The sequence below is a fragment of the Pteronotus mesoamericanus genome, unplaced genomic scaffold, assembly GCF_021234165.1.
Source record: "Pteronotus mesoamericanus isolate MK-2021 breed Mesoamerican mustached bat unplaced genomic scaffold, CSHL_Meso_final scaffold_705, whole genome shotgun sequence".
In the NCBI taxonomy this organism is placed as follows: domain Eukaryota; kingdom Metazoa; phylum Chordata; class Mammalia; order Chiroptera; family Mormoopidae; genus Pteronotus; species Pteronotus mesoamericanus.
The window spans coordinates 16,109,213-16,170,160 of record NW_026555326.1 but is presented as its reverse complement, the minus strand read 5'-3'; the positions used below and the strand labels follow the sequence as shown (position 1 = coordinate 16,170,160).

At 39.7% G+C, this 60,948-nt stretch overlaps 2 protein-coding genes across 2 annotated transcripts; one reads left to right on the top strand and one right to left on the bottom strand.

Annotated features, from left to right (window-relative positions):
- The first annotated feature begins 479 nt into the window (after positions 1 to 479).
- On the top strand, positions 480 to 44,018 carry POGZ (pogo transposable element derived with ZNF domain). The gene is made up of 19 exons (XM_054563262.1): positions 480 to 689; positions 16,563 to 16,687; positions 17,658 to 17,816; positions 25,598 to 25,773; positions 26,724 to 26,832; positions 28,090 to 28,380; positions 28,489 to 28,680; positions 30,791 to 30,897; positions 31,596 to 31,933; positions 32,302 to 32,456; positions 36,798 to 36,898; positions 37,397 to 37,543; positions 40,102 to 40,236; positions 40,331 to 40,503; positions 40,909 to 41,049; positions 41,553 to 41,609; positions 41,807 to 41,919; positions 42,187 to 42,211; positions 42,344 to 44,018. The coding sequence occupies exons 2-19, from the start codon at positions 16,564 to 16,566 to the stop codon at positions 44,013 to 44,015; spliced, it is 4,215 nt and encodes a 1,404-aa protein (XP_054419237.1). The 5' UTR covers positions 480 to 689; position 16,563; the 3' UTR covers positions 44,016 to 44,018.
- A 2,867-nt stretch (positions 44,019 to 46,885) lies between these two features.
- PSMB4 (proteasome 20S subunit beta 4) lies at positions 46,886 to 49,286 on the bottom strand. The gene is made up of 7 exons (XM_054563338.1): positions 49,109 to 49,286; positions 48,675 to 48,881; positions 48,267 to 48,413; positions 48,021 to 48,102; positions 47,513 to 47,629; positions 47,210 to 47,298; positions 46,886 to 47,005 (listed from the first exon to the last, which is right to left on the bottom strand). Exons 1-7 carry the CDS (start codon positions 49,246 to 49,248, stop codon positions 46,993 to 46,995), a joined length of 795 nt encoding a protein of 264 aa, XP_054419313.1. The 5' UTR covers positions 49,249 to 49,286; the 3' UTR covers positions 46,886 to 46,992.
- Between the last annotated feature and the right edge of the window lie 11,662 nt (positions 49,287 to 60,948).

Genomic DNA, 60,948 nt, shown 5'->3' with positions numbered 1-60,948 from the left:
ATCTGGTCTGTGGCATGATGTTCCCCTCTTGCTGAGGTACAAGCCTTGAGTGGAAAGTGAGGAGAGTCCCAAAATTTCCCTCAAAAGTCCAAACAAATGGACTGAGGAATATTTTCTTTGGAAATCCCATTTCCCTCACCCACCAAAATTTAGATATTGCTTCTGAAGCTAATTATTCTTTATTTTATTTTTTTTAATGTATTTATTTATTTATTTATTTGCAGGCCCAGACAAACTTGACTAGAAAAGCAGCCCCGACAAGGTTAGGATGAGACCATGACGCGCCACACACCCCAACCAATTGAAAGGCCAAGATAGGGGGAGGGCGGAAGTGACGAGCCGTATCCCTCCGCGGGGCGAGAGGGTCGGTGGGGGGAGTCGGTGTCTCTCTCCCCCGCGCCAGCTCCCGTACACGGAGCCGCATTCCTTGGCCCTCCCCCCCCCCCTCCCTCGGGGCCCCCCCCGCCCCCCTCGGGAAAAAAAAATCCATCCCAAATCACTCGAACCCGAGGGAGGTTTCCTTGCACCCTCAGGGAGACGAGCTTTCAACAGTTCCCTTTTCTCGGTCTCCCCCCAAGCCCCCGTCCCCTCCCCTGCTCCCACCCCCTACTCTCGGCGCCGAGTGCAGGTCCCTTTAAGGCGACGGCGCCTTCCTCGGGTCAGACTAACGGCGGCGACGACCACGGGAGGTGAGTGAGCGAGCGAACCTTCTCTCTCCCCACCCCCTTCTCCCGGGGGTTCCGTTATCTTTTCGCTTGGCGAGGCGTTCGGAGGCTAGACAATGAGAGGGGGATGGGGCGGGTACGCGAGGGGTGGGGGCGGGGGCCCGGTGGTGGCGCGCGCCCCCGCCCCCCGCGAGTGGCGGCGCGGCCCGCGGTGGCGGTTGGCGTGGGGTGCGGTGCGCGAGCGCGTATGTGAGTGCGTGCGAGGCGCGGGAGTCGCGCTGCGCGGCGAGCCGGGCCGGGAGGCCCCTGCCTGCCTGCCTGCCGGCCGGCGCCCCCGCCCCCCGGCGGCAGCCGCGGCGCGCGCGCGCACTCGCGCCCCACAGACCCGCACACACCCGACGGCCACACGCACGCCCGGCGCCAGGCGTCTCGGAGGAGTGGGCGGGTGCGGGCGCGGGCGCGGGCGCGGGCGGTGGCACAGAGCTGGGGAAGGGGCGGGGGCGCCGGCGGCGGCGAGACGGCGGGGCGCGGCGGGAGGGGCGTTGAGGGGGCTAGGCTGCGCTGGGAGGTGGACAGGAGGAGCGGCCGGGTGACGTCCCCCTGGGTGGGAGAGTACTCGGCCCTTTCCTCTCCCCTCACCCCTTGGAAAGAGTAGGACACTCTATTTGAGCGCGAGGAGGAAAATGAGTGATAGCTTAGCCTCTCCCCTGTGTTATGTAATCCCCACTTGGTGCAATAGTACATCCCAAGGCTTAGGGCATTGCAGTTAGTTTATCAAGTCTCTTCCCTTGGCCCTAAATTTTCTTTGGGGTGGCGCCGTGATTTATAAAATGGGATGGAGCCAAAAATTATTTTTTGGTGATCATATCCTGCCGCGGTGGGTGCCATGTTTATCCCAGGGACTATTTTTTTTTTTTTTTTGTCTTCTTACCACTTACTCTGAAAAGGAGTCATGTCGTTGATCCACCTGCTTTCCCCTTCTGTGAGCTGTCCTGATTTCCTTCCCCCTTTAGACATGGGATTCCCTCATACTGTTAACACTGGACGTTTTTGTGATTACTAGTTCTGGACATTAGCTCAAAAAATAGAGTTGAGCCCTGGCTGGGTAGCTCAGATGGTTAGAGCCCTAGTCAGGGCACATTTAAGAATCAACCAATGAATGCATGAATAAGTTGCATAACAAATAGATATTTCTTTCTCTCTTTGTCTCAAAAGTAAAATTTAAAAAAAATTTAAAAAATCCTAGAGTTGAAGAGAACCTTGGAAATCATTGAGCCCAATCTAACTTTTGACTTGGAAATTGAGACACAGTTGTGCTATCACAGAACAGCCCTCTATGCTCTGATTTAGACACTTCTCACCGCAGCTTAAACCCCACATACCGTTATTTTGGAGGTGTATCTCAAACTGAGAAAGGAAGGGGCCGGAAGGGCTGCTTCTTGGTAAAGAACATTGAATTTTGAGACTTCCATTGCTCTTGGGACTGGGAGGTGTGGGGGGGACTCTAATTTCAATCCACTTAGCACAATCATGCTTAACTTTGGAGTGCATAAAAAGTACCTTGGAGTGCAGTTTGAGGGGGAGCTCATCCGTAAGTCTGGTGGGTGGGATGGCAAGGGAGGTGTCATCTCTACATTTTTAACCCGATGTCCTTCAGTTGAGGCTGATTGAGGTAGCTACCACATTGAAAATTACTGGTCTAGCATGAAGGTGCTCAATCTAGAATCTTAAAACACTATTAAAATTGCAACTTATATCTTTGGTTTCCTGCTCCTTTTCTATATAGGTGGTATATCTCAAACGAAATGAACTAATGAATGAAGACTCTTGGGAAGAGCAGGATTTTATTAGTGGTTCCACCCCCACCTTGCACCAGTGGTATAATCTAAGAAAGTAGATGTCAAAGTGTGATCCACTGACACCTGGAAATCTCCTTAGACCCTTGAAGGAGAGCCAGGAAGTTATAATTGTTTCCAAAATAACACTAAGATGCTATTATCTTCTTCACTGATGTTGGCACTCAGACTCCAAAAGCAAGGATGGTTAAAACTACTGGTAATGTCTTAGCAAAAAACAAAGATACTGTGCAAAACTCTGCTTATTTGAGAATGTCCATGATGAAGCAGAAAATGATTACTTTTATTAAATATCAGCTCTTGAGTACATGTCTTTTTAATTTTTAAGTATCTGTGACCAAATGGGAAGTATTCATAAAGTATTTATGCTGCCTACCAAGGTATGATCGATGTCCTAAGGAAAAGTACTTGTGAGATTGAGTTGTGGAACAGCATTGTTTGTTTCATGGAACAGTATTTTTACTTGAAAGAATGATCGACAGACTACAGTTTTTTACACTTAAGTGTTTGGCAGATGTTTTCCTGAATGAAGTGAGCTTGTCGCTTGCAGAAAAACAAATGACAGTATCTGTTACCAATGATAAAAAATTGAGAGTGAAATTAGAATTGTTAAAAAGTTGACATCCTAAGTTTGACAGTTTCCTAGTATTTAAAAGACTTTTCTTATAGTATCAGTGTTAATGACTGTGATTTTTTTATTTGTATAATGAACTGTGTCAGTGTTTGGAAAACGGGCATAAGTCAGTAAATGCATATTTTCCAAATGACCAATGCATGATGTTTCAAAATTGTCATAGGTAAAAATTCTTTAAAAATGCAAGATACACCAATGGACTTTAATATAGCCAAATACAAAAAGTTCATTAATTGAGTTTGTGCTCCTTTTCTATTTGGGTGGTATATCTCAAACGAAATGAACTAATGAACTTGTCACTTGAAGGATTTTTTCTGTTTAATTTCTAATATGGTAAATATCAAAAGATGTAATCCACATCAGTAAACGCTCTTTAGGGTCCTTGATAATTTGAAGAGTGTGAAGGGGTTGTGAGACCAAAAATATGAGAATCACTGTGTCTGTCCTGCACTTCTGCTCGTGAGATCATCCAAATCTGCCTCTGTTTAGGAACATCTGGAGACTTTACAAATGTTGGTTGCAGTTAAGGATAGAAGGGGCAGTGACTTGGGGAACAATTCTAAAGTAAACCTTCGTTTGAATCCTGGCTGGGATATTTACTAACTAACTTCGGGCAAGTTACTTAATCTCTCTAAACCTCGGTTTTGACCTCATCTGTAAAATGTAGTACTTAGGACAAAAAACTGGGAGAATTCATTGAAATAATGAATATAAAGTACATAATAATGCCTGGCCTTATCACAGTAAAATAAAGTAATTTCCAGATAAATGTTTGAGTCTTTATTCTCCATGTATGTTTTGTTGAAGGTGAAGATCTCTGATTTAAAGAATAAACCTAATTTATAATTTAATTATAAATTTATAACTTTATAAGCTGATTGGTACCTTTGTAATATTAATTTGGTAAGCCTTTGACAGATTCTTTGGAATTCTGGTTTGTGATATTAAGCCATAGCCACAAAAACATTTTTGCATGTAACTATGGGGAGAAGAGGAGAAGGAAGATACTATTGCTAGTATTTAGCAGAGTTAAATGCAGCTGAGGGAGTAGAAATGGAATTTAGATTGCATACAAATGTCAGTGATGAAAAGCTTTTTTTGGGAGAGGGACTCCTGAATATTAAGCCCTTTAATTTTTTAAAGCCCTTTAAAAATAGGGAACGAACTTGCTTGCTTTAGTTGTTTTAGTAAATAGCACAAAACTAGTATCTGGGTGCTTCTTGACAGGAAATTTGTTGCCACAAAAGTGGAATGCATTTTGTGTTTGGGGATATTAGATTATTAAGAATATTTAAGAACTGATTGTGAATAGTATATGTAACAATATGTGAAGGACAATATAGGCTAGACAAAAAGATTCCTTTTTGAAGCAAAAAATTGAGGTAACTTGAAAACAAATGCCAGTTGTTTGAGCATTATTGTTTATTTCTTATTGGAAGAGAATGGTATTCTTAAAATTTTTCAAACATTTTATTTTTTAGAGAGAGGGGAAGGGAGGGAGAAAGAGTGAGGGAAACATTGATCAGTTGCCTCTTGCATGGCTCCAACAGGGGACCTGGCCTGCAACCCAGGCATGTGCCCTGACCGGGAATTGAACTAGCTATCTTTTGGTTTGTGGGATGATGTCCAATCCACTGAGCTATAGCAGCCAGGGCAAAATTCTTGTTTTTCAAAACATTTTTCTGAACTTCCAGTCAAGATGGCGGCATAGGTAAACACCGCTCACCACCTTGCACAGCCACGTCAAAATTACAGCTAAGCTATAGAACACCCATCACTCACAACCGTCAGAAATCAAGTGGAATGGCAGTCTGACAACTATGGAATTAAAGAAACAACATCCATCCAGAGTGGTAGCAGGGGCAGAGACTCAAAACAGGCTTGTCCCCATATCCACGTGTGGTAGATAAAAATTCGGTAGGGATACCTCGGGAGTGAGGAGTCTTAGCCCCAGATCAGGTCCCCCAGCCCAGGGTTCCAGTGCCAGGAAGGTAAGTTCCCATAACTTCTGGCTGCAAAAACCAGCAGGCACTGAGTTGGTAGAAGAAGCTTACAGAGTCCAAGCAGTTCCACTTAACCCACACACGAACTCACTCAGACTCACTTCCTCTGAGCTGCACTATCAGGGTAGCAGCTTGAATGGCACCAGTGGCATGCAGGGAGCAACTGAAATGTCGGGCATCAAGGAGGAAAGCTGGGAGACAGCTTTCTGTCAGACACAAAGGTGGGCAGAGGCCATTGTCCTTTTTCTGAGTCCTCCCACCACAGAGCTACAGAGCTGGCAGGCTGGTTCCATATCTGAGACTCCATCAACGTGGCCAACACTGTTGGCCTCACCCTGGCGATCCCCTGAGACTCTGTCCCACCCAACTTTTAGTACCACCCAAACTTTTAACATGAATGGCTGGTCCTGGCTCATGCTTCACATCTTTCTAAATTCTCTTGAACAAGCAGCCAGCCTCAATGAGACCCCTGCTCCGCACCTCTAGCTAAGTGGTCCCAGGCCTGGCACTATGGCACTAGCAGCAACCAGTCTAGATTCACATCTTGGCTTTGCCTGGATGCCCAGCACAAGTAACAGTCATCTCAGATTGCTTTATAGCCCAGGTACAGTGGCCCTGGGCAAGACACAGGTGGGGGCTGACTTTGCCTGCACTACCTGGGAGGCTTGTGCACTCAGTGCACAGCTCAGACCACTTCAAAACAGCACCAGCCTGCCCCTGCACAGCTGATCCTCCTCAGAGGGTGAGGTTGGTGGTCAGTAGTCACTGCCAGTCCTGTCAGCTCACTGGCCTGAGTAAATCCCTCCCATTGACCTGCTAACAGCAGTCAAGGCCCATCTCTAAGAGGAGGGTGTAACTCAGCCCACATGGAGGGCACATCTTGAGTTACCCAGCTTGGGTGATAGGGGAGGCTGTGCCACTGGACCCTATGGGATACCTACTACATTAGGCCATGCTCTTAAGACAGGGAGTCATAGCAACTCTACCTAATACATAGAAACAAGCACAGGGTGGCTGCCAAAATGAGAAGACAAAGAAACATGGCCCAAATGAAAGAACAGATCAAAACTCTAGAAAAAGAACTAAACAAAAGGGAAATAAGCAGTCTGTCAGATGCAGACTTCAAAGCACTGGTTATAAGGATGCTTAAGGAACTTAGTGAGAACCTCAACAGCATAAAAAAGATCCAGTCAGAAGCAAAGGACTCACTAATTGAAATGAACCGTTTACAGGGAAACAACAGTGGGGTGGGATGAAGCTGAGAATCAAATCAATGGTTTGGAACAAAAAGAAGCGAAAAACAACCAATCAGAGCAATGAGAAGAAAAAAGAATCCAAAAAAATAAGGGTAATGTAAGCAACCTCAGGGACAACTTCTAGTAGTCTAACATTCGCATCATAGGGGTGCCAGAAGGAGAAGTGAAAGAGCAAGAAATTGAAAATCTGTTTGAAAAAAATAATGAAAGAAAACTTTCGTAATTTGGTGAAGGGAATAGAAATAAAAGTCCAGGAAGCAGAATCCCAAACAAGATGAGCGCAAAGAGGCCTACTCCAAGGTACATCATAATTAAAATGCCAAAGGTTAAAGATAGAATCATGAAAGCAACAAGAGAAAAGTGGTTAGTTACCTACAGGGAAGTCCCATAAGACTGCTGATTTCTCAAAAGAAACTTTGCAGGCTAGAAGGGATTTGTAAGAAATATTCAGTCATGAAAAGCAGGGACCTACAGCCAAGATTGTTCTACCCAGTAAAGCTACCATTTAGTATGGAAGGGCAGATAAAGAGCTTTCCAGACAAGGAAGAACTAAAGGAGTTCATTATCATCAAGCCATTATTAGATGAAGTGTTAAAGGGTCTTATTTAAGAAAAAGATCAAAACTACGAACAGTAAAATGGCAATATATACATACCTATCAACAATTGAATCTAAAAAGCAAACTAAGCAAGCAATAACAGACAGAATCATGGATTCAGACAGCATTTTGATGGCTGCTAGATGGGGTAGGAGTGTGGAAATTGGTGAAGAGGTGAGGGGATTAAGAAGTACAAATGGGTAATTACAGAATAGCCATGGGGGTGTAAAGTACAGCATAGGAAATGGAGTAGCCAAAGAACTTACACGTGTGACCCAAGGACATGAACAATGGTGTTGCGGTTACCTGAGGGAGTGGGAGGTGCTGGGTAGAGGGAGGCTAAGAGGGAAAAATTGGAATTTCTGTAATAGCATAATCAATAAAATGTAATAAAAAAAACATTTTTCTGTTTCAAATATTTTTTTATATTGACTTATGAGCCGATGTGTACTAGCAGTAAATTGAAAATGTTAAATTCTGAATTTTTCATTCTTGGAATTGATGAAAGAACCAGATATTTAAAGGAATTCAAAGCTTCAAGAGCTAAGTCTAGGGAGCTTTGGTAGAAAACAGATGTTTTCCTAATATTATTTGAGGTGAAGATAGGTAAACATTTGCTGCCCATTAAGTACCTCAAAAGTAGACTGGTGTATCTCCAGGATTCTTTTTGCTGCTTTTAAATAACTGATCATTTATAAAGAGGCTCTTTGTATCTTGCCTTTTCAAAAATAGGCTTTTACTGTTTAGCTGGTTATATAGGACTTGAGTATAAAATAGACTGTCATATTTGCCAGCCTTTAAGATATAATCCACTCCTCCCCACAAAGGTACATGCCTGATACCCCCATATCATGGATGGAAGAACTAAAGACAAATACTTGAAAGGTTGTCGGGATTGCTAATAGTTCTGTGTGAGGTTAAGTATTAAGTAAAGCCTACTGAGTGCACAAAAATCATGTTACTAGTACAATTATTACTATAAAATACAAAAACCATATAGGCTACTGGTTACCAAGATGTCTAATAATGGATTGAATTAATAGAGGATGGCAACATTCATCTCATTTTACAGAACCTTCTAAACCACCTTATATTAATTTCTTTTTTCTAGTTATTGTGCTACATCTTAAGAAATGTGTATATACAATAGGTACGAAAATTGCTCCTAGAAATAAGAACAAGTGAACAGAAAATTTAACCAACAAAGCTACCAGTTTGCTTTAGTAAGTGGCAAAGAGATGAATACAGAATATTGTAGTATAAAATATCACAACCAAAATATGAATGGGTAATTTTTCCCAAGCTTTTTTTTTTTTTCTCAACTTCAGAGGTGCAGTTAACATATAAAATATTAAGATTTTTGAAATGTACATCACGGTGTTTTCTTACATGCATACATTGTGAAAGGATTCCTCTTGTCTAGTTAACTAACATACCATCACCTCACATTTATCTTTGTGTGTGTGTGAGAGAACATTTTTCTCCCTTAGCAAATTTCAGTTATAATGATACAGTGTTATCAACTATAGTCACCTTGTTACACATGAGAGTCATAGACCTTTTTCATCTGCTCCTTCAGCTTTTTATTAATAAAATTTTGTGCATGTAAAGAAGGTGAAAGAATACTACAAGGAGTGTCTACCTAGACACGAAAGTTTTTAATATGTTGGCATGTTTGATGCCTTTAAGAAAATGCCAAAATATCTGTATATTTGTGAGCAGTTGAAAGTCAGTCATAACACTTCCCCTAAATATATCATGCATTTGCTAAGAAATACATTCTGCTGCACAATTCTAATACCGTTATCTTTTCTAAGAAAATTAAAAATAATTCCCAAATGTCATCTAGTATCTACAGAATACTTTGGAGCTATTGCATGCGGGTTTGTTTTCAGCCTATCATAATAAAGTGAGTCATGAATTTTTTGGCTTTCCAGTGTATATAGAAGTTATGTTTATACTGCAGTCTATTATGAAGTGAACAATACAATGGCATTATGTCTAAAAATATGCGTACCTTAATTAAAAATACTTCATTGCTGAAAAATGCTAACCATCATTTCAGATTGTTGGCAAAATGGCACCAGTAGACTTGCTCAACACAGGGTTCCCATAAACCTTCTGTTTGTAGAAAATGCAGTATCTATGAAGCACAATAAAACGAGACATGCCAGTATTCCATATTGAGATGTTCTAATTGCCCCAAAATCTTAATATAGCTTTTTTGTGAACCAGAATCCAATGTTCACATGTTACATTTTGTTATGTCTCTTCAGTTTTTTAAAAATCTACTTTGGTCTTGTAACTGTGTTTGACATTGACATTTTTAAGAAGATCATGTTTTATATATAATATTTCATATTCTTCATTTGATCATTTCCTTATAGAAGGTCTCACCTTTTGGATTTATCTCTTTTTTTCCTTGTGGTGCTAGTTATTCCTCTATTACTGTATTTCCTATATACTGGAAGTTAAATTTAAATACTTATTTTTGATTTAGGGTAAACATTATTGACAGTGGCTTTTTCTTTTTGTAATGAAAGAGCAAGTTTGAATTGTTGACTAACATTTTTTTATTTAAACTTATTACTGAAATAACTGTTGGCTTTTGAGATATAGAGTTATTTCTGTAACTTCAAGTTTAAGCATAACAATACAAGACTTTGAGAAAGAACACAGAAATAGGATTGCATCATGATTTTGGTTCACTGCCCTCTGAGAAATGATTAAGAAGTTGAAGAGGCAAGAGTTGCTCTATTTAACAAAAGCAACCAGAAATTTTGGAAATGATGATTAGATTAGAGGTCTTTGGGAAATTATTTTCACGAAAATTATTCACCAGTCAATACTGATAATAACAAATACTGATAGTAATCATGATTTTGGAGGGTTAACATCATAATTGCTTCCATTTTTTTTAAAATTAGTTTTTTGTTCAAATACATTTGTCTCCATTTTCCTGCCACCACTGCCCCATCTACCCCCAAGTCCCATCTTCAATCCTTCCCCGCTTTGGCTTTTTTTTTTTTTTAGCATTTTAAAATTTTTATTGAATTTTTGGGGTGACACTGGTTAATAAAATTACATAGGTTTCAGGTGTACAATTCTATAATACATCTGTATATATTTTTTGTTTACTTTTACATTTTTATTTTTTAAATTTATGTCATGTTTATTCTATTACAGTTGTCTCAATTTTTCCCTCTTAACCCCCCCTCCACCCATCCCACCTCCACCCTCCGCTCCCATAGTCAACTCCCACTGTTGTCCATGTCCATGGGTCCTTTATACATATTCTTTAACTTTGACCATTTCCCTTCTTTTCCCCGTTACCGCCTTCCCTCCTCCCCTCTTGTTGTTGTCAGTTTGTTTTTTCTTTCAGTGTTGCTGGTTATATTTTTCTTGCTTTTTTGTTTTGTTGATTAGTTTCCGTTTATAGGTGAGATCATATGGTATTTGTCTTGCACCCTCTGGTTTATTTCACTTAGCATAACGCTCTCCAGTTCCATCCATGCTGTTGCGAAGGGTAGTAGCTCGCTCTTTCTTTCTGCTGTGTAAGTATTCCATTGTGTAAATGTACCATAGTTTTTTGATCCACTCATTTATCGATGGGCACTTAGGTTGTTTCCTGCACTTGGCTATTGTAAATTGTGCTGCTGTGAACATTGGGGTGCATAGGTTCTTTCGAATTGGTATTTTGGGATTCTTAGGGTATAACCCTAGCAATGGAATTGCTGGGTCAAAAAACAGAGTTCCATTTTTAGCTTTTTGAGGAAATTCCAAACTGTTTTCCACAGTGGCTGCAACAGTCTGCATTCCCACCAGTAGTGGACTAGGGTTCCCTTTTCCACACAACCTTGCCAGTACTTGCTGATTTGTTTATGATGGGCATTCTGACCAGTATGAAGTGGTATTTCATTGTGGTTTTAATTTGCATTTCTCTGATGGCTAGTGATGCTGAGCATCCTTTCATATGTCTCTGGGCCCTGTGTATGTCCTGCTTGGAGAAGTGTCTGTTCAGGTCCTTTGCCCATTTTTTAATTGGATTGTTTGTCTTCCTGGAGTGGAGTCATGTGAGTTCTTAATATAGTTTGCAGATAAAACCCTTGTCCGAGGTATCATTAGCAAATATATTTTCCCATACGGTTGGTTCCCTTTTCATTTTGCTGATGTTTTCGTTAGCCATGCAGAAGCTTCTTATTTTGATGAAGTCCCATTTGTTTATTCTTTCCTTTATGTCCCTTGCTGTAGGGGACATATCGGTAAAAATATTGCTGCGTGGGATATCTGAGAGTTTCCTGCCTATGTTCTCCTCTAGGACTTTTATAGTGTCACAACTTATATTTAAGTTTTTTATCCATCTTGATTTTATTTTTGTGTTTGTTGTAATTTGGTGGTCAGATTTCATATTGCTTCAGTTTTATGAGGAGAAATGAAGTACTTGGGCCAGAAGTGTGAAGATAAAATCAAATTTTACAGGTAGATGATTATAGGAGCAAATAAGCTAGGTGTATATGAGTTTTATAAGTGTCTTTATTGTATAAGGTGTAACCATTTGAATAACTTATAGGAACCTGTTACGATTATCTTTTCTGTTGCAGAGAGGATAAATGTAGGTTTTTGTTTTTTTAAAAAAAATTTCCTGTTTTTCAGAACATGAATTCAATTTCATCATGATTTCTCAGTCTTGGCACTACTGACATTTTGGGCCAGATGAGTACTTAGCTGGCCTTTGCTTTGTAGGATGTCGAGTAGCACCCCTGGCCACATAGATGCCAGTAGCACCGCTCCCCACCTCTACCCCCAGTTTTGATTACCGGAAGTGTCTCAGACATTGCCAAATGTCTTCTGGGGGCAACCTGTCTCTGTTTCCCCATCACTGAGATGGATAAAATCCATTGGCATGCATGAAGGCTCCTTCATGAAGTCCTTGATGCACTAGGTTTCCTGTTATGTAACCTGTGTACAGCATTTAAACCCAAGTCCCTTCAGCAGATGTGCTGCACAGCTTGGGCTGTGACTGGTGGAGAATACGGAGAATCTGATGAAAGTTTTTAGCTCCATTGGAAATTTTATTGAGGATAGAAATGAGCTTTTCCTTTGTCAGTCAGGGTCTAGGTGCTCTGCTTTTTATATTCCCCAGCCTCCAATTTGCTTGGAAAAGAACTCTGTTAGCATTGTGCTATGTATAGAATTTTTGTTAAGAGTAGTTGAGAAATTCGTTTGGTATTTTTGAGGTCATCTGTCTATATGACAAGTCTTTTGGCTTTCAGGAAAAGATAGTTACTTGCTAAAGGACTTGATTAAACTAATTGAGTCCTCTTTGTTAACCTTTGATTGTTCTAAACATTTTAAACTATATGTAAATTCTGCCAACCATGAAAATGATCAAGCCATCTTGTTACAGCTGAAGGGAAAGGGAATACATACAGTTGGGATAGGGTAAAAGCAGAGGTAATGAGAATTTGTAAATCTAAGTTACAAGACTGAAACACCTCAAGAATTTCAGGAGAAAATACAATTTTGTTTTGAGTTTCTAAGACAAATATTACTTGTGGACATGGAATATTTTTTTTATTTGCCAGATGACATAGGAATGAAATTGAAGATAGCTGACTAATAGTTGGGGGTTGATACAGAGACAATTTTATATTTAAAATGAACAGAAAGGCCCCTAGCATCTAGGCTATGGCCTTGGAATATCATTCGTCACCAAAGGGAATTAGGGGTTCCTGGAAAAGTGGCTGATTCTAGGTCTGGGAAATGTATGAGGTGAGCCTGGAACATCTTGTCTGTCAGCAAGGATTTTATGGAACACTATAAAGGGTGTGTCAGAGCTCGGGAACAACTGATGAAGCTCTCACTGACCACAATAGGACGCTTCCAGTTATCAATAAAGATAACTGTAGTGGATCATAATACATCAACAATGTTTAAATCTGTGATGTCATAACAGTAGTTTAAGAATAAGTTTACCTGTCACTTTGGGGAAATGGTAGTGCGTTCTGAAAACTGGGAAATAAAGGAAAAGAATCAAGAATGATGGAAGAATTAAGACTTTTACTATATGAACTGTATCATTGGGTGACCAAAGAGTAGATATACGTATATTTTTAATAGGAGCATTCCAGTTAAGAAATGAAGGAGGAATGGTATATTTAGAATGACTGCATGCAGACATTGAGCGTAGCTCCTGCAGTCACAAAACACCATCCTTAAGAATAGACTGGGTGGGGGCTTGGGGGGGTGGTTCAACCTGTACCTATTCATGCCATGTGTATGTGATCAACAATATCTAGACTATGGAAACTACAGGAGGTGACCTGGTTCTTCAACAAACAAACTGCAAGGGGGAAAAAGATGGAGGAATATCTGTAAATTAATAGACTTAATGCCCTAGCTCCCATGGCTCAGTGGGTTAAGTGCTGGTCTGCGAACCAAAGGGTTGCCGGTTCAATTCTCAGTGTAGGGCACATGCCTGGGTTGCAGGCCAGGTCCCCAGCAGGGGGCACACAAAATGCAACCATACATTGATGTTTCTCTCCCTCTTTTCTCACTCTCTTCTCCTCTCAAAAAATAAATAAATAAAGTTTAAAAAAAGACTTAAACATCAGATAATTGTAATATGTGGACCTTATTTGGTTCCTCATTCAAATAAACTTTTAAAAGTTGGTATTTGAGAGAATTTGAAATTTGAATGCTGACTAGGTATTTGATCTTAAGATATTATCAGTTTTTAAGGCATGTAATAGTATGATTTTTTTTTTTTTGGTATATATCTTTTCAAATCCTTATTTTTCAGAGCTACATATCAAAATATTTATGAATATGATATTAGGGATTAGCTTCAAAATGACATCAAAGGTAGTATAGATGAAACAAGATCAGTGTTGATTTTTTTTAAAGATTTAAAAAATTTTATTTTATCTTTATTGTACTTTTTTTACATTACCTTTTAGTCCTTTTATACCTCCCTCCCCCCAGCAATTGCCACGCTGTTGTCCATGTCCAAGGTGATAATTTTTGAAGTTGGATGACAGATTCATGTCTCACTATTTCTGTATTGAATAAAAATTTATATTTCACTTTAAAAATAGAAAAAAAAATCATTACAGTCTTGATTTAGAGACATAGTTGTAATATGATGAAAGTTTTCCATTGGTTACATTGTGACTCTTAAATTTTCTGCCCATCCAAATTTTCCTCTTGTTGTAGCACTGTGTTCCCCGTGTGCTGGCCTTTAAATTCTGAAATTCACACTTTTACTTAGGATTTTCTCAGAAGAAATGAAAATATCCCCAAATTGAGTAAGGATTGAATTCAACATAATTTTGTTTTTCAGTATGTGAAGTATTCAATTCTTTGAGTACATTTATTTTCCTTTCTAGCAAAATAATAAGAAAAAAATGCCAGGTTTGCTGCTGCTGCTGTTATTGTTTGTGTGTGTGTAAGTGAAAGAGAGAGAGGAATGGAGGGAAGGAGAGAGAAATTAGAAGTTTGGTGTGGAAAGTGATTAGACATGAGTGAGATGATAGTTTGGGAAGATCTGTACACTTCAGTGCTGTGAATATGTATGGTAATTGCTGTCTTTGGTCAAAAATAGTTGAAAGTGACTACGTTCCAAGAATCACTTGAAAGACCACAAAGAATGATGGTATTTCTTTGGAGCATCTTGGTAGAGATACTAAATATAGCATTTTATCATATTAATGAGGATTTTTTAAATAAAAAGGATGCTAAATTTGCATTTTTCGTTTTTAAAGTTTGCGATGTATTTAGGCTAACTATTGTGGTATGGCTCATCTTTTCAATGGAGTTAAATTTTTGAACTCTGAGATAGAGGTGCTGAAATGAAAGGAATGATCACATTCTGAGATAAGAGTCTAGGTCAGAACTGAGGACCACCTGAGAAACTTGATTTCTGTATCTTTCAGAGACGTTTTGGATGTTAGTCTGTAAAATATGCTAAGTTGGCAGTTATTAGTCTCATTGGTTAATTTCCTCTTGTTTGCTGTGAAAAACTTGAAAAATATTGTCTTAGTTGAAGTTTTTTATTCCATTTTGAATCTTTTAATTTACATTGGTTGTCCTTTCAAAATCTTCTTTCCCATTCTGTTTCATAGAGTATTTTATTCATGGGAGGAATAACATAATTTGACTTTGGTCAGATGGAAGAAACTTGTGATATTCTTATTAGAAGTCATTGTTTTATGAAATTAAACATGCAGTCAGTCTCAAGATATTATAAATACTTGAGATAAAAAGATCAGCCTTTGGATATACTAATTTTTTAATGTCCATAGACAGGATGTTGAAAACCAAAACTTGCATTCAGATATCTCTGTTTATTTTGAAGGAACATTTTCTACAGATTGCTCAGCATATGTATGTAGAGTTTGCTTGCAACTGGTCAGAGCTGTAAGGAGATCCTTGAAAACCATCCATAGAGGTTATCCATGGTTTGTTCTGCTGGGTGGTTGATATTTATGCATTAATCATTTGTTGGCTGTGGTCTCTCAGAAAGTTATACAGCAAAGAACAATGCACAGAATTAAGTAATTAGGGGGAAAAATTTAAAAGTGTTATCTTTCTCAGTGGAATTGGACTGGAAAATTTAACAGGTCCGTGTTGTATAGTTTTGGCTCAAAGAATGACTATGATACGGATTTGGTTTCTTTTTAATTCAATTTATGGCTAGCATTGTCTTTAATATATGGAAATTAAACAGGAAACTAAGAAAACTTAGGTTATACCTTAGATCTTTTTCTTTTCCTGCGATTCTTTCTCTCCTGTGTGGTTTTGGGAAGAAAGAAATAATTAAAAACAATATTAGAGACCACTTAGAATCAAGTTAAGCGCTTTACCCATTAAAACCAGGCCCTTGGCTGTAGCTAGTTAACTCACTGGAACATTGCCTGGATTTTTTAAATTTTCAAGGGAACAATGCCACCTGTTAGGCATCTTGCAAACTAATGCTATCAAATTGTTTGAAACTAATTACTTAGGTTAGTTGTTTTGCTTTGTTTTCTTTTTGGCTTGGGGGTGTGGTGCACATTTTACTGAGATACTAAGGGCACTGAGAACTTTTGCATTAAAGGCCTTAATGTTGAAGAGTAATGCTACTCCCACTCCAAGACAAAAAAATTGACTTTTAGTCAACTAATATTGCAGGGCAGAATAGTAATAGCTCTTTGTTTACACTGTAAGACATGTAGGCTTTGTTTTTAAAAGAAGCATATAGCTGACTCCAAAACCATGGTGGAGTGCAAGACAGGAGTAGGGCTGGGACTGGAGTGTGACAAGTGAGTTTCTTACTTTGGGTGCATAGATTTAACAGGTTGCAAAAAGGCTCAGTAATAAAGAAGATAGTATTTTAATGCATCGTAATTTTGGACCCTTGGAAATAGGGGGAGGAGAGGATAGGGGAAATGGTAGAGGGTAGCACAAGGGGATAGGTTACCAGTGGATTCAAGAATCATATTCTGTGTTTTTTGTAAAACTTTTTTTTCCACTCTGGGGTCAATATCTTATATAATTTTTTTTCTTGTAGCATGGCGGACACCGACCTGTTCATGGAATGTGAGGAGGAAGAGCTGGAACCATGGCAAAAAATCAGTGATGTCATTGAAGATTCTGTAGTTGAAGATTATAATTCAGTGGATAAAACTGCTACAGGTAACAGAAACTCTTTTGATTTTACATTGTTTAAGTTGACTCAATTGAAGGGCATTTTTGTTCAAGTGTGAGGTGGAGAAAGACTTTAAGAATCCAGGGATACCTCATTGTGGCACTGGTACTACCTTTATTTTCCAGTGTCTAATTTGTAAGTGCCTCAGATTCCTCATACGCAAAGCTAGACACTATATTTAATTCATTAAAAACACTGAGAGTTGTATTAACCAATATTTACCATGCATCTAGCAATCCTCTTACCAAATGATATATGAATGAAATGCAAAGTGGTGGTGTATGTCAGTGCCCATTTTATGTACTCAGTCAAAAAAGCAGATTCCCATAGTTTTGGGGTTTTTTTCCCTTTGTTTACTTGAACTTGGTTTCATTTGTGAACTTAGTAGAATTTGCTCTGTGTCTGCCTTTAAGGACCATTTACAAACTTAGGCTTGTTAGCTTCTCTTTCAAAAAGATAATGTTGGAGGGTCAAGTTTTAGTCATGAATTCAGAAAGTGGGTGGTAGTCCTCCCCATCCAAATACCCGTTGCTTTCTTACTTTTATCTTTCTTGCCTTGGGACCTGCAGATAGCATTGATTTGGGCTGGACACAGTTTAGGGTCTTGTGGACAGCTTACTGTGCATGGCTATGAATACCATTTGTGGTGATAATAAACCTTTGAGTCCTAGAGGTTTGCTTGAGCTGTGTACGCAACGCATTAAAATCTTGGTTCAGTGAGCTTGTGATTTAACTTCATGAATGAGGAAATGGAGACGGAGAAGGTGACATTGCGTCTAATTGGTGGAGTGAGGACAAGTAGGAGGAGAGATTGATCAGCAGTTGGATTTACAAATAAAGCAGGAAACTTTTTGTCTATAGAGACCTGAAACAAGATGAAAGGGGAAGATTAGAACAGTATCCTTTTAGTGTCATCTGTCCCTGCCTCCAAGTGACTGTGCCTCCCCTTCCCCACAGTTTCTGTGAGCCAGCAGCCAGTCTCGGCTCCAGTGCCCATCGCTGCCCATGCTTCTGTTGCTGGGCACCTCTCTACATCCACCACCGTTAGTAGCAGCGGGGTACAGAACAGCGACAGTACAAAGAAGACTCTTGTCACACTAATTGCCAACAACAATGGTAAGTGGGATTATTGGGAAATTCTTCCTGGGCTAGAGGGATGAGAGAATAAAAAAGGTCTTAGGAACAGCTGTACCTGTTTAGCTTTAAGGTATTGATGTGGTTCTGTTAGTTGGAGAGTGCATTTAGTAATGCTTTTCTGATAGGAAAGTGATTCAGGAGGTGGTGCTGTTCGTTCTGAGTTAGTGCTGAACTGATGATGGTGTTTCAAGTCACAGTGTAGCCAGCTGATTCTTGCAGCTGATAATTTCTAAGAGAGAAAATGTAAACCCCAAACTGGAAACCATTAAAGAGATCTGGGTTGAGTTTTTTGTTTGTTTGATTGTTTTTGTTTTGTTGTTTTAATTAGAAGAGCTCCATTAGTTGTTAAGAATCCTCCCAGGGCAGATTTATTTTGTATTTTCTCTGGCAGATTCATTTGACTGTTGGTTGCTGGGTATGGAAAATTGGATAGGATTGTTGTCTACCTGAAGAAGATTGTGAAAGAGTAGTGTTTTTAGTGTATTTATGGACTAGAGAAACTACTTACTCTTGGTTTTTATTTCATTTCTGATGACTGTTTATACATGCTGACGATGAGTTACTGGCAAATTATGGCTCAAGACTCAAACCTAGAATAAGCACTTTCATTGAGTCATTGCATTGCTGCAAAGGACTTTATTTTTAATTATTTTATTTTCTTAAAAAATAAAGTAGCTTTATTAATGTAAGACTAACTGTATTCATTGTAGGAAAAGTAGGCAGAAAAAATAAAAAGAAAATTTTAAACTATAATCCTACTTTATGGATATAACAATTTGTAACTCTAATTCTGTACATATATATTACTTATATATATATCTATATGTTATATGTAGTGATTTACTTTTTATAAAAACAGATCGTGCAGACTCTATATTACTCTTTGCCTGCTTTTTTCTTCAAAATGCAGTGAATATCTTCTCATTTTACTAAATAGTTATCTGTAATATTTTTGATGACTATTTTCCCTTTGCTCTGTAAACTAACAATAGGTTGTAAGAGGGTAATACTGGTCTTTTAAAGAGCTATTGTGAACATCTCTGTCTTTTCTCACATCCTTAGTTACCTCTGAGAAAACAGAAATAAATGTCAAATTGTTGGATCAAAAGTCATCACAATTTTAAGCGTTTTGGTCAATATTTTTTCTTGGATTGGCCATCTGGAAATATGTCGGTTTATATTTCCATTAGAAGTACATATGATGATCTTATTTTTGGGTATAAGGTAACCACTTAATTCCCTATTGTTGGATGTTTATTATGGTCCCAGTTTTTTGTGATTACAAACTACTATAGTGAACATTCTCAGGCATTATATTGCTCACTGTATAAGCATATCTGAAGTATAAAGTGAGATTGCTGGGTCATATTGCCCTAATTGGTTGCTCTAAATTCCCGCTAGTAGCTCTTTCCCCATATTGTTGCCAACTTTTTAAGTATTATCAAAATGAAATCTTTATAATTTCCATAGGTATTTTTTTAGTTTTTGGGTACTAAAAATATGAAATTTTTATCATGTGGAAAATATTTAGAATTTTTTTCAACTTACAAATGGGAACCCTTATATATATAAAGATAAGAACCACTATCCAGAGGATTCTTTCAATTTTATAGATGTGGAAGTGGAGGCCTAGAGAGTCTAAATAAATTTGCTTAAGGTCAGATAGTTTGTAAGTGACTAAACTGGATTTGAATTATCTACGCTTCAAAGCTTGTGGCTTTTCCACTGTATTTTACTGCTGTTCTTGGTTTCTCTGAAGATAATCTGCCCAAGTCCTGTTAGAAATCAGTTTAACTAAACTTTTCTTTTACCTAAGGGTTCCAAGCCCCATAAGTATCTCAGGACCTTGTCTCCTTGACTCCTTGAATGGACTTGATTCCTGAGCCTACCTAGGGTCTGTGTACAAAATTTTAAATATACAATGAATGTAAGTTTCTTTGATTTATTTCAGAAACCTCTAGTAATCAAAATAAAATGTTAATCCAAGTTCATGGTTAGAAGAAAATGGGTATCGACTGCTAACACAGTCACATATATCTGTGTATTCTTCTAAAAACTGTTTATTCATAGGTAAGCACACATTAATAGGTCCAATTTGTCTAGCCTTCTTTTTTCTTTTTTTGGTATGTGCATAAAATTTGGTAACTTTTTTTTTTCTTTTAAATACAATACTCTTAAAATCTAGCATAAGTGTAGGGATAGACATCACAGTGGAGTAGATAAATGTTCTCTCTTAAAAACCCAGTTCCCCTGTTAGCCTTCAGTTTAATTGTATTGGTATATTGACCACTTATTACATTAATAACATAGCAAAGGAGAATATCTTTTAAGCAATTTAATATTGTTTCACTTAATGTACCAGGTCCTTTAGAAAACTAAAAAGTTGTTGTTTTCCTACTCCCCACCCTTCTTTTAAACCAGTTTTAAAATCATTCTGGCCCCTGGTTACCAACAGCCACCTTCTTCAATAATTATGTTTTAAAAGACTGTCCTTATTTTGGGCACTGATTGGCTTTTATAATTTATCTGTACCTCTTTTCTTTAAATCCTCACCCAAGGATATGGTTTTATTGATTTTTTTTTTTTTTTTAGAGAGCGAGAAGCATTGATGTGAGAGAGAGACATGGATTGGTTGCCTCTGGTGTGCACCCCAACTGGGAATCAAACCGGCAACCTTTTGGTGCATGGATCAGTGCTCCAGCCAACTGAGCCACCTGGCCAGGGCTGTTTCTCTTACTTTCCCTGCCCTTTCACCATAAAAAAGCATTTACTTGACTCTTGATTTTAAGGAACGTTTATATGTATGTGGGAGGGAAGCCAGTGGTTGGGAAAGAGTAGGAGCACATTGATAGTATCTATAATGGTCTAGTCCTAAACTAGGTGGTATTTGTTTTATCATTATATTTTATAACTTCAATTTATGTAACACTTTATATGGGTCAAATGTTACAATATAATTAAGATAAAGATTATTTTAAAAGAATGAATGGGACAGGGCAGGGGAAATGGATACAATTTTGTTCTATACTCCTCTGTTAAAGAAAAATTGAATTCTTTCCTATACAATAGTGGAAGTAATTTTTTTTTCTTTTCTTTTAAATAAAAGATATTGGGACAACTAACTGGATAATTTTCCACATTGAAAAAAATGAAATGCCATCGCTACTTTATACCATATACAAATATTAACTGTAAATGGTAAAAGACATAAATATAAGAGCTAAAACTATAAAACCCTTAGAAGCAAACATAGGTATAAATCTTTATGACCTTGACTTAGGCATTGTTTTCTTAGATGGTGCACTAGAAGCTTAAGTAGAGAAAAATTAGGTGAATTGGACTTTATAAAAATTAAAACCTTTTATTCTTCAAAGAGCATAATCAAGAAAATTAAAACATACAATCCATAGAACAGGAGAAAAATTTAGCAAATAATATATCTGATAAGAGACTTGTGTCTAGAACATTTAAATAACTACTATAATGTAGTAATACAAAGACAAATAATCCAATTTTTTAAATGGGCAAAGGATCTGAATAGACATTTCTCCAAAGAAGATATGTAAATGGCAAATAAGCACCTGAAAAGATGCTCAACCTCATTAGTCATTAAGGGAAATGCACATCAAAACCACAGTGAGATACTACTTTATGCCCACGAAGATGCCTGTAATAAAAAAGATGGAACAATAACAGGTGTTCGTGATAGTATGGAGAAATTGGAACTTTCATGTATAATATGTTGCTGGTAAGAATGTAAAGTGACTTGGCTTCTTTGGAAAATAGTTTTGCAGTTTCTCAAAAAGTTAAACATAGAACAATAATGTGACTCAATAGTTATATTCCAAGCTATGGACCCAAGAGAATTGACAAGTTCACAAATACTTGTGCACAAATGTTCATAGCAGTATTATTTTTATAGCCAAAAAAATGGAAATAATCTAAGATGGTGAATAGATAAGCAGAAGGGGGTATATCCATAAAATGGAATATTACTAGGCCATAAAAAGAAATGAAGTACTGATATATGCTACAACATGAACGAACCTTGAAAACATAATGCGAAGTGAAAGAAATTAGATAAAAGGCTCCATATTGTATGAGTCTTTTATATGAAATGTCCAGATTAGGCAAATCCATGGAGACTGAAAGTAGTTTAATGCTTGCCAGGGCTGGGGGAGAGGAGGATGAGTGACATTTACCAGTGGTTGGAGGTTTCTTTTTGGGGTGATGAAATGTTCTAGAATTAAATAGTGAGTGATGATGGTTGCACAAACCTTGTGAATATACTAAAGACCTCTAAATTTTATATATGGCATGTCAGTTTTATTTCAATAAAGCCTTTTTTTTTTTTTTTAAGAAAGTCTCAGGAATAAAATTTTGGAACACTTTTACTATTTTTTTCACTGTTCTTCAGAATCTTCCACTCAGCATTTGGAAATCATTCCTATAGCTCTGACTGATCATATATTTGCATTGAAAGTGAAATAAACCACTGCCTAATTTGTTTTTTTTTTTTTTTTAGATTTTTTATTTACTTATTTTTAGAGAGGGGGGAAGGAAGGAGAGAGGGAGAGAAGCATCACTGTGTGGTTGCCTCTGGTGCACCCTCTACTGGGGACGTGGACCACAACCCAGACATGTGCCCTGACTAGGAATTGAACTGTCGACCCTTTGGTTCACAGGTTGGTGCTCAATCCACTGAGCCACACCAGCCGGGCCGCTGCTTAATTTTGAGATGTGAAAGATGTAAATTGAATGTTACAAATTTCTTTCTGCATAACTCATTATGATTTTCAATTCCTCTTTAGCTTATTTCAGCTCCATTTTAGCCTTCTTATCTCTGGGTTTTAATGCTATGTAAGTAAAATTAAAAGAATGAAGGGAAAAAATCAAGACCTTCAGATTTGTAAAACAACATTGTAAGAAAAGTTGCTGTGAATCTCCTTCCTTTATTTAATCACTTCATGGCTGTGGTACCTAGTTTATATATTGAGAGCAAGCTTAGAGGCAGGAGATTGGTTGAATAATTCTTTTCAAGGCTTTTTTTAAGCGTAAGGATTCTGATTGCCTCATTCATCCTCTAGAAATTGAACTTTGTATGACCTTTGAATTGTCAGAATTTCTTTGAAAAAAGAATTAATACAAATGTAGAAATCATTTAAAAATTAATGTTCATTAGAATTGTGATTTACTAGAATTCATTGGAATTATTAGGATCCATTCAAATAATCCATGAGAAATTATTAAAAATAAAAAGTATACTTTGTGACTTGCCATATGCTGACTTTTGCTTCCAACTGAATTATAAACCTAGTCTGGGCTTAGAAATCCACTTTTTAAAATTTATTTTTAGAGATGGGGCAGGAGGGAGAAAGAAAGGGAAAGAAACATCCATGTGTGAGAGGAACATCCATCAGTTGCCTCTTGTATACTCCCCAACTGAGGACCTGACCGGCAACCCACGCGTGTGCCCTGAGTGGAAATTAAACTGTTGACCTCTTGGTTTGCAAGTCAACGCCTTACCCACTGAGCTACCAGTCAGGGCAAAATCCACTTTTTTGTTTGTGCTATATTTTTGGAAAAGTCCTAGCAATCACCAAAATTTAAACATGACTCTAAAATGCTTGTGCTGACATTCTTTATAATAGTAGAGTTTGTGCAGATTTTATGGGAATGATGCCTGTCTGTTGAGACTTGCAAATGCTGGTTAATTTCACGTAAATGCAAAAACATTTCCATCATTTCCTTCCTGTATTTAGTTGGAATGTAGAGTTCAGTGATTATCTTAAGAATTTTTAGACTTAGATAAAGAACAGATAGTTTACTTTCTTTTTGTCCTAGCAGTGAAATTAATAAATAGAAAATGCGTGTTTTTGTTTAATCAGTGTTTTTCAACCATAAATTGTAAAGGGGTAAAAGAGATAGATGGGGAAGATTAAAATATAGATTAAAAGAGATAAGAATTATTATATATTCTACTTTATTGAGTGTAATTAACAAATATAATTGCAACATATATGAAATGTACATTATGATGATTTGATACACAAATGATTTGATTGTGAAAGGATTCACACTATCTAGTTAATACATCTATCTGTCACCTGATATATTTATCTTTTGGAGGTGGGGAGTGAGTACATTTGAATTCCCTCTTAGCAAATTTCAATTATATAAGACAGAGTTATCAACTATAGTCAGAATTATATTTCTTGGAATGATAATGGTGTTGATATTTGCTCTTTTTAAGTTATCTTTTAGAGATATATACTGAAATATTTATAGGTAAAATGATGTGATTTAGAACTTGTTTCAAAACAGTATGGGTGCTGGTAAGTGGATGGGTAGGTATGTATGAAACAAGATTGGCTAGTGGTTGAAACTCAGTGATGGTACATGGGATTCATTATAGTGTTCTCTGTGTGTGTGTGTGTGTGTGTGTGTGTGTGTATTAACTTCTCCATAATCAAACATTTAAATTTAAAATATACACAGCTAATAAATTGCCAGTGTAGGTAGCACAGATAGAACTTGTTGGAATTTTTTGTTTATCTGTCACACTCCATAATCAGTAGTCTGCTCACCTACCAACTGTCAGGGTCCAGTCCACTGATGGGCTCTCAATTTCTGGGAGAAGATGGGACAAGCTGGTTGGCCCATTAACAGCCACCTATATACCCACTCTGCTGGACTTGCTCTGTAGCTAACTGCAGTGACTCCATTTGTCAAGTAGAGCATACAGTTCAGAGGAGTCCATCTCATTCTGGTGATTTGATAAAAAGTTGAGGCAATATTTTGCTTTAGTCTTTGATTTAGTTATATCGGCTCCCTGAAATTTTCTGTCTGGTTTTAGAATATTTGTAAATTGGGAAATGTAGTATTGAGGATTTTTTTAGCCAAATATAGTACATAGAAGACTTTATATATAGTACATAGAAACATTTTTTTCTCACAAATGAAAAAAAAATTTAAAATATTTCAGTAGCAGCCCACTTTATTGGTATTTGTTAATATTCATAAGTGAATCATTATCTTCTCAAGTCATGTCATTTTTACTTGATGTTGTTTAGTTTTTGACTAGATCTTTTCTTTTATCAGTCTTGATGACATAAAAAGAAAGAAGGTAGCCTATCAATCTCTGTGTTCCTATGCCTATTAAAGACTGGTTGTTGAGAGTGTTTTGCATTTCTGAGATTTGACCTACTAGGAAGAGATGCCATTCTTTAAATTCTCTGTACTTGCTGAATTCATGTTTGTTAATGAGTATTCCTCTTACAATAAGATTAAGGGGAGTTAGCAAATTACATTCTGACAAAATAGATATTACCTAGTAAAAATATGGTGTTCTCTGTTTTTAGAAAAACATTTTATAAAAAATTTATTTTGTTTGTAAGAAAAAGAAATCTATATGTTATTTTGTTTTGCTGATCTGGCATGAGGAGATATGTGTGGTCACTTAAATAATGAGTTAAAATGCTAGCTAGACATGTAAAAGTCTTAATGTGTTAAGATATCCCTAGTTAAGACATGTAGGGGAGATGTTAGTGAACCTTCCCTACCTACCTGTTTTTCTGTTAGTTGTAGATTTGGGTGAAGCTTAAATTTTTGGTGAGTTTGGTGACATTAAACCTGAGGTGAGTGACAGTCTTGGATATTTTGATATCTGGGACACCATTTATTACCTAAGATCATGTTTCTTATAAAATGTGGGTTTGTTTTCTAGTACATTCATTTTTCCCCTCCCTTTTACTCTTTAGCTGGCAATTCTTTGGTCCAACAAGGTGGACAGCCGCTCATCCTAACCCAGAATCCAGCCCCAGGTCTGGGCACAATGGTTAGTCAACCAGTATTGAGGCCTGTCCAGGTCATGCAGAATGCCAATCATGTGACTAGTTCCCCTGTGGCCTCACAACCAATATTCATCACTACACAGGTGAGTAGGAATCTGAATTCTGGGACTAGTAAAGAGGAAAGAAAGACTGAACCGTTGGAGGCTCTGACGTAGAGTCCTTAGCATCATTAGAGATGATTCTAAGTCCTGTCTTTTGACCTGGCTTTCTCATTTGCTATTTTGTAATTTAATGCTGACTTTTGTAGAAAGCCTAACATAGCTTGCAGCTGGGTGATTTCCTCTTCATACCCCTTAGAGGGCTGTTAAGTGATTTGAGGTCTGAGCAGAAATTAGTGGGAAAGCTTGGACTCAGAAGCCTTAACACTTACTTGGCCCTGAAGGCTTCTTGCTGTTTGCTGTTTTTCTTAAAACGGAGTAAGTTGACTTTTGGAAATCTGTGTGTGAAATTGGTGAAGTATAGGCAGATCTTTGAAAGGAAAGAAAAGATGACTCATTTGATCTGTAATGTGAATGGAAGTTCAAAGCCTAATGCTGAAATATGCAATGTAAAGGCAAATGCTTCTTTTTGCCTATGGCTTCCTGAGTTACAAACTCTTCTAGAAATTTGACAGAGATTTATGGCCTTTGAAGTGGACTTTGGGAACAATTTCTTACAATTGTTTGTATGTTGAATCACTCTAGTGAATACTGTTAATATTTTTTCCCCCTTACATGCCTTTAACAGTTTAGGGGCCAGTCTTTGGTTGAGTTTTCTAAAGCTGAGATTTTTCTTAAGACAGAAAGTAGGTTTTCATTTTCACTTATATGTACCAAAGCTTATTCTTCAGTTTTGGTATTTTGTCACTGAAAAGGTAGCCAAAATTCCTAAATTTCTCCATTTCAGTCATTTAAAAACTCTAACTCTAGAGAGAGGAACTGTTAGGTAAGATTACATGTCGGAATTTTTTTTTGGATGTACTGTAGGCCTTACTGTAGTCTCTACTAGTGTTAGCTGATCTCCATGTTAAAGATCATTTTGCTTTTTAATGCAGGGATTTCCTGTAAGAAATGTCCGGCCTGTACAAAATGCAATGAATCAGGTTGGGATTGTGCTGAACGTACAGCAAGGCCAAACAGTTAGACCAATTACGCTAGTCCCAGGTAAGGAAAAAAATGTCTGTCCATGTGGAATAAACTCGCATCCTGAAGATTTGTTTTCATTGTCTCAATAGGTCATTCAAAAAGTGTATTTAAGGAAAATCTAAGATATAGAAATCATATTGATTTAAGCCCTTTTTCTTTTTTTAGGAAAAATGTTTCTAACCTTTTGCCAGGGTGGTAGTTTTATTTATTTTTTTAACTTTTTACCACCCTTCATGAAGTAGTAAAACAGGGTTTAAATAGTCAATTTTATGTTCCTCATGTTTTAGTCAGTTATGAAGTTTGTTCTTCTGAAGGATTATTATTAATGCAAACTCCCAAATTTTATATTCCTTATAATTCTACTCACATGCATGGTGAGATTATAAACTTTATTTTGATTTAATTTTATAGTATAGATTGTTGGCTATAAATTAAACAAATGACATACCCTTTGAGTGTAAATATTGCTCATGACTAGTTAGGTTTTCTTTTTGGGTTTTTTTTTTTTTGAAACTGAAGTGAAGGGTAATTTTTTAAAATCTTGTAGTTTTCCTTCCAGTTCTTTATTTAGTAACTAACTTTACTATAATTCAGGCCAAAAAGGAATATTTTAATTGAGTTGTTGTAAGGGTATTTCTGTAGCTTAAGTTTTTGTTTTGTTCTTGGAGCCCATGGAGTGTTTTTGGTCTTTAGTGTGTTGAGCTTAACCTATCTCGTTCTGATATTTCTTAAACATATGTCAGTGGAATTGTCTATAGCTGAGCCAGGGAACCCATCATTGGGACACACTATTAGAGTGGCATAGTCAGTCTTCTGTTTGAATTTATATGAGAGAATGGAAGGCTCCTTTTTTCCAGGACCACGTCTGCCCTTGGGCCTATATATACTTACATCGCCTCCCACACTATACCTATTCTCTCTTCTAAAATCAAGGTCAGACTGCTCCTGCTCATATTTTTAGAATGGAAAAGCAGTGTGGTAAGGTGTTTTGGGAGGACTTGATGGGAATCATTTTTCTTTAATGTTTTAATATTTTATGTTTTTGTTTAATGTTTTTAGGGTCGGTTATTTAGACTAATTTTTTTCATCAGTTTGCACGCCTATTACTTTCTTAGATATTAGAATCTATGCTATTCTTGGTAACCTATGATGGTCACCAATCAGTTTGGGGAAATAATCTTTCCCTATTTCAGTATTTGCAGTAAAGATAGAGGAAATGTATTTATTATAGGTGAGCTTATTGACCAAGATTTGGTGCTTTTCTTGTTTTTGAAGCCCCAGGTACCCAGTTTGTTAAGCCGACAGTTGGAGTCCCACAGGTGTTTTCTCAGATGACGCCGGTGCGGCCGGGCTCCGCGATGCCTGTGCGGCCCACCACCAACACCTTCACCACTGTCATCCCAGCCACTCTCACCATTCGAAGCACCGTCCCACAGTCCCAGTCCCAGCAGACCAAGTCCACTCCCAGCACTTCCACCACTCCCACTGCCACACAGCCGACCTCCTTGGGGCAACTAGCGGTTCAGCCTCCAGGCCAAGCCAACCAGACCTCGAATCCCAAGCTAGGTGAGGCTTGGAAAGAGGAGCCGGCAGAGCCGGGACAGGGTGGTGGGTGGAGAACAGATGCTTATCACTTGGCCAACATAGCTCCCTCCTTCCCCTCTCCACCTGCAGTGAGCATTACCAGCTTTGTCACTGTGAAGCGACCTGGGGTTACAGGTGAAAATAGCAATGAAGTGGCCAAACTGGTGAATACCCTTAACACCATCCCTTCCCTGGGCCAGAGTCCCGGGCCAGTGGTGGTATCCAACAACAGCTCTTCCCATGGCTCTCAGAGAACCAGCGGACCTGAGTCTTCAATGAAAGGTACAATAACCTGAAAGACTCTGAGCAGCCAATCATTCAAAAACATTAATAAATATATATTGTATCAGAAGTCTATACTATGAAGTAAAGAAATAAAATAGAATATAGTTGATACAATCTGTTCTCACAGAAGCTTCAGTGTAGTAAAGGGGATAGCCACTTGTGAAAAGTGTAACTGAATCAGCTACAAAGAATTCTGTAATGGTACTTTGCAGATAAGTGAAATGGATTGATCAGATGTGGGTGGTACAATCAAAAGATGGCTTCGTGGAGGAGATGGATTTCTGAACAAGGGTTTAAAGTGAGGATTTGGTAGCGAGGTTTTCAGATACAGAAGGGTATGATCATGAGGGTTTTCAATGGTCTAGACCAGAGGTCAGCAATCTTTTTCTATAAATGACCAGATAGTAAATGCATTAGGCTTTATGCACAATATGGTCTATACTATAACTACTCAGCTTTACCATCGTGGTGCAAAAGCAGTCACACACAATATATAAATGAGTGAGCATGACTGCACTCCACCAAAACTATTTATGGACTCTGAATTTTGAATTTCATGTAATTTTTATATTCCCAAAGGTCTTATTCTTTTGATTTTATTTCAACCATTTAAAAATGTAAAAACATATAACAAATGGTGTTGGGAAAAACAAATACCTACATGCAAAAAAAATGAAGTTGGACCCTTACCATATACAAAAATTAACTCAGTATATCAAAGACCTAAACATAGAGCTAAAAATATGAAACTCTTAGAAGAAAACACAGGGGGAAATCTTCATGATACTGGATTTGGGAATGATTTCTTGCATATGACACCAAAAACAGGCAACAAAAGAAGAAATAGATAAGTAAGACTACATCAAAACTTTTAGTCTTTAGGGCAACAAAGGATGCTATCAACACTGAAAAGGCAAGCCACTGAATAGGAGAAAATATTTGCAAATCAAGTATCTGGTAAGGGGTTAATATTCAGAATATATAAAGAACTTCTACAACTCAACAACAAAAGAACAAAGAACCCAATTTAAAAATGGGCAAAGGTGTTGAATAGACCTTTCTTCAAAGAAGATATACCATGCAGATGGCCATTAAACCCTGAAGCAATACTACACATCACTAATAATTAGGGAAATACAAATCAAAACCACAATGAGATACCACTTCACATCTGTTAGGATGGCTGTTATCCAAAAAACAAAATAACAAGTCTTGGTGAAGATGTGGAAAAATTGAAACTATTGTGCATTGCTGGTCGGAATGTAAAATAGTATGATTTTTACTATTGATACTGATACTTACTCCAAAAAAAATAAAGCATAATTTTACCATGTGATCTAGCAGTTCCACTTTTGGGTATGTACCTAAGTGAATTAAAAGCATGGACCCAACATTTGTACACTCATTATTCATAAGAGCCAAGAGGTGGAAACCTCTCAGATGTCCATCTATCTATGAATGAATAAACAAAATGTGGTATACATGTATAATGGTATATTGTTCACCCTTTCAAAGAAAGGAAGTTTTGGCACATACTACCACATTTTATGAACCTTGAGGATGTGATGTTAATTGAGCCATTAACAAAAGGACCGATAGTGTATGATTCCACTTATGTGAGGTACCTAGAGTGGTCAGATTCACAGAGACACAAAGTAGAGCATGGTGATTGCTAGGGACTAGGATGGATGGGGAATGGACAGTTTAATGGGTATAGAGTTTCATTATTGCAAGGTGAAAAGACTCTGGAGATGGCCTGCACAACATTGTGAATGTACCTAAACAACTGTATGCTTAAAATTGGTTAAGAAATAAATTGTATGTTACGTATATTTTACCATAATCAAAAAAGACAAAAAGTAAAAGTCATTCTTAACTCTTGGGCCAAACAGAAACTAGCTGCTGGCTGGATTTGGTCTAAAAGTTGTAATTTGCTAACCCTTGGCCTAGAGCAAGAAGAACGGTGAAAGGAATGTCCTTCATAATCTCTCATGCTTGCCTATTGACCTTGATATGCCCTTCAGGGAGTATAACCTTTTTCCCAAACGCCAGTAATACTATCCAGTATCATCTTATTAATCTTATCAATGCTTCTCACTTCTTCCAGTGACCTCTTCCATTCCTGTGTTTGATCTCCAAGATGGTGGTCGGAAAATATGTCCACGGTGTAACGCTCAATTCCGTGTAACTGAAGCTTTGAGAGGTCACATGTGTGTAAGTGATATCACCTGTGATGGGGATCTAATCCAAAGAGCTACCATTGTATAACTCCTGCTCTATTGGGAGCTTGTGAAGCAGGGACTCCAAAATGATTTGGAAGCTTTTTAAAGAGTTGCTTTTATCTTTTTGGCTATTTTCTTACAAGAGTTATATACTGCGGAAGGTCATAGGATACATTTAAAGACCCTCAAATAAATCAGAACCTATGCAATCTTAATTCCTTAGTTGTGGTAGATTTGGAAATTGCACAGGACAGGTTAAATAACCAGAACTCAAACCAAGTTGGCCTCAGTTCATTTTCTGCGTTTATGCCATTGATGAATCAGGAGTTATTAATCAGTTCCCATTTCTAACCTTGTTGGGTTTGGTTTGTTTTTGTTTGTTTGTTTGTTTGTTTTTTTGGTATTAGTCCAGATGCAAAGGTTGGAACTTCTTCGTGCTAGGGAGCTCAGAACCAAGTTATGCTAGTGAGTGGATAAATGAGCTATAAGGGAGGAAGGAGAAGTACAAGATAACAGTGTTTGGAGTGACACGTGGCTGTAAATAGATACACACTAAAAAAAGAGTGACACTTGGAAATACTGTAGAAAACTGGAGGGTGAAAGCTGGATGAGAGCACCTGGAACCAGAGAGGTTAGCTTCCCTTAGCCCCTAGTGTAACCAGAATGATCAGATGTCTTCTTTCTCTGTAGTACTGTTGCCCAGAAATGGTTGAATACCAGAAGAAAGGAAAGTCTCTGGATTCAGAACCCAGTGTCCCATCAGCAGCAAAGCCCTCATCACCTGAGAAAACAGTTCCCGTTGCTTCCACACCATCTTCAACACCAATTCCTGCTTTATCACCACCTACCAAAGTATCAGAGCCAAATGAGAATGTGGGTGATGCTGTCCAGACCAAGCTCATTATGCTAGTAGATGACTTTTACTACGGACGGGATGGTGGCAAAGTAGCCCAACTCACAAACTTTCCTAAGGTTGCCACATCATTCCGATGCCCACATTGTACCAAAAGGCTAAAAAACAACATTCGGTAAGTGTTAAAGTGCCTTGGAGGTTACCTTGGACAAGAGAAGCCTGAAATGTCCTTATGTTTAAGTCTTTTTCTTTGGAGAATGGTCCTGTTATACAGTCTTGCTAAGCATTATCATTAAATCAATAGCTAGTACTATAGAAGGTGAAGTTGTGGTAATAAATAAAATATAACTGGATTAAAGTAAGGGAGACCAATGTATCTCCTTCCATAGAAGTCTTAGTTTTAAGAACCTTTCTCTGCGCCCAGAGGAAGTGGAGGGAAGGGAGCAGGTAATGTCTGTTCTGTGATTCTGCTGTTACATGTCTCTAAGGCTACTGATTTTTTTTGGTATGTTTTCTGTACTTTACTTTTGTGCCATACTACAGATTCATGAACCATATGAAACACCATGTAGAACTAGATCAGCAGAATGGTGAAGTGGATGGTCATACTATCTGCCAACACTGTTATCGCCAGTTTTCTACTCCCTTCCAGCTGCAGTGCCACTTGGAAAATGTTCATAGTCCCTATGAATCAACTAGTAAGTTTGGAAACTCTTAAATGCTGAGGATGTACTTAGCTCTTTATCTTTGAATGGCACTAGGGGGTGCTGGTGCTATTTACTTATATGTGGATTACAGTGTAGAGGAAGTTCTTGGAATATTCATAAGTCAGTTCCTTACTTCGCTTGCCCTATTTTCTTTCAAGCCTGCTTTATGTTCTGTTAAGCATGAATTGAGTTCAGTGCTAGATCCTGATTTAGGAGGGGGCTTTGTGGATTTATTACTAAGATCCTTTTATAGAAGGAACATCTATATTTGAACTTCCATTTTAGTTAGTCCCCTGGTAGGTTTTATGTAGGATAAAAGATAATATTTATTATAAAGTACTATTGAGACAGTGATTTTAAAAAATTAAGTCATTTATTTGAGACCATACACCTCAGAAAGGTGACATTGTAAGAGTTTGAGCCCAGGCTTCAGAATATTTCCTTTGTCCTTTAAGGGATTTCTAGTTTTGTTGAAAACAAAAAAGATATGTAAATATAGGAAAATGTGAGAAAAACACAGTATATTTGTTATAAACATAAGTGTATGTTTCACCAAGAGTAGGTGAAATAGTTGAGAGAAGGGAAACTATCCTTGTGGTGAGATTTCACAGAAAGTCATGTCTAAGTTTTTAGGGTCTTTAAATACAAGAAGGATTTAGATTGATGGTAAGTAATAAGAAAAGTTTTTAGATGACAGGAAAAAACATGAGCAGAGGTGTAAAGACCAGAAATCTGCACATGATTTTGTTGCTTTTGCTGCAAATTAAAAACCTTGACTAAAATAATTAAATAATAAGGACATCTATTCTGTCATTCAGCTGAGAGGGCTTCAAGCTCAGAATTTGAATGTTCTGCTTCTCAACATTTCTCTGGTCTCTGGCTGTGTTAGTCTCAGGCATTATATTCAGCCACAAAATCATGCAGATGAAGAAGAGACCATACCTTCCTGTGTCTTTTCTGAATCTGTGTCTTAGGAGACGGAATTGCTTTCTCTTTATACCTCCTTGGCCTTGGTCATATTTGCACAGGGAATGGGGTCGCCATGAGTGGCTTAGACTAGTACTGCCGGAAAAAACACAAGGTGAGCTACACATGTAATTTAATTTTTTTAGTAGTTATTTAAAGTTTTAAAAAGCTGAAATTAATTTTAATGGTATACTCATATGCAAAATATAGTTACTTTAGCATGTGTTCACAATTTTAAAATTAATGAGATATTTAACTTTTTTCCCATTGAAAAAGATTTTTAATACTGTGATAAACTGCATGGTGACAGATGATTGCTAGACTTAGTGTGGCGATGACATTGTGAGGTATATAAATGGTGAATCGCTCTGTTGTACGCCTGAAACTAATATTGTATACCAGGTCTCTTTAAATTTTATAAAGTGAAAAATAGATTTTAAAAAAACCTGGTGTATATATTATACTCACAGCAAATCTCAGTTTGGGCTTACCACATTTCAGGTGTCCGCAAGCCACATGTCACTGGTGGTTACTGTATTGGACAATGAAACTTGGGAGTAATTATTTGGGAATAGAGTGGATACTGGAATCAGCCATCATATCTCTATGTTGTAGTGGCAGAGTAGCCAATTTGGTCTAGGTTGGGACCCCAGATTCTTCACTGTCAGTGATAGGAAGCCCAAATAACTCACCTTCACCTCCAAGTGAAAGTACTAACTCATTTTTATGCAGAATTTGGTCAGTGGGTTTTTGTTAGTCCATTGTGTATGGACTGTACATAGGAAAGATAAGTGGAAGTTTTTCCCTTATGGAAAGAAGAAACAGCACAGAGCCTCACTGGTCTTTTCTCTTGCTGTACCACTATGTTGTCTCTCACTTTTAGGAAAAAAATATTTTACTTTTACTTTCTGGTGTTTTTAAATTAAATTACGTATGAATTACATTTTGTTCCTAAATACTTTGGTATTTGTCTCTAAAAATGACATTTTTCTCTATATAGCCAGAGTACCTTTGTCAAGACCTAGCTGATTTAATCATAAAACCTTAATATGTAATATCTAGTCCTTTTTCAGATTTCCTGAATTGTCCCCCAAACATTAATGGATTAATGTTTTTAATCCATTAATGGATAATGGGTTAATGTATTTAATTAGAATGACAATGTAATCTTAATGGCATTGTGTTTTTCTTTATACTGTTCAAGGGCAGTAAAACTGAGGAAGAGGTAGGGTTGAGGAGAATGCTTCAGGAGGCTTAACTAAGTTCAGGTGTTGGAAGGATACTATATAGAAAAAGACTTCAGAGAGGGAAAACTAATTGCTTGATAAAATCTTGGAAGACATGGAGTGATGAGGCTGGATGAGCCTTAGAAAGGCATAAGGACTTTATCCTTCCATAATTTGGAAAATGGGATGCAGAAGCTGTTAGTAGTTTATACCTATTGTCTCAAAGAGGCTGGTTAGGTGTTGAGGTGGTGAGGTTAATGGTGCTGGGCGGGGCGGGGGGGAGGGGGAAGGACAGTGTTAGGATAGTCACTTTGGAAAATCAATTAATTCTCCTTCTTGAATCTTTTCCATACCAGCTTCTTTCCTGTTGAGCAGATGTGAAAGATTACTAAGAGATCTCTTAAATCTGCTGATGTCGTAGGTTCCTATCTCACCGATTTTCTTGGTATAAGATAATACGTATAAATCTTAGCATGGTATTTGTGGTTAGAAGTTGCATGATGTTATTATTATGGATGTTGTGTAACAGCTGTAACAATATAGCTGATACGTAGGTTGTAGGAAAAGTCTTCCGATGTTGAATGAGGTTGCCCTGAGAAAGCATGTAGAATAAGAAAGGGGTGGATAAAAGGGTGCAAAACACCAATGTTTGGAGCTGTTCTAGAAAAGAAAAAACTAAGGAAGTTGAATGAATGGAATTAAGAGGTAAGGGAGACAAAACGGGAGAAAATAATTGTCCTGCTACTAGTAAATGTTTTCTAGATATGTCATGCACTTCTCTACCTCTATGTCTTTGCGTCTGTTCTCTTGGCTTCTCTGACTACAAACTCCCACTCTTCTTTCAAGGTTCAGCTTGTATAGCTTATAGCTTTTCTTCCTTCCTCTAAGCAGAGTATTTTATTTCTATGAGTATGTATCCCTTTAGCACCTAATGTACCTTCAAGCAGTGGTTCTATATGGGTTGCAGACCCCTTTGAGAATAAACACAAAACTAGTGAATCTTCTTTCTAGAAAAATAGACAGGTTTCCTCTTTTGCAAATAATTTCAGAGGATATGTGGATTTCCTAAGACCTCTTTCCTGGACCTCAGATGAAAAACCCCTGGGCTTTCTGCATGTTTGTTTTACTTTAAAGAATTATCCTAACGTCACTCATCTTTTTGGGGGTGGGGGCAGGGGTTAGACATTGTCCAGTAAATGCTTATTAAATGTTTGAATTTACAATTTCTATACTTGTAAAAACTTGAAAATAATTTCAGTGACAGTAAGAAAAATATAAATAACCACCTATATTTTATTTATATAATTTAAATATGGAGCAATTAAAATTTTTACCAAAAATTTAGAATTACAGCTTTATAGGCTGCAATTGACAAAATTGGCAGTTTCAAAATTGTTATCTCAAATTTGTTTATACTATAACACAGTAACTCATAATAAGGGAAGAACTTCTGTTCATGATTCTTAGTTTTTTGAGGACAAATTCTTAACTGAACTCATTTAAGATGTTCAATAATGCTTATTGAATTATTCATATAAGATAATCATTGTCTATCTTTGAGCAAAAGAATGAAGTAATGTAGTATTTTTAAAGAATTGATTTGGGAATGATATGGAAAAATAGATATTGCATTTATTGGCAAAATAGGAGGAGTTGGAATTCAACTAATTAGCAGAAGGAAATTATATGTGCTTCTATCAAGTTTTTGCCTGTGAGATTGGAGAAGTGACGCTTCTTAGATGCATTTTGAAATAATGGTGACAGAACACAGGGGTATGGATTCAGAGATAGCGCCTAAGTTTTGAGCTTAGAAAGAGGGTTAGGGTAGTGAGAATGAAAACAGTGGGAAGCAGGATGCTGCTGCTTTAAGTTAGAGTTGATGGTACACTGTCCAATTAAAAAGGCCTTATAGCTAATTCAAGATCTGGAATAGAGCTTTGGTAAAAAGTCTGAGCTAGAGACAAGGTTAGTTGTTATCAGCAACACAGATATAAAGACAGAACCATTTTAAAGAAAGAGACCAAGTGATTTTCTCACTATGGAAAATGAAGATACAGAACTCAGAAAATACAGTGAGTCAGTGAGATCTCAGTCTTATTTTATTTTCAGGTGGATTTACTCATTCTTCCTTTTCTTACAGCCAAGTGCAAGATCTGTGAGTGGGCGTTTGAGAGTGAGCCACTGTTTCTCCAGCACATGAAGGATACTCATAAGCCTGGAGAGATGCCTTACGTTTGCCAGGTATTGCCCTTTTCTCTAGAGAGCATTAGCCATTTTGCTCTTAGGCTGAACACGAAGAATCCACTCATGACCACTGCTGAACACCTACCACACACATGTAATTTTAGGAACACTGAGGATATACAGAGGAAATAGTAAGCACAGGTCCTGTTTTCAGGATTCTCCATGCAGGAGAAAAACGTCAAGGAACACACGCATGTACTGAGTGTCTGTGTCCTGCACTTGCATTTGGAGAGGAACAGAGAAAACTTTGTTCCTCTCATCCTCTTATCCAAAGAACATGAATTGTTCTCAGACTTTCCTGTCCTTTCCCATTTTTATCTTAAGTCACAGCTGAATTTATCACAAACGTAGCCCTGTATTACAAAGTCAGAAAAATGATTTGATACATACATTTAAGACATTTTGTTTTCATATTTTAACATTTTTTTGCTGCCTCTGTTTTGAGGCCTCAGTTGTCTGCTTCACTGAGCTTACTTTCCCTCTTATGTGACTCAGGTATGTCAATATCGCTCCTCACTCTACTCTGAGGTAGATGTCCATTTTCGGATGATCCATGAGGATACTCGGCATCTGCTCTGCCCGTACTGCCTGAAGGTCTTCAAAAATGGCAACGCGTTCCAACAGCATTACATGAGGCACCAGGTACCAGGCACTAAGCAATTACCAAATTCTTATTTTTTAAATTTATGGATGCTGGGACCAGGACTGAGCAAGGGAAATAATTTTGATAGAGAAGAATATATAGGGTGTGGAACAAATAACGTCCCTTTTGTATTATAAAAATCTTTTATTACAAAGTCATAAGCATGTAATTCTGTAACATAACACTTATCACACTCAGACACACCATATGGCATTTTAGGTGAAATGTTCAAATTACAACTGTGGATTATTACACCCATATTATTATCCTACCAACTATGCTTAAGCAAGTCTTACTTCTTCTGGACCCTGTACATATGTGTTTGCAAAAGTTTACTGACTTCTGATTACATATATTGCAATAGGCTTAGGTGCTAAGAGATTTAGTGGCAAACAAGACAATTACATGGTGCAATAAAGCATGAAGAATGTTGTGTTAGGGGAAATACAGAACATAGAAAAACATGCACCTATTTGGGGAGAATGTTTAAGACTTGAAGGATGAGTAAGGATGAGCCAAGTGAAGTGGAGTAAAACAATGTGCTTGAAGGCACAGAGCTAGAGTATGGAGGTTCAAGGAACTGAAAGAAGTCCCATGTGAAGTGCAGGGTCCAGGGGGAGGTTGGCAGGTAGGGAACAGATCGTGGAGAATCTTCTAAGCCACGAAAAGGCGATTCAGCATTATAATAAGCCATTGGGAAGCCAGTATGGGGTTTTTAAGTCCTGGAGTGATGTGTTCAAATTGTTTTTTTTTTGCTATGATTACATTGGCTGCATGAAGGAGAGTAGATTGAAGAAGATTAAGACTAGATGTAGGGAGACTAGTCAAAGGCTTTTTCAGTTTAGGTGAGAGACGATAGTGGCTATTGGCTTTTGAAATGAAGAAAAAGAAGATAGAATTGAAAAATATTGATAAGGTAAGTGATGTTAATGATTTTAGGGATGGTAATAAGGGAATAGCAAGTTGAGACTAATGCTTACAAATCTGTCTTGAGCAATTGAATGAATGGTGGGACTATTTACTGGAGAAAGTAAAATTGGAGGAAGGATATAAATTTTAGTACTCTGAGTTAGCAGTGTCCGTGACATCATGTAGTTGTTTATTAAACTGGTAGTTGGATATGTAGACCTGGGAGAAAAGCCTGGGTTGTGGAAAAGGTATCTAGCGGTGATCATTCAGTGGATTTTAAACTTTTTAAGTGTCATCCCAACCACCACCCCCACCACTGAGAATAAGATGAAGGTTTAGGGCCCTTCAGGTCCTGATCCCCAAGCCTTGAACTGTAGTCCTAGTAGTAAAACCAGAAGATGCTTGGTGTCAGGGAACTTGGGAGAAGGAGAAAGCATATTTTGAAGAAAAGGATATGATCAAATATTGCACGAAGGTATCAAGCAAGAGAGAAACTTAGAGGCTGACCTTTAACTGGAACCGTTTTGTTGGTTAGGATAGAAGTGAAATTTCAGCAGGACAAATGAATGGGAGCTAAGGCAATGGAGACAACTTCTTTAAAGAAGTTTGTTTAGGAAGGCAAGGACTGAGTGGATGATTTAGGGGAAGGGGTAGCAAGGGAGAATTTGTTACCATGTTTGTTTTTAAGATGGAATACATGTGACTGTTGAAAAACGTTACAGGAAAGGAGGTACTAGAGGAGAGTGAAGGTACATAGACGGCACTGCATGGAGAATAAGATGGGTGCACCTGTGCTTAATGTTCGCACTTGCTTCTAAACACTCTCTTAAGGCTCACACACATTGCGCAGTAGTGACTGCTGAAAATCCACCACAGACTTATTTTCATACAGCAGCATGGAGATGGTCACTTGCAACTCAGCTGAAGTTATATACATCCTCCTCTCCTAAGGAAGAAAGCCATACGCATGCATCCTGTTGGTGAAGGGCTTTAATACAAAGCAGTCTGAATCCTCAAAATGATCAGTCTCACAGGAAGGCACATCTGTATAGATTGGTGTTTTAGGAGGAAAAAGAGCAACGTGTGAAAAAGTTCTATCATTTCTTTTGTCAAAGAAAGGAAAAATAAGGAGGTGGTGATTGGAGAGGAATGTGTTTATAACATGGTTATATGCATAGACTGTCCATGAAAGAAACCCAAGAAACTGGTAACAAGTTGTTTTTGTAGAAAGACAAAAAGGATCAGAGTTAAAGACAAAGTTAAAATATGAAAGTATGTAGAATAAAAAGTATTATTTTTTTTTACCAAGTATATTTTATTGCATTAAAAAAAACATGAAAGAACAATGTCCAGAAGTAGGTAGCACTGTCCGCACTGTAAAGTATGAGCAAGTAAAGCTTGAGCCACTCACCCAAATTATTAAAGCAAGTCAGGAAGAGATGGCTTGAGGACCTAATCATCCTGGTTTTGAGTCTACCTTTCTTGGGAGAATGGGAGGTGATGAATCTCAATGGGAAGTTTTGCTGTTGTGGTGTGTATTTTCTCACTCTGAAATTATCAACAGAAAGGTAGGAAGAATGGTGTGGTTGGCACTGATCTACCTTCTCCTCAGGGAAGAAAAAGATTCTCTTTCTTTCCCCCCCTTCAGAAGAGGAACGTTTATCATTGCAACAAATGCCGGCTTCAGTTTCTCTTTGCCAAGGACAAAATTGAACACAAGCTTCAACACCATAAAACCTTTCGTAAACCCAAGCAGCTGGAAGGTTTGAAACCAGGCACCAAGGTAAAGGGTTTGTCAACATTTCCTGTACAGATCCAGGAGAGGTATAGAGATTTTCAGTGTCTGATGTCCAGTTGTTTCTTCCCTTGGCCCACAGGTGACAATCCGGGCTTCCCGAGGGCAGCCACGAACTGTTCCGATCGCCTCCAGTGAAGCACCTCCCAGCACCTTGCAGGAGGCAGGACCACTGACCTCATCAACAGACCCTCTGCCAGTCTTCCTTTATCCCCCTGTTCAGCGTAACATCCAGAAGAGAGCTGTTAGGAAAATGTCAGTGCCTTCTTCTAGAGGCCAGGGGCTGGGTGGGCATGACTATTCCTCCTACCAGTGTAATCTGGTAGCCCCCTTTTGTTTTTTTCCTCAAGTGGACATGCTTTTAGAGAGAAGGAAAGGGAGGGGGAGAGAGAGGGGAGAGAAACATTGATGTGAGAGAAAAACATCAATCGGTTGCCTGGCGTTTGTACTCCAACTGGGGACTGAACCAGCAACCTTGGGCACATGCCCTGGCTGGCTGTTGAACCCATGACCTTTCGGTTTACGGGACGACGCTCCAACCAAGTGAGCCATACCAACTATTGCTAATCTAGTAGCCTTTTAGCAGGATCTGTTGTCTAAGCTCCCTACAGTTTGGGGAGCCCAGAGGCAGTTAAGTAAATCTTTCTTGTTTCCTGACAGGAGTGTCATGGGCCGGCAGACATGTCTGGAGTGCAGCTTTGAGATCCCAGATTTCCCTAATCATTTTCCTACTTACGTTCACTGCTCTCTGTGTCGCTATAGCACCTGTTGTTCTCGAGCCTATGCCAACCACATGATCAAGTAAGTCACGATTGAAACAGTGTTTCTGTCTGGGAGTTCAGATTCTCCAAAACTCTTTTTATTCCTTCCCCTGTTTATAGTATGTTTTCTCTTTCAACTCTTAGAGCTGTTCTGTTCATCTCCCTGAGCAGAGTAAGAGGCCAACTCATGTTCATTTGACTTTGATGGGCTGCGTTCTGATTTTGTGGAATCTTCTACTCAAAGTGTGCTTCAAGGATGAGCAGCACCACGTGGAAGCTTCTTAGAACTGCAGCCTCTTCCCCTTCCCCCAACCCCTAGGCCTTCTCAGTTGCACTTTGCATTTTAATAGTCCCCCTCCCTCACTGTGATTCATGTGCATATTAATAAAAATGCTTATGATAGGAAAACTCGAATGGTTAAGGTTTGGATGGATTGACAAGGTGTCAGTGACCCTTTTGTTGGGTCATTGTCAGTGGCTGGTGATCTCTGGTTTAACCAACAGAACCCTGTAACTCATACTACTTATTTTTTGTCTTTCTTAGCAATCATGTTCCACGGAAGAGCCCCAAGTATTTGGCGTTGTTTAAAAATTCTGTGAGGTAAGGAAAAACTTATTGGTGATCTCTGGATTTTTCACGTTTTTACATTAGATTTTTTTAGCTGTTTTGGGGTGGGTGGGTATGTGAATTAATTTCAGAGAGATAAAGAAAGGACACTCTTTATTAAGGGCTCAAAGCTTAATTCTCTCTAGTTCACTGCTGTATTTGACTTCTGTGCTCTTGGCTCTCTTTCTTAGTGGCATCAAGCTGGCCTGCACTTCTTGTACCTTTATTACCTCTGTGGGAGATGCCATGGCCAAGCATTTGGTATTCAACCCCTCTCACAGATCCAGCAGCATTCTTCCACGAGGTAAGTAGGAGAGATTAGGGTTAGCAGGACAGGAAAAAGAAATGTAAGAGTACAGGTGGTGTTACATGAGTTAGGAGCATCCATACCAGGAGTAACTCCTCACTGTTTTTGACATGTTTGACAAAATTGGGAGCATTCTCACCTGAAATTATAATCTAAGACTTGCATAGGGAGTAGGTTTCCTTTTTTGGTTGAAATCCTAAGACACTGTCTGTAGAAGGCTTATTTATTCACTGAATTAACTTTCTTTTGTTTCATTTTCCATAGCACTCACTTGGATATCTCATTCAAGGTAACAGAAACTCACTTTATGGTTTAATTTCTATCTTGCAGTGTGTTTGGTCTCTATTATTAATATTATTACTGTTACTTTGTTTTTCTGGTTTAATTGAGGTTTTTCTTATTCTTTTTGCTAACACTTTAGGCATGGCCAGCCTCGTGACCGAGTGCATGACCGGAACTTGAAGAATATGTACCCTCCTCCTTCCTTCCCCTCTCATAAAGCTGCCACTGTGAAATCTGCGGGGGCCACCCCAGCTGAGCCTGAAGAGCTACCGACGCCCATGGCCCAGGCCCTCCCATCACCAGCTTCAACTGCAACCCCACCACCAACTCCCACTCACCCCCAACCATTAGCCCTCCCACCTTTGGCCTCAGAGGGGGCTGAATGTCTGAATGTTGATGACCAGGATGAAGGGAGCCCAGTCACCCAGGAACCTGAGCCAGCCTCAGGAGGAGGGAGTAGCAGTGCAATTGGCAAGAAGGAGCAGCTGTCTGTGAAGAAGCTTCGAGTGGTACTGTTTGCCCTTTGCTGTAATACAGAACAGGCAGCTGAACATTTCCGAAACCCCCAGCGACGCATTCGTCGTTGGCTTCGGCGCTTCCAGGCCTCCCAGGGGGAGAATCTGGAGGGCAAATATCTGAGCTTCGAGGCAGAAGAGAAACTGGCTGAGTGGGTGCTTACCCAACGAGAGCAACAGCTACCTGTAAATGAGGAGACCTTGTTCCAGAAGGCCACCAAAATAGGACGTTCTTTGGAGGGAGGGTTTAAGATCTCTTATGAGTGGGCTGTGCGTTTCATGCTGCGGCACCACCTGACTCCCCATGCCCGGCGTGCCGTGGCCCATACCCTACCTAAGGATGTGGCAGAGAATGCAGGACTCTTCATTGAATTTGTACAACGGCAGATTCACAACCAGGACTTACCGTTGTCTATGATTGTGGCCATTGATGAGATCTCCTTGTTTCTGGACACAGAGGTGTTAAGCAGTGATGACCGAAAGGAGAATGCCCTGCAGACAGTGGGCACGGGGGAACCTTGGTGTGATGTGGTGCTGGCCATTCTGGCAGATGGCACTGTCCTCCCCACTCTGGTTTTCTACCGAGGACAAATGGATCAGCCTGCTAACATGCCAGACTCTATATTGCTTGAGGCAAAGGAAAGTGGCTACAGTGATGATGAGATCATGGAGCTGTGGTCCACCCGTGTGTGGCAGAAGCACACTGCTTGCCAGCGCAGCAAAGGCATGCTTGTGATGGACTGTCATCGCACCCACTTGTCAGAAGAGGTGCTGGCTATGCTTAGTGCCTCTAGCACTTTGCCTGCAGTGGTCCCAGCAGGCTGTAGCTCCAAAATTCAGCCATTAGATGTATGCATCAAACGAACGGTCAAGAACTTCCTGCACAAAAAGTGGAAGGAACAGGCTCGGGAAATGGCAGATAGTGCATGTGATTCTGATGTCCTGCTGCAGCTAGTGGTGGTCTGGCTGGCTGAGGTGTTGGCTGTCATTGGGGACAGTCCAGAGTTGGTTCAGCGGTCCTTCCTTGTGGCTAGTGTTCTGCCTGGCCCTGATGGCAACATAAACTCACCTACAAGAAATGCTGACATGCAGGAGGAGCTAATTGCCTCCCTAGAGGAGCAACTGAAGCTGAGTGGGGAACAGTCTGAGGAGCACTCAGCTTCTACTCCCCGACCCAGGTCATCTCCCGAAGAGACAACTGAGCCTGAAAGCCTTCACCAGCTCTTTGAGGGTGAAAGCGAGACCGAGTCCTTCTATGGCTTTGAAGAAGCTGACCTAGATCTGATGGAGATTTGAGTGTTGGGGTCATGAGGGGTTGTGGGGGGGGGGGGAGAGTGAGGGAGGGTAGAGGGGTTAGGGAAAAGGGGGTATACCAGGTGGGGTACTTGGTTTATATTTTTTAATTTTATGCCACCACTGGCCCCTGATGTTGACTTACACTTCCCTGTGGATTTGTGGATTATTAGGAAAACCAATAGTGATCACGTCTGAGCCGAGGAGCTGTCATTCACTTACGCTAAAAAACAGGTTTTTGTGACTTTTTTTTAAAATTTAAATCACTGTGTTTGGTATTTTTCTGACAAAATCAAGAAAAGAAAAAAAAATCTTTCGTGGACAAATGTTAAATTTTTTTGTTTCCCCTTTTACCTCAATTGTGTCATAGTACATCTGGGTTTGTTTGTTTTACTGTGTGGCCAATGTCTTTGGGCATGATGCTATCCACCCATTGTCAATGTGAGAACATTTCTGAAGATGGGAAAGAAAAATATGTAGCTCACAAACTGGTTTATTATATATATGGATAAAAAACTTTTTTCATTGTGGTCTTAACACTTTTATATAAAAATGAAAATGGAAAAAATCCCACTGAACTCTCTCTTCCTTCTCCTTTCTTACCTTCCCTCTCCAGAGAAGTTGGTTTCTACAGCAACGCAATATAAAATTGTGGCTTTAAAAATGCATGAAACCACCTTTAATCATCCAGAATGATGAATAGATTTTTTTCCTCACCATCCTCCCTCTCCAACAAAAACATGAGAAAACTAATATTCTTTGTACTTGTGATCCTTGGCCCTTTTCCCCATTCTCACACCATCACTTTGGATAAAGGATCATACATGTCATTAACAAGCAAGAGGTATCCAGGTGATCACAGTGTTAGGGTGGAAACCATTCCCAGTGTGGGGGTCTTAATCCTGCAGACCCCCAGGGTCAGGCCCTGCTTTGTTGAACTTCATTTTGTTAAGTGGACAGCCTGCCTGTTCAAGAGACCACATGTCCTACAGCCAGGAGCTAATTGTGCAAGAAGTTAAATGTTGAACTTTAAGAAGAAAATACCACTTGTTGAAATCCTGCTTACCCTGTGGCTTTCTCCTGTTTCTCTTAATGCTTAGAGAAGAACCTGACTTGAAGAAATAATGGGGGTGTGCACAAAGAAAGACATGAATCTTTATTTTTCACTGCCAGCTTCAAGGAAAGAAAAATTTTTTCTACAATTTGCATGAAGGGTTTTTAAGAAATTGTATGTACTCATGGTTATAAACTGAATTGTACTGTAACAGAAAAGGAGCAAAAATCCAAGTCCATCTTTTCCCACAGCGACACCATTCTGTCCAACCTGTCTTGCAGCAATGTTTCCTTCCTGTAAGCCAAGGAGGCAACTTGCACAGGCTTGTAAATCGTTCATCTTTAAAATGTGTATAAGTGGAACATTTAATAAAATGAAGGGAAATGGGTTTATAAACAATAACCCACCCCCCCACCCCACCCCATGACCCTATTTTAGTAGGCTTTCAGACTGGCAGATGCTTAAGATGTGATGGGCCTTGTGGTACAGGTGTGACGTTTGTTACAACCTGTTTCTCCTCACCCCAATTTTTTTTAACCCCCAGAACACTATAATATAGTGAATTGGAGGGGTCCCTCCCATAAACAGCTTGGCTATCTTTGGAACCTGTGGCATCTGAAGAATGAACTGAAGATCCATCTGGGCTTCTCTTCCCCAAGCCTTTTGCCTGATGCCATTTTGATAGAATGTGGACTTTCAAGTCAACCCTTTGCCTTTCAGAAAGATCAAGAACTATGGTCAACTCTACAACGACCTAATCCTTCTCTTTGGTAGTCTCTGCAGCAGCCCAGCCTAGCCTTAGCAGAGCGGGGTTCCTGGCCTCTGCACGCTGTATGACTTTCTTGATGGGTAATTTTTGTGAGACCATAATACCAACTGTTGGTCAGCTGGGTTTTGGCCAGGAAGTTATCTTTGTGGATTCCACCCGCATGGCTTAGTAGTAGAAGGACTTTTTTTTTTAATCAGTTTAATCAATAAAGTATTTATTGACTACTCTCTGTGTTGAGACTGAATGTGTGGAGTATTCAAATTGAAAGCTCATGGTTTTCCTTACTAGTTTGTTGTAATCATGATGATAAAAATGAAGGGATGTTTTGATTTCTCCCTCTCATCTCACTAAATTTCTACATGTTTTGGGGTTTGCTATTCATACTACTTTTTCAAAAAGATACGCATTAGAATTACCTAGGGTGTTCATTTTAAAATTTGGGTTTAACACCATTCTGGAGATGGAATTTGTCTAATCCCCCAACCGATCTGACTCACTGCTACACTTAGGACATTTTAATGAACACTAAACTTGTAAGAGGTTTTCTGACTGTTAGAAATTAGTAGTAGGTCTGAACAATAAACATTTAGGTGACAGGTTGAAATTACTCGTTATTTCCCATACAGAGGTTGAATGGGGAGGATTGAGGCTGTCAGTTCCAGCCTGGGAGAGGGGGAGTAGCTTTACACAGAACAGCTCTACTAGATTCTACATTTTATCCTTGAAACGGTGTTTTAACTAAAACTACATTTACAGACAACATTCACCTGTAACTATTTTAGAATCTAGTACATGGGTGGAAATGTTGAAAATTATTAAATACAAAAGCCAATTAGATTATCCCACAGGGATTAAGCCTGGTTTCTACACAAAGCTGCCTTCACAAATGAAGACAGCAGTGGGTCTTCAGTATTGTCACGCAGAGAACTCCGTATGTGCTATAGAACCAAGAGCCAAAGTTCTCTGATCAGGGAAGGAGATAGCACATGGCAGTACTTAGTGGTTTTACTCTTCATGTAACCTAGTCAGACAGAATACAACTACTCAGCAAGTGTTTCAAAAGATTTATTTTACAAAAGAAAAGTCTACCTTTGAACCGTCCAAGTTCAAAGTTGGAAGAAGGGTACAACTTCAGTTCTGGATAATGCGTCTGTATTTCATTCAAAGCCACTAAAAAGGAAGATAGCATAATAAAATTGTGAGCCCACAAGGAGAGGAATCTCCCAAAGGCAGTTCTATCCAGCCAAAACGCATTACACGCAGAGAATTTTTGAGTTGAGATTCAAGGGAAAATCAAAACACTAGCTTTGTGCAAGCCAAGGGGCCATCAACTCTTCTGTCACATTTTTCTACTGTAATTTTAATTTCAATTACCTGATCATGTGGGCAATATCCCAGTTCGTCTCTGCAGACAGTGGTCCTTCTATTTCAACACCTTTTTCAGTCACAGTGGCAATTTGAAACTGAAAGAAAGAGCTCTCAATGAAAACGTCTACCCCCACATGAAAGAAGTTTCTGGAGCTTATCAAAGGTCAAGTAAGGTCTTTTCCTAACATGAAAAAAGGAGCCAGGGAAATAGGGCAGACTGTTCTTCAAAGCACAGAGATCCCAGGCATTGGCAAGTATTCAAAACTTGCCAGTTAGATCCCCATCACCTTTATTATTCACTCTTCTCACCCGGTTGTAAGAACGGGCATCTCGATAGTACAGGACTCGCATGCAACGTTCCACTAGCTCTCGGGCCTCAGTCTGGCTCAGCACTGGCTGCTTCTCCAGAACTTCTCGAAGCAGAGGCTAGGGGAGTTAGGGAAAACATGGGAGATATCAGGGGCAGTATACCAGGGATATTTGTCCAAAATCGATGGTGTAATACACAAATAAGGGAATGACATTCCACCCACTGTCTCACCAGAATACACTCTGCTTACTTGTGTTAAGACCCACCTGAAGGGGAAGTTCTAGGGTGTCCTCTCTCTGCACATTGTCTACTGACTCCTGGACATGCCCTGTCATTGGAATGTAAGTGCCACACCCATAACCTCTGGACTACAAAAAGAATCATCTGCCCAGTAATAGGGATCCTAGCCTGTTCCTTGTGTCATAATTATAAAGGAAAAACAAGCACACAACCACTAACCCCTATTGCCTGTGTCTTCTCTCCCTGATCTCTGAACTCACTACTTACCTGAGCCAAGTATGCACCATAACCAGTGGCCAGCGAAGGGGCTTCATAGGCTACACCGAGCATGTCCACATAACCGAGGAAGCTAACAGGACACAATAGGTCAAAGAACTCATTTAGGTTTCCGTATCTTAGCTGAAGGATAGGCCTATGGGGTCTAAGAACTGGGATTTACTCAGAGGGAAAGATACACTACACAGGCACTACAGGTTAGGTTGTCAAGGAAATGTTACTTGTATTTAAATCAACCTCTCTCCATCAGCATAGCCTCCAATGACCACGGTGTTCCATAGGGGGTTCATCTTGGAGCGGCGGCTGTACATGGCCCTGGTCAGCCATGAATGAATAGCTCTAGGACTATAGCTGTGCCCATCTCCCAACAACTCCTCATCAATCCTGAAAAAGAAATTTTGAGAGTATGAAAGTCATTATCTACATTCACCCCCAGCCCCAAGGGTGTTACCACAATCTCCCCCATTTTACACTCCCTAACGCCAAAAACTTTATTGCAAACACTCCCACGTGTTCCAGCCCCAACAATTTTCCGTCTTCCTCTGCAGCCTCAAGTGTGTCCATCTTACAACTTCTTAACAGAATAAAAACGAGCAGATTCCCTTCCCTACGTGGGAACTACGACCTATTCTCTAGATGACTTACACCATCTGGCCGAGAACTTGCTTCAAGTATTGGAAATCAGCGTAGTCTCCGGAAGCACCCAGCATGGTACTGTTGTTGACCCGCATAATGCGAGAGATGTTGCGGAAACGGGCCAAGGAACCGTAGGAACCCAGCATGTCTGCTGCAATCACCACTCCGCCTTCGAATTTCACGCCCAGGACCGAAGTCCCCGTCACCATGGGGTTCCTGGAGAGAGAGGGAGGGAGGTCTGGAGAAGCGGCTAGGGGGAGAGAGCCTGAGTCTTCCTGCGCAGTGAGTTCCGATTCGGATTTTCCACGGCTCCTTTCACTCCCCGGGGCTCTGCGCCCCAAGCTGCCCCTCGCCTTCCCCAGCTCTCTCACAACTGGAAACAGCCGGGCGAACCAGGCCCCACAGGCCCTCCCCCTCCGCAGGCTGAGACGCCCAGAGCTTACTGGGTGCGCGTAATCGGACCCCCGTGGAGCGCCGACGCCGGGTCCAGGAAGGAGCCAGGAGTGGGTGGAATGCGATAAAACTGCCCAGGGGCCGGACCCCCGGCCCAGAGTTCGGACCGAAAGTCCCAAACACCTTCCATCTTAGTCACGGTAGCAGAACTGAAAGTGCCTGCTCCAACGGAAGCGGAAGTGATCCTTCAGTGCCACACTTTTCCTCTTCCTGCAAGCCACTTCCAGCAGCCATGTTGATGAGGTCCTTAAGGATCCTACTGGCGTTCTGGCTGGCGATCCAAACCCCTAGAGGTGGAATTGAGCCACGTTGCATCGTGTCGTGGTAGAATTGTGTTAGGTCAGCGTGCCCTGACGCACAAATTTAAGGAAAAGAGGGGGTGTGGGAGGTAGGTATGGGGGGCCACTTCAAGACACCCTCAGCGAGGAGTCAGAATTTCTCCTGTCCATTTTGGGTCTTTATCAAAAGTCCCACATGAAACCAACAGTGAATCTTACACTGTATTTTTCATTAGCAGCACCACATGGCACGCATTATTGACCAATATTATAGATAAACCGAGGTTTGGGTTGTAGTGATTTACCCGATGCCGCAGCCGGCAATGGTAGATCTGAGTCTTCAAACGCAGAATTTAAAAAGGAATCATACAGTTGTGTATGCCCTGGGGTGTATGGTATCTCCGGTGTATTACTCACTCAATAGGACTTTGGACAAATCTTTTGAAAGTTTTATTAACAAATGCTGTTGCCCACGGCGTAAGCCCCAGAAAAGTTCTGATGGTGGGAGTGAAACTAAATTCCAGGGGTTGGTTGGCTTTTCAGCAGGATTGGGTTAGGAGCTGAAAGCAGTGTCTGGAGTCAAACGGGTTAACCTAAAACCACTGCTTTGGTAGACCTTCCTGCACAAAGTGAATTTCAGTTTTTTATTCAACAGGAAATGAAATCTATTTTGTTTCTTAAATTCCCTGAGTTGATTTGAACCAATGCATGAAATTTTAAACATTGAAAAAAACCCAAAATATTTTATTAGATCATGACAGCCTGGAAAGGGAAGGATCAAGAATTTGGTATGTTAGAGGCACCCAGCTCTTTTTTTTGTTTTTTTTTTTCCCCCAGATTTTCTTTATTTTTAGAGAGAGGGAAGGGAGGGAGAGAAACAATCTGTTGCCTCTCACAAGCCACCAACCAGGAACCTGGCCCACAACCCGGGCATGTGCCCTGATCTGGAATTGAACCCATAATCTTTTGGTTTGTGAGATGACACCGAACTACCTGAGCCGCTCCAGTCAGGGCAGCACCCAGCTCTTTGTATCAACTTTTGGTTTTGAAAATACGTATTCAATTTTTTTTTCCCTCTAATTAGTAGTTACCCACATCCCAAGCCCCTTATTCCAGGTGATTTTTGGACCATTTAGTGGCTTACATGGACAAAAAATGGGTGCTCAGTTGTGATGACAGTGGGCTTACTGGAGTTCCTCCAAAGTCCAAAGAATACCTCGCTCCACTGAAGCCTCCATAGTATATGAACTGGCTATATTCTTGTTTGGAAGTGTGGCCTGAGGTGACTTGCTGGTTTCTGGTCTCGCTCCTTTTTAAGTCTCTAGGTAAAGGCTCCATTAGGGCCAGTTTTGGTTCCAGAAATCTGGCAGGTAGTCAAATTCCATAGCGTCTTAAAGCAGAAAAGGATGACAGAAGAAGCAAACCACTAACATTTGATGACGTAAAATGCAAAAGGTGACCAGCATGTGTTCTGTTCTAAGGTGAACACAAAAAGGCATAAGTTAAACTGAAATAAGGGAAATGTAGGAATTTTCTTTCTTTTCTTTTTAAAACAGTTCTGAGTTGGGTTTTTTTTTGTTTGTTTGTTTTGAAAGATTTTATTCATTTATTTTTGGAGAGAGGGGAAAGGAGGGAGAAAGAGAAAGAGAAATATTGATTGGTTGCCTTTCCTACACGCCTTGACAAGGGACCAAACCTGCAACCCAGGCAGGCATGTGCCCTGACTGGGAATCAAACCAGCAACGCTTTGCTTTGTGGGATGATGACCAACCAAATGAGCCACACTGGTCACGGCTAAGGCAGGTCTGGTATTATCTAGATACTTTTTGTGTGTATCCAGTTTTCTATGGCTATCTCATTACTTTGATTTTAATTAGCATCTACCTCCCACCAAAGTTCAAACTTTTAAGTCAGTAACCCTTGGACTGGTTTCATAATGTGGAGAATACCCTTGGTTATAGGGGTGTCCTGAAATTCTCAGAAAAGAAATAAAGCTAGACAAAACCACTGTCACCACCAGCTCACAAACATTTTCATTACTCCATTTTTCTTAAGGAAAAATGAAATTTGAAACTTCAAATCAAAAGAGTTACATAAGAATCATTTCCTTAATGGCTCAAGTCTGGCCCCAGGGGCTATAACAAAAGGATGAGAGAGAACACATGTCCAGCTTGTCCATGGATGCACTGCTTTGTGGCTCTCCCTGAGGATTTTTGCGGTTTTACATCCTCTGCAATGCAGTTCTGCGGTGTCCCTCTCAGAGCACGCATCACACTTGTCTGAGGACTGCCTGCCTTGCTAAATTAAAAGTCCCACTAAGGCAGGAACTGAGGTTGTCTTTCAATGGTGTCCTTTCATACACAGAAGATTTGAATTTTGATTTGGCCTGCTTATCTATTTTTTTCTTTAGTTCCTGTATTTTGATGTTACAGTCTAGAAATCATTGCTAAATACAATGCCATGAAGGCTCTCCACTGTGTTTTTTCAAAACTTTTGTAGTTTTAGGTGCTATGTTTAGATCTTGTCCATTTTGAGTTAACTTTTAGATATGGTATAAAAAAAGGTCCCAACTTCTTTTGCATGTGGATATCCAGTTTTTCCAGCACCACTTGTTGAAAAGATGGTCTTTTCTTCATTGAATGGTCTTGATACCATTGTCAATATCATTAATTGTATGTGTGGTTATTTATTTTGGGTTCTCTTTTATTTTATTTGTCTATATGTCTGTCTTTATGATAGCCCTAAGGTATTTTGATTACTGAACATGTTGTAAGGTTGGAAATCAGGAAGCATAAGACCTCCAACTTTATTCTTCTTTTTCAACATTGTTTTGGTAAAAGTGACTTAAAAAAAGCTTTTGCAGCATTTCCCCCTTTGGTATCAAAATCTAGGTTAAGAACGATTTTCTGTTGGAACTTTAAAGTTGTGATTTTATTATATTCCAGCGTCATCATTTTTATTAGGAAGTTACCTGTTTGTCACAGTCTTTGAAGATAACGTAGCTTTTTATTTTCTCAACATGTCAATCATAGTTATTTTTACATTCTTTTATTTGCAAATCTAACAAATTTTTTGTTGTTTGCTAGAAATTATGAATAACTCCACAGGTTCCATCTCATGTTTTTTTTCCCCTAGAGGAGGTTCTCCCTTTTTTATGATTTGTCAGATATGGTAACAGGTTGATCACCTAAGCCTAATCAGATTTTAGGCTGTGTCAGTGTTTGTGTCAGTGTGTCAGTGATTCCGGTTTTAGAGAGTTCGCCCATATTCTTCAGGCATTGTCCCTCACAATCTTCTGACTGACCGCTGGGCAGGTATTCTTCTTAGTCCAGAAATACTAAAGATTGAGCTAGCCTTTCAGGCTCTTACTGTATATAGCCTCAAAATCTGGCAAATATCTTGAGGAACAGAAAAGGTGAGTAGTTAAGGTTCTTCTCATTTTCATTCCTAGCAGGTCATCATTTCCTAATCAATAATTCCAGATTTGGGAGGTTCAGTCTTCCTTTAGGAGCAACTGTCTCACAACTCTTCAGCCCCTCCTGAACATCCAAGAGTACCACAGATATTCCACAGAGAGAACTGGCCATTGTTTGAATCCCTTAAGTTCTCAACATGTCACCCTGGCTGTGCATGACCAGCAAACCCTTGGGTGACTTCCTCTTCCCCTAGCAGAGAGGCATTCTGTCTGTGTTAAACCTCAGCTTTGCCGGTGCTCAGCTCACCTCAGAAAGGTTTTACTCTTTCTGAAATTTTAGTTCTTTTAGTCCTCATTCTTTTCATATTCTTTTGGTGCCTTTTAACAATATCTGGCTTTTATAATTTATCGAGCACGTTCTCCTGGCAGCAGGAGGACTGCCCTGCCGTGACGTGCAGCTCATTGGGTGTGCTGGTTTGCTGTGTGTGCTGTAACCAAGAACCACAAACTTAGTGGCTTAAAAGAGCAGAGATTTATTCTCTCACAGTTTTAGAGGCCAGAAGTCTGAAATCAGGGCATCAGGGGGCCGCCCTCTGGAGGATTTATCTGAAGGAGAATTCGTTCTCTGACTACTCTAGCTTCTGTTGGCTGCTGGTATTACTTGGTGTTCTTTGGCTACCGGGTACATCACTCCAATCTCTGCCTCCATATTTGCCTCATTTACGCACTCTCTCTTTCTCTTTTTCGGCAGTTTTATAACTTAGTTTGACAATCAGCAGTTAGTGCTCATCCACGTGAACTGTTTATAGATTTCTGAAAGTGGTGACCGGTACAAAGGTGACCAATGTATAGAGCTTGTTCGGTGAATCTTCATGCTCATCGCATCTTCTGGATGACCACATGCAGACATTCCCTATTCCTTTGGCCCGGAGAGCTTTGTTGAGCCTGGGGTCCATGTATACATCTAGAGTTCCCGCCTCCCTGGCAAATCTCTGGATCTCTTTCAGTGCCCAAGGGGGCATCCTTCTTGAAACCCACTCTATGGATGCGCTGTGAATATTCATGGTGTAGTCTCTGGCCACTGCCTCGTTTATGGAAGAACAGCCCTTCTTATTGCTACTCTCTTGCAGGAGCCATTTTGCCAGGCCGTAGTTGGAAAGTTCCTCCGCCTTTTTCTTACACAGATACTTGTGATTGCATTTTGGGCCTCTCAAGGTAATTCAATGTAATCTCTTCTTCTAAAGATACTAATTTATTCACATCCAAAGGAAAAAACCCTTTCCAAATGAGATAAAGTTCCACAGATTTCCAGAGATCAAGGTTTGGAAAGCTCTTCAGAACGACATCTGGAATCAGAACCATGATTTGTTCTCTCACTTTTATAATTGAAAAAGGAAATGCATATACAGAAAATCACACAAGACAAATACATGACTTAATGAATTATTATAAGGAAGATACCCTTGAAATTAACCCCCAGATCAAGAAATGGAGCTTCTCCAGCTACCACTGTCCAAATCACAATTATCTCCCACCTCTGAAAAGCAGTCACTATCCTTGACTTTTATGACAAATGCTCCTTGCATTTTTTCTTTTTTTATAGTTTTATAATTCAGGTGTGCTTCCCTGGACACTATACTTCAGTCTACACCATTTCTTTGATTTACTATGTATTTTGAGGTTCTTCATGAGAGATTTCCTTCTCCATCTCTTTCTTTTCGTAACAGTTTATCTGTTGAAGACCCCAGGATGTTTGACCTGCATTGCTTACCTTCTGCATGAAGCCTAGATTTTGCTGATTGCGTATGATAGTGTAGCTCAACACGTTCCTCTGTCCTCTGCATTTCCTGCACGTGGCAGTCAGTCAGGGGTCTGATCAGATTCAGGTTTGATGCCTTTGACAAGACTTTAGGTCATGTCAGTTCTCTTAAGTGTGACCAGCCACCAATCACTGCCACCATCCCACTGTCTGCAAGTGGGCACGACTGTCTGGCACGCTTTCGTTCTCAGGAGGAATGTTATTCTGCTCATTATTCTCTTACTTCTTTTAATATAACTTTGTGTCACATTTGCCCTGGGACCTTTTCTGTCGCTCATTTCTTTTGCAAACATTTGTTTTGCTGAACTTTTAGGAAGCCTAGTTTAGGATAATTTTTCTAACTTTAGAGAGCTCCCTCTGCTGTTGTTTTTATGTCATGTTTCAAAAAACATGGCTGCTTGCTCTCTAAGGTTAATTAAGGTTGAATGAGGTCATAAAGGTGGGACCCTAATCCTTTAGAACTAGGGTGCCTTATAAGAAGAGGAAGAGACACCATATATATATGCTGATTCTCCACAGGCACAGAGGAAAGGCCACGTAAGGACACAGCCAGATGCAGCTTTCCATAAGCCAGGTAGAGAGGCATCACGAGAAACCAACTCTGCTGACACCTTGGATGCCCAGCCTCAAGCAAATGTGAGAAAATAAATTTCTATTGCTTAAACCACCCAATCTGTGGTATTTTGTTGTGGCAGCCCAAGCCAGTAATGCAGATTGTGGCAAACTTTTATTCTCATAAATGGTATATGACCGTGTAATTAGAACATGTCCAATTTCCCTACCCCCTCTAAACCACTGGATATCATCAGTTCTTTAATTTTCGTCTGTATGACAGTGACAAATAGATCTTAGTTTTTAAAAGATTCTTATTTATTTATTTTTAGAGAGAAGGGAAGGGAGGGAGAACGAGAGGGAGAGAAACACTGATGTGAGAGAGAAACATCGATCAGTTGCTTCTCAACCGGGAACCAAACCCGCAATCCAGTCATGTGTCCTGCCTGGGAATCAAACCGATGACCTTTCGCTTTGCAGAACGAAGCTCAGCCAAATGAGCCATACTAGTCAGGGCAGATCAGGTCTCTGTTCTTTTAATTGTCTATGAAGAGCTTGATATTCAAGTCTCTTCTGTGAATTGCTTCTCCATAGTCCTTACACTTTATTTTGTTTGCTTTGGATCTTTATTCTCACTGGGTATTGTTTTCAGAGATGATATAAGACAGTGGCTGCGACTTAATTTTCTTTCAGACCAGTACACAGTTATTCCAACACTGCGTACAGCTAAATATCCTTTTTCTTTGTGTACCTTGGTCAAATACGTCATAACATATCCTTAAATCTCTTTGTAGACTCTGTTCCTGCAATGCACAGTTATTTGTAATAATTTTTAACAGTAAGGCAATAACCTCTAAGAAAGTTTTTAGAACTTTCTAGGCATTTCCTATCCATTTATTCTTCCACATAATCTTCAAAATAATTTCCTTCATTCTAAAAGGCCATGTGATTCCTAATGGAAAATAATTACTAATTAATTTAAGAGGGATTGATATTTTTAGAAATATTTTATTTATGTATTTATTTAGAGAGCGGGTAGGGAGAGGGAAAGAGAGGGAGAGAAACATCAAATTGAGAAAGAAGCATAAATCGGTTGCCTCTCATACATGCCCCATCTGGGACTGAACCTGCAACCCACGCATGTGGTCTGACCGGGAATCGATCCTACGACCTTTTGCTTTGTGGAATGACGCCCAACCCACTGAGCCACACTAGTCAGGGCAGAAGGATTGATATTTTTACTTTAAATTTCCCTAGCTAGAAATACGATTCACCTTCCATAGAACCATTTCTTTACTTTAAAGAGTTTGTCTTCTCCCTTATATAGATTATGGACATTAAATTTATTATTTTTTTTACTAATTTTGTGAACATAATTCACTATATCTATAAAGAAGTGGGGAGAGCCCATATGCTCCTGTCAATAGATGTCTGCCAAAAAGCACTTTATGAAAATGAACAGTAATTCCTAATAATGCTATGCAAACTAGGAATATAAATAGAAGACACAAACGTAATAATTCCTACCGGCCAAAAACCAAGAATACACATATTAATTGCTGAAGTATTCAAATCAGGAACTATAGACAAGGAAGTCCACTATTATAAGGGTAATCCACATCCATTAAAAAGGGTAATCCATTTTATCCACATCCTTACCAACACTGTTATGTCTTGTCTTTTTCTCTGCTCATTTTTTAATTGGATTCTTTGTTTTTTCTATTGAGTTATATGTTTCCTTTTATATTTTAGGTATTAATCCCTTAATAGATATATGAGTTACAAATACTTTCTCCTATTCAGCAAATTGCCTTCACATTTTTTGATGGTTTCCTTTGCTACACAATAGCATTTTTTATTTTGTGTTTTTGTGGCTTTTTTACTGCTAGGTAATCACCATGGTGTGGATGTATCATAGTTTGTTTAATCATGCACACAGTGGAGGACATCTTGATTACTTCTTCCTAGTTTTTACCTGTTATGAATAAAACTTGTATAAACAGCCCTGGCTGATGTGGCTCAGTTGGTTCGAGTGTTATCCCCTAAACTGAAAGGTTGTGGGTTCAATTCCCGGTCAGGGCACGCGCCTCGACGTCCACACCGAACGTCTGTGGATGGGGGATGTGCAAGAGGCAACCGATCAATGTTTCTCTCTCACACCAATGTTTCTCTCTCGGTTCCCCTCTCTCTAAAAATTCGGTAAGATTGTCCTCGGATGACGATTTAAAAAAAACTGGTATAAACATTCTAGCATAGGTTTCTGTGTGTACTGTTCTCATTTTGGCATCTGATCCTGAGACTGGCTAGTGTTCGTGACTTTCTTCTCATTCCTATGCCTTAAGAGCAGCTAACACATAGAGTGTTTGCTACATGCCAGACCCTGTCCTAGTGCGTACGAGTGTTACGCACTGAATTCTAAGATAGCCACTCGAGGTATGAACTATTGCTATCCACATTACACAGGTATGGAAACTAAAGTAAGGGAGGTACACATCACACAGGTGTTAGCGCACAGATTTGAGCCCAGGTACTGATACCAGAACCCAGCCTCTAAACCACTCAGTTACACAGCCAGGACTTAAGTTGGTTCTTTTCTTATGGAACAATGTAAACCTTCATTCCTGAGGACCTGCACTCTCGGTTATCTTGCTTCTACTGCAGCTTTAGTCTTCTGTTAATTTAACCACTGGACATGGAGGAACAAGGTATCCCTGGGGCATCTCCCTCCCTGACCCTGTCATGCAACAGAAGCATTATTGTCTCTAAAGCGTGAGGATCAATCATTGCAGCTTGCGTCTTCTCCTCCTTTGCCACCTTTTCACTCAGCAGCGTAAAAAGCCAGAGATAGCCAGGTAGCTGTCTCAGGTTCCAGTTCAATGGAACCATTGCCATCTCCTCTTTGTGCAGGATACCAAACCTTGAAACCAGCAGAGCCCAGAGTCAGGGACTGCAGGTGAACATGTTGTGAAGAGGTATTTAGGGGAAATAGCGAGAGGCCCCATCCCAGCTCTCTCTGTTCCCGGGCCCATGATGGATCCTGGCCGAGAGAGAAAGGGTGCCATACAATGGTTGCTGCTTCAGGGTATAAACTGCACCCTGAGGTCAGCACTCTAGACTTGGAACGTGTTGCCGTAAGTGTTTTCCTGTGATAGAAGCTAGAATGTTTTTTCTTCTCACTATCTGTTCTGCATAACTTCTCCTGAAGCCGCTGGAGTGGACTGAGGACAGAGATGCCATTTGGCAAGACAGGGCAGCCTAGATGGTGCACCTGGACCCCTTGTGGCTTCTTTCTTCCTCCAGGGTATTCTGAGGCTCTACCCAGCTCTACTTGGGGATGAGGAACACTGGATCTTGTGAGATTCTGGACCAGCCAGGTGGTCACGGGTCTCAAAGTCACACGGTGTCCCGTGGTTCCATATTCGGTTTCTGTTGGGAGCAGAAGCTCTCAAAAGACTATTTATCGGGAGAAGAACTGGTACTTGCTAAGTGGCCTGTGCCTCAACATCCTTTTTGGGCCACGACAGGACTCCCCTTCTGTGTTGGCTTGCCACAGCCACCTGGATGCCCCCAGCTTGTCAAGCACCGTTGGATCCCCTGAGTCATAGGCTCCAGTGGCAGGCGTGCTTGAACTGCTGCTGGGAGCAGCCAGAGACCCTGTCCTTAGCTCAGACCGCACTCTGGGCATGCTGCCTCTGCCTCGCGGGCACCGAGCGCAGCCCTGGCCGCACCGGCGGCTCTGCAGTCCGGTGCCGGGGCGGCTGGGGGCCACCCCCCACTAGTCTGCCCCTCATCAGGCAGAGCCTGGTCCCCACTGTCCCTACGTCTCTGTGTCCGAGTCCTCCTTGCACACCTGGCTGTCCAAGCGAGTCACATGCTTGCTTCTAGCTGCAAGGGGACCGGGGGAAGTGAGTATCCGTCTCATTGGTTCCGGTAGTGGTGGGTGGTTCTGTTTCCCAACGGACAGAAGAAGAAGGGCTGTATGTGCTGGCCAAGCCCAAACAATACGGCACAAACACCTATCCCAAGGCACTGTCGTGAAGTTTGTGTGACTTACTACATTACAGCGTAGTGGTCACAGGCACAGAGTCCAAAGCCGACTGCCTGGGTCCAAATCCTGGACTCTGCCGCTCACCAGCTGCCTGACTTTGAGCGTGCTCCGTCCGGTTCGTGTGCTGTAACTTCCTTCTCTGTAAAACGGGCACGCTAAGAGTGCCCACTTCATAGGGATGTTGTGCGGAGTCCATAAGGCAGGGCACTTCAAGACCTTAGAGAAGTACCTGGCATAGAGTCAGCTTCTATGTTGGTCATGTCTTTATATTAAGTGCCTAGCACCAAGGACATGGAGCATTTCCTAAGTGATAGCTGTTGTGTTTGTTATCATTATTAGCTGTTTCTTGCCTCCTTGTGCAGGTATTTTATGGACTGCATCCTAGAAGTGGACTTCCTAGATAAAGTGGTATGCACAGCTTAACTTTGCACAGGGCCTGACAAACTGCATTTGTTGATACGCCACCAATTGTTACTCGCCCATCCCAGGCAAGTGTACCCTTTTCCTCAATTTCTCACCAATGCTGGATTTTAACCTGTTAGGTGTCTATTCATTTAAAAGGCAACAGTGTCATTGTTTTATTCACTATTTTGATTTTTAAATTATGCATATATTTCAAGTTTTCTGTGAAAATTTAAAAATGCACAACTGATACATGATGCGAAAAATAAAAATTGCTGTCTATAATCCAAGAGGTAAACACTGCAGTCCCATTTGGTGCATTTGGCATAATTTTAAAAAGCTTTATTTTCACTAATCCTCTTTTAGGACCATAACCCCACATATATTTTAATCAAATTAACACACATACTGATTATATATTATATAATACACAATATAATGTAATTAATTATTACTGTATGGTTTAACTAGTTGATTTTGTATACAGCTTTAATAAAGTTGGGTCATACAAGGTTTTCTTCCTGCTTTTTTTTCACCCCCTCAGCATACTTTTTGGATATCTTTCTGTGTCAGTATACATAAAGCTATAACATTATGGATGTTTCTTGACATACATAACTATTCTTCTACTGGTATTTCCCAACTTTTTGCTATTGTAAACAAGAATAGAATGAACATCCTCTTCATATATTTGATTACTTGTCCATTTCCACACAGCAGGTGAGTAGAAGTGGATTTCCATGTAAAACGATGCTTGGTGTTGCTAAATTGTTTTCTTAAAATGTACCCCATTTAATACTCTTGCCATTGAAGTACAGGAAGGCCCTTTCCTCACACTCCCTCCAACCTTGAATATTATCAAACTTTAGTTTATTTTTGAAATTTATATTATTTTCGCAAGCATTTCCCTCATTGCTAATAAGATTGAGTAGCTTTTCTTGTGTTTCTTAGTGATTTATCTTTCATGTTTATGTCCCTGGGATATATTTCTATTGTGCTGTTGTCTTTTTCCAATTGATTGGTTGACGGTCTTTGTGTATTAGGAATAATCATTATTCTTCTGTTTAAACTTCTTTAAATTCTGGTTGCTGAGAAGACTTTCCGGGAGCTGGAAGAGGAAATCCCACAATACCGCTTTCCCTGCTAGCGCTTTCCTCATGTCTACACATGGCTGCGACCCTAGGGAGGTCCCAGTGGGAACAGCGGGTTACACACGGGGGATGGAAGACAGAACCCGGGACCGGCTTTTTCCCAGGCCTCCCTCTCATTCCATCCAGAGCTGAAGACACGACTGTCTCTAAGCCTTGGGTGCCGAT

Excerpts from the sequence above, each read along its gene's own strand:
- POGZ (XM_054563262.1), top strand. The coding sequence starts at position 16,564 with ATGGCGGACACCGACCTGTTCATGGAATGTGAGGAGGAAGAGCTGGAA. Across the intron at positions 25,774-26,723 it reads CAATATTCATCACTACACAG|GGATTTCCTGTAAGAAATGT; the intron begins GTGAGTAGGAAT and ends TTTTTAATGCAG. Across the intron at positions 26,833-28,089 it reads ACCAATTACGCTAGTCCCAG|CCCCAGGTACCCAGTTTGTT; the intron begins GTAAGGAAAAAA and ends TTGTTTTTGAAG.
- PSMB4 (XM_054563338.1), bottom strand. The coding sequence starts at position 49,248 with ATGGAAGGTGTTTGGGACTTTCGGTCCGAACTCTGGGCCGGGGGTCCG. Across the intron at positions 48,414-48,674 it reads CAAGTTCTCGGCCAGATGGT|GATTGATGAGGAGTTGTTGG; the intron begins GTAAGTCATCTA and ends TTTCTTTTTCAG. Across the intron at positions 48,103-48,266 it reads GGCTATGCTGATGGAGAGAG|CTTCCTCGGTTATGTGGACA; the intron begins GTTGATTTAAAT and ends GTGTCCTGTTAG.